The 72,089-nt window shown below is 36.7% G+C and overlaps 1 protein-coding gene and 1 pseudogene across 1 annotated transcript; both read right to left on the bottom strand.

The window, feature by feature from the left end:
- Positions 1-12,683: 12,683 nt before the first annotated feature.
- On the bottom strand, positions 12,684-13,070 carry LOC101593431 (peptidyl-prolyl cis-trans isomerase A-like). Its single transcript, XM_045140875.1, has one exon. The coding sequence runs from the start codon at positions 13,068-13,070 to the stop codon at positions 12,684-12,686; it is 387 nt and encodes a 128-aa protein (XP_044996810.1).
- Positions 13,071-39,801: 26,731 nt separating this feature from the next.
- LOC101593726 lies at positions 39,802-43,824 on the bottom strand (annotated as a pseudogene).
- Between the last annotated feature and the right edge of the window lie 28,265 nt (positions 43,825-72,089).

The following is a 72,089-nucleotide window of genomic DNA, read 5'->3' as shown; positions in this document are numbered from 1 at the left end:
ACACATTTACTTCCAAAGCTGAATGGCCCAGGCTTTATTCCTCCGTGCCCAAATAAAGCCAGATACACATACACAGTGGCACATGTGTTGGGATATCATTTGCTGTGGCAGGAGGCCATGGAGAGCCTTTTCTCAATCTCTCTTTCTCTGTCTCTCAAATAAATAAATAAAATAAATAATACTTTTTATTTAGAGAAAATGCTTATTTTATCTCACAGCTTTTTCAAAATTAGATATGGACATATTTTATATGTAAACATCACATGTTGGTAAGTAACATCCTTACCCTCCTCCCTGCCACTTTTCTGAAGAGGCCTTCCTCATTGGGGATGTAGGTCAACCTCATTGGGGAAATAGGTCAACCCCATGGGGACTGTGTGTCATGCATTATTGCATTATGAAGGCAACAGTTAGTTATGTGGGAGAGGCAATGTCTCTTTGTAAAATGTACCAACTTGTGGCTCTAACAATCTTTCTTCCCCCTCTTCTGCAAAATTCCCTGAGCCATGTTGGGAGCATTTTCAGTCTTCAGTGAGGGGAACTTAGGAAAATCTGTATCTCTGGTTTGGTAGGTGTTGAGTGTCCTCAGTATTTTTCTCATTGCCCTTGTGCTAAAATCAGCTTAACTAAGAGAGTAACACTCTTGCTCATTTCCCCAATTCCTCCGTGGTTTTTAGCTAGCGCCAGAGTGGAGTGTGCTGGGTCATTTATCTCCTTAAGTCCAGTTACCGTCTCAAAAAGAGAAGCAGATTCTTCAACAGAGAGTGAAGTCAGTGCTAGCTAAATTGGATAACCATTATTAATTTATAGAGAATTAAAGGGGTTTAGACAATTTTATAGTCTAACATTAGTGGGACCTTAACAATGGAAAACAGAATCATTAACTGGATATGATTATGACTTGTTTCCCAGTTCCAGATATGGTTTCCTTTCCACTGAACAGATCTGTTAGCCAATCCAAGAGCAGTTGGCTACCCATCATGGCTGTGTGCCACTATGACACTTGTGTAAGCATCACTTCAAGTTGTTTGCTTCTGAGTCACTTAGACTTTGAGATGCTTGGACAGATGTTGGCCACTTTCCCCTGGTAGCTCATTTAGCTCCTTCCAGCACTTGATGGGCAAATTATCAGGGGACTGGATCTCCTCCAGATTCCAACTAGGTCTTTCCATGGTTCATGCCAGCAGTGTTTGGTGACTTCAGCAGTAGGGTCTTGACATTAATTTCTGGTGGGTAATCAAGTCTCTGACAGAAGTCTGTCTTGTTTATTTTGGGAGATCTTGTAGGTCTCTCTGATCAACAGCTCATTGGGAATGTAGACCACATTCTGGTACAGGGAATTATCGACCAGCACCAAGGGAAAATCAAAAAGAAAAATCCAGAGAAGAAAGAGAAATGGGAGAAATTTGAGGTTAGATTTTGTCTCACTCTCTCCAGGGTCTTTCGATCCAGGTGCACCCTCTAAGGTCCTCTTGAGGGTTCCACTTTTAGTCTTATTTCCAGGATATAGGATTCTATGGTACCAGTTCAATTTGGGTTCAGATTTTGTGTCCCCCGCCCACCCTTTCCCTTCCCCCAAGCCTTACCCTACCTATTGTTCAAGCCTTAAGATGCTATTCAGTTATATCAAAAACTTGGGCTGATGCAGGTTAGGAACTTCAGATGATTGAGATCATGTGATGGTTGTCTTTCTGTGATTGTTTGAGATCACATAGAATGATCTGTTCCAAGTTTGACCATTTTTGTACAAATTTCAATGTGTCATTTTATTTTCTTACTGCTGTGTAGAAGTCCATCATGTAGATATAACACATATTGGTTATCCATTAATCCAATGATGGGCACCTGGGTTGATTCCAGTTTTTAGCTATTGTGAATTGAGCAGCTATAAACATGCTTGAGCAAATACTTCTGTACTGAGATGGGGAGCTTTTAGCGTGAATGCCTATTAAGGGAATAACAGGGTCTGCTGATAACCCTAAATTAATCCATTTCAGGAGGCTACAAATTAATTTCCACAGTGGTTGTCACAACTTACATTCCCACCAACAGTGAATGAGGGTTCCTATTTCTCTGCAGCCTCACCAACATTTGTTTTCATTTGATTTTTTAATGTTTGCTGTCCTTACTCATAGTTGTTTTAATTTGCATTTCCTTCATGATTATGGATGTTGGACATTTTCTTAAGTGTGTGTTACCCATTTGTAACTCTTCCTCTGAGGAATCCCTATTCAGTTTTCTGCCTGCTTTTGGAGGTTTTTCTTTTGTTTAATTGTTTAGGTTTTATTAATTCTTTGTAGATTTTAGACATTAAGCTTCTGTCAGTGGTATAGCTAGTGAAGATTTTCTCCCATTCAGTGGGTAATCTATTGTCTCTGCTTATGGTATGTTTGTATGTGAAAAAGCTTTTTAGCTTCATGAGATCCCATTGTTTGGGGGCTTGTTTAATTTCTTGGGCTACTGGAGTTTTGTTCAGGAAGACTTTTCTCAGTCCTTTATCAAGGAGAGTACCTCCTATTTTTTCATGCATTAGTAGAAGTGTTCAAGGCCTTATATTAATGTATTTGACCAATTTGGACTTGATTTTTGTGTGTGGTGAAATTAGTGGAAATAATTTCATTTTTCTACAAATGGTAATCAACTTTTTCCAACATCATATGTTGAAGATGCTGTCCTTTCTCCAGTCTACATTACTGGTAACTTTGTCAAAGTTACTTGACATAAGGTGTAGGTCTTCAATTTTGTTTCATTGGTCTATGTATCTGTTTTTATTCCAGTACAATGCTATTTTTGTCACTCTGGCTTTGTAATATAGCTTTAGATCAGGTATGGTGATGCCTCCAGTGCTATTTGTTTTGCTGAGAATTGCCAGGTCCTCTGGCATGTAGGGCTGTAGAAGAGCTGGTCCCACCGGTCTCCCCTTGGGGCCGAGAGTTTTTTTTTTTTTTTGTTTTTTTTTGTTTTTTTTTTTTTTTTTCCTGAGGATATGTTTGGATATCCAAGGTCTGCTGTCATTCCATATGAATTTTGAGACCATGTATTCAATCTCCGTGAAGAATGATGCTGGTATTTTTATTGGTATTGCATTAAATCTGTATATTGCTTTTGATAGATTTGCCATTTTTGCAATACTAATTCTACCTCTCCAGGAGAATGAGAATGCTTTCCATCTTCTCTTATCCTCCTTGAATTATTTCTTTAGTCTTTGTTTTTCCCTTTGGTTTTCACTATATAGGTCTTTCACATCCTATGTTAGTGTTATTCCAAGATAATTAATTTTTTTCTTGCTATTGAAAATGGGACAGCCTCACAAATATCTTTCTCTGTATATTTGTCCTTTGCATATAGAAAAGCTACAGATTGTTGTGCATTGATTTTGTATCCTGCCATTTTTGCTAACCTGGAATTCACTGTTGTCTTAGGGTGGCCTTCAACTCACAGTGATCCTCCTACCTCTGCCACACTATTACTGTGATTAAAGGCATGAACCATGATGCCTAGCACCTTTAGAAGTTTTGAGATGGAAATTTTTGGGTCATTAATATATAGGATCATGTCATCTGCAAGCCAGGGCACTAGTTAAGTTATTTGATACACCACATACTAAACAAAAAAATATAAAATGGTATTTAGGGACTTAAAATAATTTCTCTGCTGTTAGTGGAATATCAGGAAAATAAGAGAAGGCTAGAATGGGAATTAGGACTACCGACAGTTTATATAAAGGATGTCACTATATTTTGTATCAGTGACTAAAACTACTGGCTCATAGTACCTCCCTAACTCAGTAAAGAAGGTTGGGAGTCAAAAGCTAATTACAATTTCTTGTAAAATTACAATTCATTTGTATCTTGGTGATTAAGGGGCAAGAGTATAGAGATACAGCATCATGATCAGGGTTGAGTCATGTCCCTCAAGAGCCAATCAATCACTTATGTTAAAACCCCAATGTGAGTGAACTTCATAGTCTTCAGATCTGACTCTATAGTGGTTTTCCAAGGGCAAAGTGAATACAGGAGTAAAATTGCTAGGGTGGTAAGTGGAGTGTGAAAGAAAAAGTACAATACAAACAAATCAAAGTGAGATATCAAAGGTGATCTGACAAACCAATTATCCAAAATACATAAAGAAATCTAATAGTACAAAATATATAAGTAAGTGGGAGAAAAAAAAAAATACCATGGGAGGCCTTCCAGTCAAGATGGTGTCTGCCTAACCTCACTGGAAAGAAAATGCCAGACCCTTAAGGTTCAGGGGGGTATTTTTGTTTATGGGTTTGCTGATTCTAGCAGGCTTCCAGTGGGATGGTGTGGAGGAACAAAATAGGGGATCCACTCAAGCAGCCGTCCTAGCCACAGTACCAGTAGGAGGTCCTTCATGCACTAACTGCAGGACAAGTAGACCAAAGATAACAGGTTAAGTCCTTTGCCCTATGCATTCCTGCCACCAGACAGAGCTCCACAGGTGCATCGATGTCCCAGTCATGGTAATTCTTCCTCTGAGAACTCCCTATTTAGTTCTTTGCTGAACTTTTGCAGTGGGTTGTTTGATTTTTTTTATTGTTTAGTTTTTTTTTTTTTTTAAGTCTTTGTAGATTCTAGATATTGGGCTTCTGTCAGTGGTTTAGATTGCAGAGATTTTATTCCATTCACGCTATCAAAAGAAAGGCCTGTCAAGTTACAAGAAGCTAATAGAACTCCAAACATGTTGGACCAAAGGAGAAACTCTCCAAGACATATTGCAATTGAGATTCTAAACATTGACACCAAAGGGAAAATCCTGAAAGCAGCTAGTGAAAAACAGCACATCACGTTTAAAGGTAACCCCATCAGAATTTCTTTAGACTTCTCAACGGAAATTCTGAAAGCCATAAAGACCTGGATTGAAACACTGCAAAGTCTAAGAACCTATGGATTCCAACCCATACTACTCTATCAAGCAAAAGTCAAACCTTCATGAAATAACTCAAACCAATGTTTCTCAAACTGCCACACAATTTGGGAACAGGGAAAGCTCCCAAACTCCTATGAAGCTAGTATCACCCTAATTCCAAAAGCAGGCAGGGATGCCACAAGAAAAGAAAACTACCGACCTATTTCCCTGATGAACTTAGATGCAAAGATCCTGAACAAAATACTCACAAACCAAATCCAACAACACGTCAAAAGCATTATCCATCTTGATCAAGTGGGATTCATCCCAGGAATGTCAATGTAATACACCACACAAACAAAGTTAACCACAAAAACTACATGATCATTTCAATAGATGCAGAAAAAGGCCTTTAACAAAATACAACATCACTTCATGATCAAAACATTTGAGAGAATTGGTATGGTTGGTTCATATCTTAACATAATAAGGGTAATATACAAAGCTCCTAAGGCCCAAATAATACTTAATGGAGAGAGACTGGAGGAATTCCCATTGAGATCAGTATCAAGCTCTCAATGGGTAATCTATTGGATCTGCTTATGGTATGTTTGTCTAGGCAAAAGCTTTTTAGCTCATGAGATTCCATTGGTTGAGTGCTTGTTTCATTCCCTTGGCTACTGGTGTTTTTTTCAGGAAGTGTTTTCCCAGTCTTATAACATGGAAAGTGCTTCCTATTTTTCTTCTAGTAGTTGAAGAGTTGTGGGTCTTAATTTTGAGGGCTTTAATCTAGTTGGACTTGATTTTTGTGATTGGTGAAAGGAGTGGGTCTAATTTCATTTTCCTACATATGGTCATCCAATTTGTCCAACACCATTTTGTGAAGATGCTGTCTTGTCTCCAGTCTATGTTATTGGCACCTTTGTCAAAGATCAAGCAGCAGTAGTTGCTTGCCCTAAAGTCTAGGTCTTCAATTCTATTCCACTGGTCTATGTTTCTGTTTTTATTTCAGTATCATGCTGTTTTTGTTCCTATAGCTTTGTAATATAGCTTTAGATCAAGTATGGTGACACCACCAGATTTTTTTTTTTTTGTAAATATATTTGGATAGCCAAGGCCTGCTGCCATTACCTATTAATTTTGAGATCATTTTGTATTTCTCATTCCCTGTTTTCAGTATTCAATGCATATGTCCCCATTTCCTCTAGTTTCAGCCACTTATATCACCAACTGGTTAAGAAAAGATTATTATGTCAAGATTATCCAGGAGAAAATGACTGACCTTAATCTTATACTGCTTCTTTCTCTCTCTTCTCTCTAACTCTTTTATATAACTTATCTTTTTCTTCCTTTTCTTCATGGGCACTGACCTGTAACTCCCAGCAAGTGGCTATCATCCACAATGAGCTCTTGATCAAAGAGACCTACAAGGTTTCCTAAAAGAATGACAGATTTCTGTCAGAGTATTTGATGACCAACCAAAGGTTAGTGCTCCATCCTACTGCTGATTACACTATATGAGGTTGACACATAACATGGAGTGACATGGAAGCTGGAAGAGAGTCAGTCCCCAGACAGTGTGGCTAGTTCCAGAAGGTGCTACATGGGTGACTGGGGGAAAATGACCAATATCTGTAACTAATGTCTTGAATATTTAATTCTTATGTTTAAATTATTGAAAAGATGAAAATAGGGACAGGAAGGAGAGGGAGACTGATATGAAGAAGGAGAGGGTAGGAAAGAGGAAGAGAGGGATAAAGAGAGACAGAGACACAAATATTAGCTGATGTAATCCTAGCAGTGGGTAGATGTAGACAGGAAGATCCCTGGGTTTCACTGGCAACCAGTCCAATCTAATTGGTGAAGTTCAGGCAACTGACAGACATAGTATCGAAAGGAGATGCTCAGTATATTTTGGGGTGACACCCAAGGTTATTCACTGATCTTCACACATATGTACCCATTTACACACATAAATGCATGCACATATATATATATATGTAACACACAAGAAAGATTGATGTGTAATAATAATGTGAATTGTTTCTTTGTGTCTTGACTGACTGTATCTTTTAATGTTAGGAAACTGCATGCAATGAAAATTAACATATATGCAAATATTTCAACTCTCTTCCTTGCCTTTATTTTTCTGTTATTTTTATATAATCACAGAGCATGCAATCTGTCTTCTTTTCAAAATTTAAAATTGTTTCACATAGGGGATAGAGCAATGGCTTAACAGTTGAAGTGCTTCCCTGCAAAGTCTAAGGACACAGGTTTGATTCCCCAGGACTCACATAAGCCAGATGGGCAAGGTGATACATACCTCTGGAGTTCATTTGCAGTGGTTGGGGTCCCTTGCATGCTGACTCTCTCTCTCTCTCTCTCTATCTCTCTCTCTCTCTCTCTCTTTCTATCTCTTTCTCTATGTCACACAAGTAAATAAATAAAAATATTGAAAAAATTGTTTCACTTGAATAAAATCTAATATACTGATTATATGATTCATGTAGAGCTCTATACTCTATAAACAAATAAAGGGTTGGAGATGCAAACCAGAAAGGAATCCATAATATGTAATATTTATTTTGTTTTTTTAAGAATATTTCTATTTATTTATTTGAGAAGGAGAGAGAGAGAGAGAGAATTCATGTCTGAGAATGGGCATATCCAGGCCTCTTGCCCCTGCAAACAAACTATGGATGCATGTGCCACTTTGTGCAGCTGACTTTACATGGGTAACAAACCTTGGCCACAGGCTTTACAAGTAAGCCCATTTAACTACTGAGTCATTTCTCCAACCTTTGCTTTTTATTCTTTTCAATTCCAAAGCCATACATTATTTTATACTATCATGTGAGAATAAAATGATAATATAACAATAAAATTATAACATATCTCCCATTCCCTCTGTTGAAAAAAGTCATTACTTTTCTGTATACTGAGAGTTATCTATAATAAACTTATAAAATGATATTTCTTTTATAAATCACAGAACTAAAACTCATAAAGGTTATAGAGTCTCATTGGAAGAAAAATAATGAAGTGACAAATTTAATTCTCTGTGTCCACCAAGACCCAGTAATTTCCTACTGCCTCATGGACTTTGATGCTACTTTGAAAAGCTAAAAACGATTTCAAAGAGATTGTCTAGCACAATTAGATCAAGTGGTTTAATGTATATCTCTTAGTTTCTTTGGCTCGAATGTCTATATCTATGTTATTTATATTAATAGTTCATTTTGGGTAATAGTCACTACAGACTGTTGACCTTCTACTCTCTTCTTAAAAATACAGAAATAGACTTCCAGCCTAGATGGCAACCGCCTAACTATGCCACACATCCCAGAGAAAGAAAGGCAAGGCATTAAGTGTTCTCTGGGTCTTTTAGGGGAGAGAAATGTCTAATAGTTATAAAGTGGGAGGGCACAGAGTGGAAAAAATGGAATCCCTAATTTCCTCACTCACAGGTAGCCCACCAGTCCCTCACTTCCCCCAAGCAGCTGCCATACCCACAGTCCCAGCTTCAGGATACCCCTGTACTTACAGTAGGAAAGGGGACCCAGGCCAACATAATTCCACTTGCCTCACTCCTCATGGGCAATTGCCCTGCTACCCCCACCCATGTGTGACCTTGGGAAGGCTCTGCCCACTGGCCTGCTGGAGCTCAGGCTCAGTCCATTTGCATGCCACACATGAGCCCCTGACCCCTGCTTTTGCAAGCTTAGCCTGCTCTGCTCATTTGCTCACTTGCTGCTCTGACTGCTGCCTGTCCACAGGTGAGCTCAGGCCCATTCCACCTGCCCACCCGAACTCAGGTTCACTCTGCCTGTCTGCCTGTGCCAGCTCCTGCCTATGTACTGCACCAGCCACCCACCAGTGTCCTGTTGTGTGTGAGCTCAGACTGCTTCTATGGTCCAGTGTCCTGCCATGCAAGTTTAGGCTACTTCAGTACTTGGTGCTTCAGCGTCTCTCCAGGCCTGAGCACAGGCAGCATTGGCACATCACCATGTGAGAGCTCAGGCAACTTGGACGCCCCTGCCACATAGTTGCTCAGGCTGATTTGGCATTCTGCCAAGTGAGAGCTCAGACTGCTTGGCATCCGGCTTCAGGCTGCTTACCCTTCCCACTGTGCTTGAGTTCAGGATGATCCACCCAACTATGTGTTAGCTCAGGACCCCTCAGCCCCTCTACTTGACTGCTGGCTAGCTCAGGCCAGCTCCCCCAAGAGGCACCACTTCCCCATCCATTGAGAACACAGGCCTCCTCTCCCTGTCCATATTCTGTGATGGGCAAACCACAGTGCAAAAGAAATAACATGAAGAGTCAAATGCAAGTAAATCCAGTTAGATCACCAAGTCCTACATTGAACATCTCTAATCAAAACATAGAAGAAACATTAGGATCAGAACACCAAAATGAAGCTATGAGCAATGGAACCTGACCTAGCTACTCATAGATCTTGCAGAAAAGCAACAAAGGACCGAAAATTGTGTGGATGCTGCCATGACTAGACTAGACCTAATAGACAAGAGAATGGAAGGAGTTCAAAGATGAGGGAGGGTAAAAAAAGAGGATCTCAAAAATCAGCTGGTGATGCTAAGTGAAGACATAAAGCAACACAAGGATGAATTTCAAGAAACACCAAGAAAATCAAAATAATGATGTGAAAAAGGAGCTTGACAGAGGGATGGAAACTATACATAGAAAAGTAGTAGAAAATGCAAACTTAATTGAACAAGTTCAAAACTATCTAGAAGCTATCAAGAATAGAGTCAGCCATAGGGAGGATAGAAACTCTGATCTGTAAGACCAGATAGAAGAAAAAGTTTGAGTGTTCAAAAGTTTCGATAACTTCAAAAATTTGTGTGCACAAAACATGAGGAATCATGGGATACCCTTAAATGTCATAATATCTGGATCACTGGAATACCAGAAGGGGAAGAAATTCAGACTAAAGGCATGGAGAACTTATTCAACAAAATAATCAAAGAAAACTTTCCCACTCTCTCAAAAGAAAGGCCCATCAAGATATAAGAAGCTCAATGGAAACTCTGAAAGCCAGAAAGGCCTCAAATGAAACACTGCAAAGTCTAAGAACCTATGGCTTCCAACCCAGCAAAAGTATCCCTCATAGTATGTGGTAAAAGAAAAATTTTCCATGACAAATTCTGCTTTACAATTGTATGAACACAAAACCAAAACTACAGAGTGTATTTCAGGAAATTCTCCACACAGAAAAATAAAATAATCAACCTAAAATGCCAGAAGAAGCAGATCACAATAACCAAACTCAGAGAAGGCACAAAAAACTTCAAAGTCCATGAAAACACCAAACTACATATACCAGCACAATTTGGCAGGGATCAAATCAAACCTCACAGTCATTACCCTAAATATTAACGGCCTTAATTCACCCATGAAGAGACACAAGCTAACAATATGGATCAGAAAATTAGACTCCTCAATCTCTTGTCTTTAAGAAACCTATCTCACCACTAAAGACAGACACATCCTCTGGGTGAAAGGTTAGAATACAATATTCAAAGCAAATAGTAATAAGAAATAAGCCGGCTTAGCTATATTAATATTGGATAAAATATACTTCAAATAAAAAATAATACAAAGAAGTTCACTTCCTACTTATCAAGGGAATAATCCATCAAGAGGATATTACAATCATAAATCTGTATGTACCAAACACAGGGGCACCACAGTTCATGAAATTTGAAGAAAAATGTTTGAATGTGGAACAAATCATTCACAGTGAACTTACCCAATCACAGAAAGATAATCACCACATAGTCTTACTCATCTACAATACCTAACCTGAATCTATTCAAGATACCCACATACCCAGCAAGCACTTCGAGGACTAGACAATAGGGTGGGTGGGGAGGGAGGGGAGGGCAAGGGATGGGGTGGGAGACACAAATCTAGACCAAAAATGGCAATGGTACCATAAAATTCTACATCCTAAAAGACAGGCCAAATGGTTGACCCTTCACCAGGCCCTTAGAGGAAACACCTGAGCCACAAGGCACTGGAGAGTGTACAGTGAAGACAGACCTTAATCTTCCACAGCTCTCTCTCTCCCTCTCTCTTCTCTCTAACTCTTTTATATCAGTTATCTTTTTCTTCCTTCTCTTAGTGGGCACTGACCTATAACTCCCAGTACCAGCAGGTGGCTATCATCCACCATGAGCTTTTAATCAGAGAGACCTGCAAGGTTTCCTAAAAGAAATACATATTTCTGTCAGAGTACTTGATGACCCACCAAAGGTTAGTGGTAAGATCCTACTGCTGAAGACGCCATAAGTGGTTGATAGGTAAAATGGAATGACATGGCTGGAAGCTGGAAGAGAGACATTCCCTAGGCAGTCAGCATGGCAGAAGGTGCTACATTTGTGACTGGGAGAAAATGACCAATATCTGTCCAAGAAACTCATGGTCTAATCTACTTAGCAGCAAATAACTTGCAAGATGCTCACACAAGTGCAAGAGTGGCACACAGCCATGGTGAGAAACTAATTGCTCTTGATTTGGCTAACTGATCCTCTCAATGCAACAGGACCCATAGCTGGAGCTGGGAAACAAGTCACAACCAGATCCAAACAAGAGCCTGCTCTCCTTTATAAAGCTACCACCAATTGTGGGCTACAAGAGGGTCTACAATTTTTAAATTCTCTGTAAAAAAATATATATATTGGTTATCCCATTTGTTTGGTGCTAACGTTACTCTCCATTGGAAAATCTGCTTCTCTTTTTCAAATAGACACAGATCCTAAGGAGAGAACCACCCCATCACACCTCAAAAGGGCTCCAGCTGAAACTAAGAATAATTAGCGAAACAAGCAATGGTGTCGTTTTCTTGGTGAACTGGGTACTAGCACAAGGGGGAAGGAGATCAACACAGAGAATAATGAACTCCTACCAAATGAGAGATCCAGAGACACAGAGGCTCCCAAGACCTCATCACTGAAGGAGACCAAAAATGAACCCAACATGGCTCAGGGAAATTTTGCAGAAGAGGGGGCAGAAAGAATGTCAGGGCTACATGTTGGGTCATGATACGCAGAGACATTTCTCCAACCCATAACTTTGGGCTAACTCCACAATGCATGACCCATATACCTCAACAAGGAAGGGATAGGGGGAGAGGATAGGACATGGACCAGCCTAACAATGGTAACTACTTGACTCTATTCACTGAGTATAAAATTAATTAACAAAAAATCAAATAAATTATATAAAAATAAAAGCATAAATATGAAAGTGAAAAAATAGAAATAAATATAGTCATAGTATCAAATTAAATAGAAAAAAGGTAAATACAGGGAACGATAATTGTCCATTGTGAAGCTCACTTATCTCAAGTTCCTAAAGAGCCATAGTATCAGAGAGACAAATATCACATAGTTTAGAAATATCACAGAATGATAAAAGCACAGGCTTATTGGTTAGGTTCATAAGGGAGAGGGTCTTAAAATCTATTTACCTATGAAGTACCTGTTGAAGGATCTCTTTTTATTTTTGGTATTTAGTTTTTATTCATAACCATAAATTTAACTATGCAATCCAGCTAGACTTGGAGGAGAATAAGGAAAATATAGAATCCCAAAGAACTTCACTGAGGCCAAAAATATTACAGGATATGGTGAGCTGCTGGGGAGTACAAGGTGCTCTCCTGAGCTATAGAAGGAATTGTCTGATGGTTGAGATGGAACAAGTCAACTATATTAGTGTCCACATTCAGTGATAGTGACCTTTTTGCTAGTCTTGCCATTCCTGGACCCAAGGAGTTCTATTTCTTAGTCAATGTTCATGCCTTCTTTCACCTTCCCAAAGACTACATGCTTGTCATACAACCACTGAGCCTTGACAATGTAGATGAAAAATTGGAAGCCGTTTGTATTTGGACCAGCATTTGCCACAGACAAGATCCCAGGACCTGTATGGTTCAGGATAAAGTTCTTATCCTCAACTTTTTCCCCATAGATGGACTTTCCACCCTTGCCATTATGACATGGGAAGTCATCACCCTGGCACATGAATCCTGGAATAATTCTGAGAAACCATGACCCCTTATAACCAAATCGTTTCTCTCCAGTGCTCAGAGAATGAACCTTTTCTACTGTCTTTGGAATTTTCTCTGCAAACAGCTCAAAGGAGACACAGTCCAAGGGCTCACTCACCATAGAGAGCTATTTCAAAGAACATAGTGGGGTTGAACACGGCTGACAAGAGCCAGCAATGATAGTGGCCTCTGCAAAGCAGCAAGAGCCTGGCTGCTCTGGCTTTTATATCAGAATGATCTCTTATATTCAAGAAACATAGGTTCATTTACAACTCTTGTTTGGAAAATAATAGTTTTCATCTTCTGAGGTATTGCTGAACTGTTTTATTATCCATAATATGACTTGATTGTCATTCTTACATTCTCTCATTCTAACCTCTCATGTTCAAAAAAGATCTCAGCACAATTTACTTGTATTTATTCAAGTTGCTGATATGTGTATTGGCAACATCTCCATCTGTGAAGAACACATATAAGAAAGAGTGGTAGTATGAGCTGATAAAAATGTTATGGAATTTTCAACTAATGTCATCTGGTATGTACAGTAATCCTGAGAAGTTACCAAATTAAGGTAATTACAATGAAAGTTTATTTCTAAAATTTTAACAATATTAAGTAGCATGAAGAACTACTTGGGTAATCTATAATGAACACCTAAAATGAATGGAATTATTTTAAGAGGTGATAAATCACCTCCATAAATTATTGAGATATATCAAACACAACTTGGATCAATTCACAGGGTGATAGAAAGCACAAATTTGCCAGGAACAAATTACCATTTGCTTTTACTACATACTGGCAAAATGCATCTCAGGGTTCTCTAGTCAGCCCACAAGCTATAGGCCCCTTGTCTGCCTGCCCACAAGCATGTTCCAGCCAAGTTTTTCCTGTGAAATTTTATATTCTTTGAAGGAATCATGAATAAAATTTTAAATGTCACCAAGCAGATTATCATTATGCATCAACATCCTCGAGCTACTTTTTGACAATAAATGTCAGAAGATATTTTTATGGGATTTAAAACTTATTTGCAATGCCTAATGAGCTCCTTGAAAGATCTATTATTTTATGAGTGAGAACAACTGTCAAATAAATGTATTTGTAATGTCAAGAGTTTCATTATCACATGCCTCAGGGTAAAGTTTAGGTGCTCAACTGCTTCTTGGTCTATGTCCCTCTGTTAGCTTTAAAGAATGAGAGATAGCCACTGCAACATTCATTATCTTTTTTCTACCTTTTTAAATTTTAACTTAATAATTTAACTTACATTTCTTATTATCTCATTGTTACTCATTTATTCCATTAAGGAGTCATTACACCATTGAATTTTCTAGCTTTATAGGCAAGGAAAATATAACTATGAACCAATAGTTTTGAGTTACTCAGCAATAGCTATGACTTTCAAACTGAGCCAGAAGCAATGTAGATTTTACGTGATTAGAAATCTTTTCACCTTTTTTTTTAAGTTTAACACAGAAGCAGAGATTTCAATTCTTTCTCATAATAATTCATATCCTGGGGATTTTTCCTATTAGGTAATAAATCTATAATATTACAATTGAATGTATAAGTAATTCTCATAATCCAAAGGAAAGAAATATAACTACCTTGGAACAATTCATTATGAATTGGGTTTTACCATGGTGTTATAAACTATATTAATGCTAATGAAATACTTAGAAACTTATTCTCTACTCAATTCTTTATTTTGTATAAATCAGATCAGTTCAATATTTTGACCTGAAGTATATAATTTCATTGAAAAATTAGCGAGTATAAAATATATGGCTTCTTCTTTGACAAATTATTGCTAATATTCAAAACTTTATCAACCTACTTAAGTTTTAGAGCTCTTCTATGACATAAATTATAGGATTTTAGGATATTTATTTTTTATGAACACAATTATGGAAAATAAATGAGATTCTATTGCAAAAATTCAAAATCAGAAAGACATTCAAGAACACAAATTATTAAGCCTTGATGCACTTCCTTATATAAGTAACTTGATAAGTTGTACATAAGCTTATGTATTTTAGATATCATAATACTTCAACATTAGATGGTGCAATGTTATGCATTCAAGGTATTCCTAGTTTATCTATGTTATCTTCTGACATAAAATTTTAAAAATGTAAACACAATTGAACTTTTTTGTTACAATGCTTCATAATATATTGTATAAACCTAATGGTTGTTTTGTATTTTATAGAACCATCAGTGCAAAAAGATAGTGTAAGTAGTATACTGAGGCATTTAAAGCATTCCTGAATACAAATTTATGGACCCAGCTTCTATTACTATCAATGTAAACCACGTTCTGTCTTAGACAAGGAATAGTAAATGTAAAGGTGAAAATATAAAATCTATCTTTTTATGGTTGACAGTTGAAAGTGATTTATAGCAAATGAAGCCAAAGGACACACACACCCACACACATGCACACACAATTATGCATATGAAAAGTAGTGCTTTACACCAGAGTACAACAAAGAGTCAATAATTTACAGATTTACTTCTATTATTCATACATAGATACACTTAACAGTATATTAATAGCCAATCAACATAATTCTAACTCATGAAAACAAATGTTTTATAAGGTATGGGTCACATTTAGGAGGTTCTCTGGAATATTTTTAAATTTTTAGTTAATTTTTCAATTATCCACCTAATTTTATCCCTCAATCTTGTTTGAGAATTAAGATGCATCTCAAACCATTCTGAGCATGTATATAAAGGCACTATATAAATATAAATTATGTAAAAATACAGTTGAGGTAGAAAGTAAGAAGAAAATATGACAGAAATATGGAGACTTTCTAAGTTTTTACTTTGATGTAGTATTGTTTTTAGTAGATTATTTGAGTCTTTTATGGTTTTATTTTCACTAAATTATCCATTTCAGCCTTTTAATTATTTTTATTTTTTGTCATTTTTGTTTTTCAATTTTGCAAAGTAGAGTCTTCCTTTAGTCTAGGTAGACCTTGAATACACTCTGTAGTCTCAGGTTGGTCTTGAACTTACTGGGATACCCCTACCTCAGCCTCTTGAGTGCTGGGATTAAACTCTCCTGAGTCCTGGGATTGATTAATCATGTGCACCACTTCACTTGACTTATTCTTTCTTATTGCTGAATAGAAAATGACAACAAAATATCATAAAGCCTAGCATTTAAAAATTTTATTTTAAAAAATTTGTGTTCAAACAACCTGGCCTGTAGTGAATGACTTGGTTACTAAAATCGTTTAAATAATCACTTTACTCCTAGGTGCCAATTGGAGTATTTAAAACGTCTTTGAAAGTGATAGTGCTTTAACTGTATTCCTTATCATCAACTAAACAAAGTATGCAGGTTAAAATGAAGTCATACTACTTCCTATTTCCACCATCATCAGTTTTCTCAACTTTGAGTTTGCTATTTGTGATGGGAAGAGGCTTGGTCAGTAAGTGCTTGCTGGGCAAACATGACGACCTAGGGTCTGTATCCCAGTAAACAGAAACAAAGTACAAAAAAACCCACAAAAAATTGTACCTGTAGTCCAGCACTAAGGAATTAGAGACAGTGGACCCTTGGGATAGTTTGAATGTAATGTTTCTCATATTTTCAAGTAATATTGATGAAATTTGAACTCTATCTCCAGCAGGAGGATCCCTGCTGGAAGTGGTGTGTCACTGACAGTTGATCTCAAGTCTATTCTACTGTGTATTCAGAGCCAACTTGTATTCCAGCTGTTTTGTTCTCTGTCTGCTATGGATATGTGATGTAGTATGCCAGTTTCTTACACTATCATGAAGACCCTTTCTCTTGAAATTGTAAACCTGAAATAAACTCTGAAACTGTAAGTCTGAAAGAAATTATATTCTCCTATAAGTTGCTTCTGTTTGGGTGCTTGTCCCAAGAATGAGAAAGAAACTAAAATACCAGTCTAACTGAGATCTGTGAGACCTAGGATCAGTGAGCAGTCCTTTTCTTAAGCAATAAGATGGAGTGTGATAAAGAAAGATACCAGATGTCAACCTCTAGTCTCTACAAGCACATATGCATACATACCCACACACACACATGCATAGCACACATATATTCAAACAAGGAAAATCATATGTCATATCATTTCTAAGGAAGAATGTGTAAAATATGGCCAGAAGACTATCTTTATTATCCTGTGTGTCTGAATCAGAACTTTCTTACAGTAGGTTTAATACATTCCTTCATCACAGTTTGTGGTTCTGTATGTTGAGAAGCTTGGACAGCTGATTCAGCAATCAGAAAGTGTTTCCTGTCAATTAATAGCTGGGAATACCTTGAGGACTCTGTATACTTTAGAAAGAAACAGAGAAGCTGCTCAACATACATATGCAAATTATAAGAATCACCAAGATGCCTGTGAAGCCTAAGGACCCCGGTTCGAGGCTCGGTTCCCCAGGTCCCATGTTAGCCAGATGCACAAGGGGGCACACACATCTGGAGTTCATTTGCAGAGGCTGGAAGCCCTGGCGTGCCCATTCTCTCTCTCTCCCTCTATCTGTCTTTCTCTCTGTGTCTGTCTTTCTCAAACCAATAAAAAAAAAATTTTTTTTTTTTACTAATGTTTAAAAAAAAAAAAGAATCACTAAGAAATGTGTTTCTGATTATATTGCTTCCATGGAAAAATAGGAAATTTAGAAAATAGGGAATTGTTGAATGTTTTATTGGTTAGCATCTATAGAAAAATGTCTTTTCCACGTACACCTTTAATTTCTAGCATGAAACTATAACACAAGTGATCATAAATGATCTTTTCCCCCAATATAGATTAAAGAAAATGACAAGAGATAACGACATGTTTTAGGTAAATTTATCTGAAATATTCTAAGTCATCAATGCCATGTCCCAGGGTTGTAGTTATAAAATCTTAGAAAGCCTTTTAACTTTTCCATGTTTTGAAGATCTATAATAAAGCATTTGACCATTTAGATCTGTGTGTTTATTGTCTTTCAGATACCATGGTAAAGAAGAAACAAGTTGATTGTCTCTTCTGTTAAAAAAGTAAAGAAGGGATGGAGAGATGGCTTAGTGGTTAAGTGCTTGCCTGTGAAGCCAAAGGACCCCAGTTCGAGGCTTGACTCCCCAGGTGCCACGTTAGCCAGATGCACAAGGGGGCACATGCATCTGGAGTTCATTTGCAGAGGCTGGAGGCCCTGGCGCCTATTCTCTCTCTGTCTATCTCTCTCTTCTCTATCTCTTTCTCTCTGTGTGCTTACAAATAAAATAAAATTTTAAAAAAAGCAAAGAAATTTGGGTAGAGGCAGTGAAAGTGTAAAGGACAATGGTCTGTTCTGCTGGGTATGGTAGTGGGGAAGGTAGACACTGATAGAACTAGATGCCAGTTTTCCTGTCTCTGAAACAAAATGTCAATATCCTGTCAAACAAAACAAATAAGTCTACTTTAGGTGTGAGCTCTCTGCAACCCCTGTATTTCTGCTTTGATGAGTTATGAGAGTTGTGTCTCTTGCCATATCCCTGGAGCTGGTTATCAAGATAGCAGTGAGAGCAGCACTAATGTTGAAAGTTGTAACTTCTTCTTATGTCTCCTAGGCCCTGGCAAATGTGCTACTGGTGGGATATAAGACAATAACACAAGGAGAAAGGGACAAAAGTACATTTTGTTCAAACAGTAAAATTCATAATTAGTAAAAAATAATAAAGTCATAATATTTAGTTTAAAAAAAAAGTACTTGGGGGTTTGAGAGATGTCTCAGCATGTAATGCATTTTCTTGCAAAGAGTAACAACCCTGGGTTCAATTCCCCAGTGCCCATGTAAAGCTGGATGCACGTGCTTCTGGAATTCTCTTGTAGTGGCTATAGGCCCTGGCACACCCATTAGCTCTCTCTTTCATTCTCTCTCTTCTTGCAAATAAATAAATAAAAATACTTATAAAACAAATACAAACAAAAAGCTAGCTCCACCTGAAAATATCTTATAATGTAAATGATGATAGCTGAATTAGTTGATAACAGATATACCTTGTAAGCAGATGCATACTTTTCTTTTTTTCTAATGATTTTAAAGAGTAATTCAATGTTGGTGAGGATGTAGAGAAATAGGAACATTCATTCACAGTTGGTGGGAATGTAAGCTAGTACAACCACTATAGAAAGCAATATTGAGACTCCTCCTAAAAAGGTTCAGTAGAGTTAATAAGAGACCCAGATTTTCCCTTACTGGGCATTTACCCTAAAAGCTCCATGCCTCAGTTGAGAGATATTTGCTCAACAATGTTTATAGCTACTCAATTCATAATAGCTCAGAACTGGAATCTACCTAGGTTTTCATTATAGGATGAATGGACAATCAAGATATAGTATATCTACACATGTATATCTACATTATGGAATTCTATTCAGTTAGAAAAAAAAGATACATAATGAAATTTGTAGAAAAATGGTTGAACTTGGAACAGATTATATGCAGTGAACTCACACAATCACATAAAGACAATTGTCACATGGTTCCACTTATTTACGGCTCGTAACCTTGGTCATCCTGAGTGCTGACATATCTAATAGGCATTTTTGAGGCATGGAAAACAGGCAGTGTAGGGCTTGAGGGGAAGGTAATGGTTGGGAGAAACAGAAAACTGAACCCAAATGGAACTGGTACCATAGAATCCTGTATTCTGGAAGCAAGACTAAAAGTTTGAATACTCAAAAGAACCTTATGGGGAACACCTGAATCAAAGGGCCCTGGAGAGAGTGAGATGAAGACTAACCTTAAATTTTTCCTGCTTCTCTTTTTTTTCTTTTTTCTATTTTCTTTCATTTTCTTCTCTCTTTTCCCTTGCCCATGGCCTATAACTCCTAGTACCAGGATGTGGCTAATTCCCAGAACAAGCTCTTGATCAGAGAGAACTATAAGGTTTCCAAAATGAGACAGACTTCTCACAGAGCACTTGTCTACCCACCAAAGGTTAATGGTTAGACCCTACTGCTGAAGACATCATATACAGTCTGTATAGAGCATGGAGAGACCTGATTGGAATCTGAAATAAAGCCACTCTCCATACAGTTAGCCTATCTAGAGCTCGAACGTGTTACATGAGCTATGGGGGGAAAGTGACCAACAACTGTCTGAGCAACTTGAGGTCTAAAGTACTCAGAAGCAAACAACCTGGTGTGGTGTTCACACAAGTGCAGTAGTGGCACACAGCCATGGTGGGTAACCAAATGCCCTTGGATTAGCTAACAGATCCACTCAGTGGAAAAGAACCCATATCTGGAACTTGGAAAATTTCAGTCATATCCAGATAATGAGTTTGCTTTCCAATGTCAACCTCCCACTAATTTGGGGCTACAAGAGGTTCTACACCCATTAAATTCTCTATAAACTAATAATGGCTATCCCATTCAACTCATGCTGACTTCATTCTTCATTGGAGAATCTGCTTCTCTTTCAGACAGAAGCTGGACCTGAACATAGAAATGACACATTGCATTTCACCAGGACCCCAGTTGAAACCATAAAGAAATTGGGGAAATGAGCAAGAGTACTGCTTTCCGTGTGAACCTGATATCAGCACAAGGGTGAAGTAGATAGACACTAATGATACAAAACACCTACCAAACCACAGATCCAAAGACTCCTAAGAACATATTACTGAAGTGGACTTAAAATGCACCCAACATGGCTCAGGAAATTTTGTGGAAGACGGCGTGGATTGTTAAAGCCACAAGTTGGGGCATTATGCACAGAGACATTGCCTCTCCCCCATAACTAATGGCTGCCCACACAAATGCATGACCCACAATCCCCATGGGAATGACCTCCATCCCCAACCTTTGGGGGGCCAGGGATGAGGGAAAGGATGATACCGACATGTGCTGTTTACATACTGAGTATGTACATAACTAAAATATGTCTCTCTCTCTCTCTCTCTCTCTCTCTCTCTCTCTCTATATATATATATATATATATATATATATATATATATGTGTGTGTGTGTGTGTGTGTGTGTATTATGTGTATATACATATATGTGTGTATGTGTGTGTATCACACACACTGGACTTGATTTTGTATATGTTATATATATTATATGTCATATTATAATCTACATTTTATATAGAGAATATATGTATTTGCATAATATACAAATATATTTATGTGTATATAATTTAAATATACAGGCTTATTTTTCAACTCTTTTCTACAATTTCTTCCATGTTAATTTGACATTTTAATTTTTTATTAGTTACATACACAGTGTGTATACAGTCATGTTGGTACCATCATTAGCTTCTTTCCTCACCTACTCCTTCCAAAGGGACCCTCCTCATTGGGGAATATGGGTCATGCATTGTGGTGCTATCCATCAGTTACAGGTAAAAGGCAATGTCTCTATGAATAATGTCCCAACTTGTTGCTCTAAAAATAATTCCTTCCCCTCTTCAGCAAATTATCCTGAGCCATTCTTGGATCGGTTTAAGTCTACATCAGTGATGAGGTCATGGGAGCCTCTGTGTCTCTGGATATCTGGTTTGGAAGGAGTTGAGTGTTATTTATGTCTATCCCCTTCCCACTTGTGCAGGTACCAGGTTCACCAAGAAAGCAGCACTCTTGCTCATTTCCCTAATTACTCTTGGTTTTGGCTGATTCTGTCATCAGGATGTGCATCCATCTAAAAATGGGAAGCAAATTCTGCAATGGAGAGTGAAGTGACAACTGGATACATGGGATAGTTATTATTTTAGAGATAATTTAATAGGTATACACCCTTTCCTAGCCCACAATAGGTGGGAGCTTGATAGTGGAGAGTGGGCTCGTTTTTTCGATATGGTTCTGACTTGTTTCCCAGCTCTAGCTATGGATTCTATACAACTAAGCACATCAATTAGCAAAATTAAGAGCTGTTGTTTACCCACATGGCTGTATGCCACTATTGCCCTTGTGTGAGCATCATATCAGGCTGCTTGTTGCTGGGTAGCTTAGACCATGAGTTGCTTGGACAGATAGTGGTCATTTTCCCCCAGTTGCTCATGTAGCACCTTCTGGCACTAGAAGAGCTAACTGTCTGAGGGGGGTGGGTGGGGACTGAGTCTTTGCCAAGCTTCCAGCGAGGTCACTCCATGTTCTGTACCAATAGCATATGGTGTGTTCAGTAGTAAGGTGTTGCCCCTCACCCTTGGTGGTTCGTCAAATACTCTGACAGAAATCTTGCTATTTTTGGGAAATCTTGTAGGTATCACTGATCAACAATTCCTGGTGGATGTTAACAACATGCTGGTACTGGTAGTTACAGGCCAGTGCCAAAGAAAACAAGGAAGAAATAGATAGGTAATAGAAGGAGATAGAGAGAAGAGGGAGGGAGATGGAGATAGAGATAGATAGATAGAGAGAGAGAGGGAGAGGAGAAGATTAAGCTTAGTGTTCATCTTACCTTCCAGGGCCCTGTGGTTGATTCTGTGTATGGATGGGTCAATTTTAAAAGCATTTTCTACATATAATTTCTTTTTCATTTCATCTAGATTTTAAATTTATTTGCAGATAGTTGTAAATTGATATTTTTTATTGACAGGTTCCATGCTTACAGAAAAAAAATTATGATACTTCCTCCCCTCCCTCACTTTCCCCTTCACAGACCTACACTCCATCATATTCCCTCCCTCTCTCCATTAGTCTCCCTTTTATTTTGATGTCATCATCTTTTCCTCCTATTATGAGGGTCTTGTGAAGTTAGTGCTAGGTACTGCAAGGTCATGGATATCAAGGACAATTTCCATCTGGTCAATTGCTTTGTAAGCAGCCCCACCCTTCCTTTGGATCTTATGCTCTTTTCACCACATCTTCTGCAATGGACCATGAACCTTGAAGATTGTGATAGAGATGTTTTAGTATAGAACATTCCTCCATCATGTCTTCTCAGCAGTATGGTGCTTTTTTGTCACCCCAGTGGTCACTTCCACCTGAAAAGTGAAGCTTCTCTAACCAAAATGAGAGTATCATTGATATATGTGTATTAATATTAAGTAAAGTGCTTACCGGGCAGTTTGGTGAGTAAAATTTATGCATTTAGCTAGACAAGAGCAGGCATTACACTCCTCATGCTTATGCCCCCCTCCACCACAGGCTTTTGATTAGGTTTTCAGTACTAGGCATGTAATCCCTCCCAAAGAGAGGGTCTCCAGTCCAAGTAGAGAGTGGTTGGTTTTCAAGTACTGTATCGGGCTGGGTGGAATAATTTACTGGCAAATTCTAAACTCCAACTGGATAATATATACATTGAATAAAATCCAGCACAGAGTATGCAAGTGTGAGATTAAACAAACAGATAACCTTATAAATCCAAAATCCCTAAGGGTGTTTGCTGCTGCAAACCCTTCATCCTGTCAGCTGGTAGGTTTTGAATTCCATTCTGAAATGGATTCCAGGTTAGCCTGGATCTGAATCAGACCCTGCCCCGAATAATTACAGAAACAAAAGACATAAGGCCCTATAAATCTAAGCAAAAGGAAAAAGGCCCTATAAATCTGAAACAACAAGACAACAATATTCAACCCCCAAATATAGATTATTTGAGAATGGTAAAGCCAACCAAAAATATGTAACACATAACCTTCCCTGACAGGGAAAGAGAGATTAGCACTTCCAGTGCAGGCCAAGTACCTTCTTTTTGTCATTCAGCCTCATTACCTCTTGGGCTGGCCTACAATCTCACCCATACCAAGTGCCCACCTCAATCCCTCTGTGTTGTGCTGTGGACCTGGTGTTCTAATCAGCTGTGCTGGATGCCCTGCTACTGGGGTGCTGAGTGCATTCTCTAGAGGTTTGTGGTTCTGATGGTTGGGGGATAGGAGAGTATAGGAAGACCCAAGTTGTACTGGAACTGATCAGCTAGTCCCATCTGTATCTCTTTCAGCAGCTCCTTAGTTGATCTTTGCTGTCTCCCCTTCACATTTCTTGATGTTGCAAGGAGGCCAATGAGGTTGGAATATCACCTTGTTTGGTCTCTGCTCCTGTAGCTCAGCACTTGGTGGTTGGGTGCGTGGATCCATGCTGATTGGGACTGCAATGCCTTGGCAGGTTTCTGGCCATATTCCCTCTTTTTGTAGATTTTGGACTCTCTTGCTTCTTCACTGTGGCTAATAGAAACATATATACCTTCACTTTTGGGAAAAAGAGTGTATTGTGCTATGGTTAAATCTCTCCCTAGGTTGGTTTGGCATGATTCCTATGCTGCCATCTTATCCAGAAGTCCCTAGCTGATATTTTCTAATGCATGAATTTCTTTTGTTTTATCTTTCAAAGTTTTCTTTATTAATGCTTTTTCCTTTTAAAAAGTATCTAAATAAATAATTAAAAATAACTTTCTAAAATATATGTAAACTTTAATTAAGTGCCTATAGCATATAGAAATATATTAGATAATAAAAGTACAAAGGGTGTGAGAGGGAATAAAATTTTATTGGAGCCCTAAAATGTCTCTAGATGGTAACCTAAATGTTTAAAGAAATGTAAAATGGCAAAGTATAAAATAGCAGAAAGTAGAAATAATGCAACAAAACAATGTATACATATTTGCTTTCTTTTCATCTGTAAACTTGCTTTAAATATGAAAATACATAATTTAGATGGCTATAGTCCCTGTTTTCATCCAAAATTAGTGGAAGCTTGACATTGGAGAGCATAATCTTTGTCTCCATAGGATTTGGACCTGGTTCCCAGTTCAAGATATGGGTACCTTACCACTAAGTGGATCTCTTAGCCAATCAGAAAGTTACTGGTTACCCACCAAGGCTGTGTGCCACCATTGCATTTGTGTGTACATCTTGTCTGGGTGCTTGCTTCTGAGTAGCTTAGATCCCTGGTTGCTTGTACAGCTGTTGGTCACCCCAATTAGCTCAAATAGCCCTTTCCAACATTAGACTCAGCACCAGGTGAAGAAAACAGACCTTGAGGATACCCAACACCTACCAAAACAGAGATCCAGAGGTTCCAAAAAGCCTATCACTGAAGTAGATTTAAAGCACACCCATTATGGGTCAGAGAATTTTGCACACAGGAGGGTGGAAATTGTTACAGCCACAAGTTGGGACATCATACCTAGAGACACTGCCTTTGCCAAAGTCCCACAGTGAATAACCCACAACCCTATGGGGAAATCCTGCTACCAAATGAGGAGGAGGGACCTCAGCAGAATGAGGGCAGGGATGAGAGAAAGAAGGGTACCAACACATGATGTATCCATATTTAGTACATCTGTATTCAATAAAATGTAATAATTTGAAGAAAGAAAAATCCTTCATAAATTTGTAAGTTTAGCAACATATTTTTGTTCTATATCATATATAGATGTGATACAGATATTGTATACAAAGCATATCATATAAAGGAACAACTGGAATACAGTTAATATTTGGGAAATTTTCTATATTTCTCTATAACTCAGAATGTATTGGGAATAGAAAATGATAAATATTTAGATATTAAATTATAAAACAAGCATTCTGAAAATCCATCAAAAAGTAAAACATTATTAAAATAATTAAAATGTTAGAACAAGTTCACCTAGATCATAAAGGAAGGGAATAATGAATGAGGATCAGAGGGTAAAAGCATAAGACACAAAGAAATCACATTGTAAAATATTAGACATAAGTTCATATAGCTATAGCACTAAAGAAAATGATCATCAATCAAAAATAACGTGATTTTCACAATTGATAAAATAGGACCTACATACATTTTATAATGGTATAAAACAATTATAATGGTATCACATCAAGGAATTATGGCCAGGTGTGGTGGTGCATGCCTTTAATCCCAGCATTTATGAGGCATAGGTGAGAGGATCACTCTGAGTTACAGGCCATCCTGAGAGAACATAGTGAATCCAAGTGACCCTGGTCTAGAATGAGACCTGACTTTGAAGAAGAAGAAGGAGGAGGGGGAGGGGAAGGGGAGGGGGAGGGGAGGGGGAGGGGAAGGGGAGGGGAAGGAGGAGGAGGAGGAGGAGAAGGAGAAGGAGAAGGAGGAGAAGAAGGAGAAGAAGGAGAAGAAGGAGAGGAAGAGGAAGAAGAAGAAGGAGGAGGAGGAGGAGGAGGAGGGGGAGGGGGAGGGGAAGGAGGGAGAAGGGGAGGAGGGGGAGGGGGGAGGGGGGAGGGGGAGAAGGAGGAGGAGGAGGAGGGGGAGGGGGAGGAGGAGGAGGAGGGGGAGGAGGAGGAGGAGAAGGAGATGGAGAAGGAGAAGGGGAAGGGGAAGGAGAAAGGGAAGGGGAAGGGGAAGGGGAAGAGGAAGAGGAAGAGGAAGAGGAAGAAGAAGAAGAAGAAGAAGAAGAAGAAGAAGAAGAAGAAGAAGAAGAAGAAGAAGAAGAAGAAATTTTAGGGAAAATATTATCATCTCTATAGTTGTGGAAAAAAAAATGGCTATTTTATACCTGGTGTTACTATAACATTCACCAGTGTATCAATAATGGTAAAGAATACTTATGAAAAAAATCATAGTATCATAACATGATGAAAGGTTGAATGTTTACTCGCTAATATATGTAAAACGATCTGGGATACTATTCTATCCAATTCTTTTGAAAAACTAGGTGTCCTGTGCAGGTAAAAGTAATGCAGTAGCAAAATCATGTGATTCTATTCACAAGTAACATGTTATTGTGCATAGAGACTGCTTACTATTTCATTCAAATTTACTAGAATTAAATATGTGGTATATTGTTGGATTGGGAAATTTAATATTCTTTTAGGAAAGTGATATTTTCCAAAAAAAAAAATTGAGTGCTCAATACAATGTACTGCTTTATGTGTAGTTAATTTATCTTTGAAAGAAATGTCAAATACTTCAATAGGAAAAATGTCTACAGATATTCCAATGAAAAAGAATGAGCTATATTCCTGCCTTACGTAAGACACATTTAAAATATATCAAAGAAATAAATGCAAATTCCATAAACATGAAACATTTAAAAAGAAAACATATGTACATATGTACTTTTTTTACTTTTTAATTTATTGATTTTTTTAATATAATGTTGCACACATAGACAGCCTCTCCTGAGCCCCAATTCGCTGAGGGTCTTTGGTGGGATTATTGGTATTCATTGTGTGGACCAAGTGGGTTAAGTCAGTCTCTGCAGGGATGGGGAAAACATGGTGTCTCAGGCTATCCCCATCTATCCTGAAGCTTTTACAATCTACAAGCCGCTCTTCCGTGATGTTCTCTGAGCCTTGGTGGGCAAGATTGAGATCTAATTTAGGATTTCTTTCTCTGTAGACTCTGGATTTATGTTTTTATGAAGTTTCAGTGACTACATTGTCTGTTGATATTTCCATGAAACTGTATTTCAGGCTTACAATGAGTGCATTATTCATGTCACTGCTTCCCTTGTAATGATTTCTGGGCGGAGGTAGAAGTGACCCATCACCTGGTAGACAGGTGGCTCAACCTGTTTTTATTTTTTATTTTTGTTTTTTTGAGGTAAGGACTCACTTTAGCTCAGGCTGACCTGGAATTTTCTATGTAGTCCCAGAGTAGCCTCTATCCTCCTACCTCTGCCTCCTGAGTGCTGTGATTAAAGGCATGAGCCACCATGCCCAGCTCAGCTCAACCTTTTATTTTCTCAATTTTTATTAACATTTTCCATGATTATAAAAAGTATCCCATGGCAATACCCCCCCCCCACTTTCCCCTTTGAAATTCCATTCTCCATAATATCCCCTCCCCATCTCAATCAGTCTCATTTTATTTTGAGGTCATGTTCTTTTCCTCCTCTTATGATAGTCTTGTGTAGGTAGTGTCAGGCACTATGAGGTCATGGATATCCAGGCCATTTTATGTCTGGAGGGAGCACGTTGTAAGGAGTCCAACCCTTCCTTTGGCTCTTACATTCTTTCAGCCACCTCTTCCACATTAGACCCTGAGCCTTGGAAGGTGTGATTGAGATGTTACTCAGTACTCTAGTCACTTCTTTCCAGCCTTATGATAACTTCTGAGTTATCCCAAGGACACTGCCATCTGAAAACAGAAGATTCTCTACCCAAAGTGAGAGTAGCGTTAATTTAATGGTATAAATATTAAGAGAAGTGGTTACTGGGCAGTTTGATAAGCACAGTATATACATTTTTCCAGAAATCAGCATATGTTATACCTCTAGGTCTCATGACTACCCCTATGTTATGTTTTCAGGTTCAGGGATTTGTTTCCCCCCATGGAGTGGGTTTCCAGTCCAATTGGAGGGCAGTAGGTTTCCACCATGACAGACATGCCACTATTGCACCCATTGGCTTATTTGGCTTGGCTGGCCAATTATAAGGCTTGCAGTGTCCACTGTTGAGTATCTTCACTGGTGGTATCTCTTTCTCCCTTTGAACTACATGGAGAATGGCTTCTTCCAGCTTTCTGTCAGCTGGTGTACATGGGGTAGGTTATCAGCTCAGTTCCAGCAGGATTTCTCAGTGGCCTTGCAGCCCAAGTATGTGGAGTCTTCAGCAATAGGGTCTTGCCATGTATTCCTGGTGGGAAACCAAGAACCTTGGCAATGGCCTATAATGTTTTGGGGGAATCAGGGATTTCCCTGGCCAACAACTCACTGGAGGTATCCCATCCCTGGCATTAAAAATTTTTCTAACAACGATCTATGGCTCCCGAGTGTTCCATTGTCCAAAACCAGAGGATTTCATATGATTTTTTTGCATCCTCTTAGATTTTGATTAGCCCTCCCTCCATATTTCCTTTACTCAATCTCTTCCTTTCACCTCACTTTGGGCCTTTCACCCCTATTAATCTATTCTTCTAGTTACATATATACAATACCAACCTATTAATTACCCTCCTCCCTTCCTTTGTCTTGCCTTTATGTCTCCTTTTTACTTACTGGCCTCTGCTACTGAGTTTTTTCCTTCTCACCCAGAAGCCCAATCATCTGTAGCTAGGATCCACATATGAGGGAGAACATGCAACTCTAGGCTTTCTGGGCCTGGGTTACTTCACTTAGTATAATCCTTTCCAGGTCCATCCATTTTCCTGCTAATTTCATAACTTCATTTTTCTTTACTGCTGAGTATACCTCCATTGTATAAATGTGCCTCATCTTCATTATTCACTCATCAGTTGAGGGACATCTAGGCTGGTTCCATTTCCCAGCTATTATGAATTGAGCAGCAATAAACATGGTTGAGCATGTACTTCTAAGTAAATGGGATGAATCCTTAAGATATATGCCTAGGAGTGCTATAGCTGGGTCATATGGTAGATCAATTTTTAGCTGTCTTAGGAACCTCCACACTGATTTCCACAATGGCTGGACAAGATTGCACCCCCATCAACATTGTAGAAGGGTTCTCTTTTTCAACATCCCCACCAGGATTTATAATCATTTGTTTTCATGATGGTAGCCAATCTGACAGGAGTGATATGGAACCTCAATATAGTTTTAATCTGCATTTCTCTGATGACTAGGGATGTAGAACATTTTTTAGATGCTTATACGCTATCCATATTTCTTCATTTGAAAGCCCTCTATTTAGCTTCATAACCTATTTTTTAATTAACTTGTTTGATTTCTTATTTTTTTGAATTCTTTGTATATCCTATATATTAATCCTCTATCAGATATACAGCTGGCAAAGATTATTTTTTCCCATTCTGTAGGTTGCCTCTTTGCTTTATTCACAGTGTCCTTTGCAGTACAAAATCTTTGTAATTTCATGATGTCCCAGTGGTTAATCTGTAGTTTTATTGCCTGAGCAATTGGGGTTATATTCAGAAAGTGTTTGCCAAGACAAACATGTTGAAGGGTTTCCCATACTTTTTCCTGTACCAATTTCAGAGTTTCAGGTCTGATGGTAAGGCCTTTAGTCCATTTGGATTTAATTCTTGTGCATGGAGAGAGAGAAGAATCTATTTTCATCCTTCTACAGATACGTATCCAGTTTTCACAGTACCATTTGATGAAGAGGCTGTCTTTTCTCCAATGAGTACTTTTGGCATTTTTATCGAATATCAGGTGGTTATAACTACCTGGCCTTATATCTCGGTGTTCTATTCTATTCCATTGATCTACAAATCTGCTTTTGTGCCAGTACCATGCTGTTTTTGTTACTATGACTCTGTATATAGGTAAAAATCAGGTATGGTGATACCTCCTGACTTATTTTTGTTGATCAGTATTATTTTAGTTATTCGAGGTTTTTTGTGATTCCAAATGAATTTTTGGATTTTATTTTTTCTATTTCTGTTAAGAATGCCTTTGGAATTTTGATGGGATTTGCATTAAATGTGTAGATTGCTTTGGTAAGATTGCCATTGTCACAAAATTGATTCTTCCAATCCAGGAACAAGGGATGTTTTTCCAGATCCTAGTATCTTCTGCAATTTCTCGTTTAAGTGTTTTATAGTTTTCATTGTAGAGATCCTTTACTTCCTTGGTTGTTTTTTTTTTTCCAAGGTACTTTATTTTCTTTCATGCAATTGTGAATGGGAGTGATTCTCTGATTTCATCCTCTGTTTGTTTGTTGTTAGCATATATGAAGGCTACTTATTTCTGTGTATTGATTTTGTATCCTGCTACATGGCTGTAGGTGTTTATCAGCTCTAACAGTTTGCTGGTAGAGTCTTTAGGATCCTTTATATATAGAATCATGTCATCTGCAAATAATAACTTGATTTCCTCCTTTCCAATTTGTATCCCTTTTATGTGTGTCTCTTGCCTCATTGCTATGGCTAAGGCTTCCAGTACTATATTAAATAAAAGTGGGGATAGTGGACACCCTTGTCTTGTTCCTGATTTTAGTGGAAAAGCTTCCAGTTTTTCCCCATTTAGTAATATATTGGCTGTAGGCTTGTCATAAATAGCTTTTATTATATTGAGATATGTTCCTTCTATTCCCAGTCACTGTAGGACTTTTATCATGAAGGGATATTAGATTTTGTCAAATGCTTTCTCTGTGTCTAATGAGATTATCATGTGATTTTTGTCCTTCAATCTATTTATATAATGTATTGCATTTATAGATTTGTGTATATTGAACCATCCCTGCATCTCTGGAATAAAGCCTACTTGGTCAGGGTGAATGATCTTTCTGATATATCCTTTTTGTTTTTTGTGGCAGCTACCACAATTCTGTGTGCAGGCTCATGCTCCACAAGACCTTTCCTGATTTTCCAAGAATGCACATCACTGCCACCACTGTGTGTTACTTTATTGCTCCACAATTACCCTCCTGCTCAGTGTGTCCTTCCCCTTCACATGCCCCTCCCCAGTCTATGCTATGTACCATGCATCACCACCACGTTAGTTCACAACCCCCAGCTCTACACATATTCCTCTCATCAGTACCAAAATCACTGCTTTATTGAGTCTAGCAGCACCTTTCAGCTATGTTTGCATCTACTGTGTGTGAGTCTTGAACTATTCAACCCACATAATATATCCAAAAAGGAAAACACCAATGCAAAATGAATACCACAAAAATAATCAGAATAGTATGCCCTCACCAAGAATGCCTATTCCCATAGTTCAAGCCTCCTAAGAGATCTCCTTAGAGGAATTCTAGACAATGAATTCAAAAGCATGATAACGATAAATATGTATAAAGAACTTAAAGAGGACATGAATGAAATCCAAATGAGCACAAACAACTGAAAGCACTCAAACACCTGGATGAATTAAAATAGGACACAAACAAATGCTTTAATAAACTTCAAGAACATGCAGCTAGAAGAGATGACAAATTCAAGCCAGGACATGAAAATAGAATGAATTGAATACATAGAAAATAATTAAAATAAAGTAAACTAAAATAATTAAAATGAAAAATGCAATGTCAAATCAAAAGCTCTGTGTAAAGTCTCACCAATAGAATTAATCATGTGGAGGACAGAATATCAGGGCTTTCAGATGAGTTAGAGAAAATGGAACACATAGCCAAAATCAGTAATAAGTTCAAAATAACAAATGACCAGAACATGAGAGAAATTTGGGACATTATGGAAAGATCAAATCTATAAATATTTGGCATAGAAAAAGGAGAAGAGCTTTGGGTTAAAGGATCAGAAAATATTATCAATAAAATTTTAGAAGAAATGCATAAGAAATCATGTGTGCATCCAGGTACACATGACACATAGAGGACAAGAAATTGAGCTTCAGACATCACGTTATGGCCAAAACATTAACCACACAAAACAAAATCAGGAGAGAAAACAAGAGAGAAATAGCAAGTGATATACTGAAAGCCAGCCCATGAGAATAATAGCCAATTTTTAAATAGAAATTGGAAAACACACAAGGAATTAAAATATTGTATTTTAAGTATTCAGAAACCATAGATGCCCAAACTACTGTAACCTAGAAAATTATCTCTCATACTAGACAGAGAAAAGAAAACAAAGTTTGTGACAAAAGCACACTAAAGAAATTTGATATCATTAGGCTAGCTCTACAGAGGATATTAGAAGGAATATGTTGGACTAAAGAAAAGAATAAACACATTCAAGAGTTTAACGGGGAAAATCTTAACTAATGCTACATCAGTTGCTAAGTAAATGAAGAAGTCCACAAAGCCTTCAACATGATAGGAATTAGTTCACATCTTTTAATAAGAACCCTAAATGTTAGTGATCTCAATTACCCAAATAAAATGCAAAGATAAACAAATGGCATAAGAAAACAGAATCCATCTTTATGAGATCTTCAAGAAACTCATCTCATTGTGGGGGATAGACACTATGTTAGGGTGAAAGGATGGAAAAAAAAATCTAAGCAAATGGAACCATGCAAAAATAAGATATTAGCCGGGTGTGGTGGCGCACGCCTTTAATCCCAGCACTTGGGAAGCAGAGGTAGGAGGATCATTGTGAGTTCGAGGCCACCCTGAGACACCATAGTGAATTCCAGGTCAGCCTGGGCTAGAGTGAGACCCTACCTCGAAAAACCAAAAAAAAAAAAAAAAAAAAAAAACCAAAAAAAAAAATAAGATATTGCTATTCTGACATATGCCAACAGAGATTTCAAACCAAAATTAGTCAGAAAAGATAAGGAAAGGCACCCAATATTGATCAGGGGCACAATACACCAGAAAAAAAATTACAATTTTAAATCTATAGCTTTGAATACAGAAGTACCATCGTCATACAACAAATAATACTAGATACAAAGTCACAGATGAACTCCAGCATAATTATAGTGGGCTAATTCAACACACAATTTCTCCAATGGACAAATAATGCAGGGAAAAATAAAGATTGAGGCTAAATGACCATGGAACAAAAGGAACACACACACACACACACACATACAGACACGAAACATTCCACCATAAAGCTACAGAATACACATTCTTTATAGAAGTGCATGGGATATACTCTAAATTAGATCATATATTAGGCCATAAAGTAAATTTCAAAAATTTAGAAAATTAGAAATAACCCATTGTATGTTATCCAACCACAATGAATGAAGTTAGAAATCAACAGTAAAACCTACAGAAAATACACAAACTCTTATAGATTAATAACAAACTATTGGCAAATGAATGGTCACTAAAGAAACCAAGAATGAAATCAAAAATATTCTTAGAACTAAATAAAAATCAGAACACAACATGCCAAAACCTATGGGGAATAAAGAAGCAGTCCTAAGAGGAAAGTTTATAGCTTATAAGTTTATAGCTTATAAGTTTATAGTTTATAAGTGCTGACATTGAAAATTCAGAGATAACAAGTAAATAACTTAATGATAAACCTGAAGGCCATAGAAAAACAGTAACAAACCAATGCCCCAACAAAAAGTATATAGGAAGAAAGAATTAAGATATATGTACAAATTAATGAGCCACGTTGGGTTCATTTTTGGTCTGCTTCAGTGCTGAAATAGAAATGAACAAAGAACATACAAAAGGCGGTGACTAGTTTGTTGGTTCTTTGAAAAGATAAACAAGACTGACAAACCCTTAGTCAAATGTTTCAAAGATAGGCCCAAATTTATAAAATTAGAAATGAAAAATGAGATGAAACATCATGACAAATAGACTTTACTCCATTGATGAAGAGATGTTTCAACATAAATAAAACAATAAAAGTAATTCATCATATAAATACACTCAAGGACAGAAATCACATGACTATCTCAATGAATATAGGTATAGCCTTTGTCAAAACCCCTTATCACTTCATAGAAATGTGATGGATAAGCTAGGTAAGGAAGGAAAATATCTCAGCATAATAAAATTTACATATGACAAGGCAATATATAATGTCACTCTAAATGGAGAAAAGCTTATAGCATATTCACTAGGGTCAGGAACATAACCAAGCTTTCCCCTCCCTCCCTTCCTATTTAATGTGGCATTTGAAGTCATAGTCAAAGCAATAAGGCATGGGAAAGAAATAAAAAGAATACAAATAGGAAAAGATGAAATTAAAGTATCCTTATTTAAAGATGGTATGATTTGATATGTATGGACTCTAGAAACTCGCTAGAAAGCCCTGAGAGTTGATAAACATTTTTTAGCAAAATAGTACTATACAAATTAACATACAAGGCTGGAGAGGTTGCTCAGTGGTTAAAGGTGATTGCTTGAAAAGCCAGATGGTCTGAGTTTGATTCCCCAGTGCCAAATGTAAAGCCAGATGAGCAAAGTGTCACATGCATCTAGAGTTTGTTTTCAGTGGCAAGAAGCCCTGGCATGTCATGCCTATATTCTCTTCCTCTCTCTTTCTCTCCTTTAAAATAAAAATGCAAAACTAACAGGTAATACTCAGTACCTCTCATATAAACCAAGAAATCAGGGAAATAATGCTATTAACAATAGTCTCAAAAATGCCTTGGAATAACCATAACCAAAGAAGTTAAAGACCTCTACAATGAAATTTTTAAAACAGAGAAGAAAGGATTTGGAGAAGACACTAGAAGCTGGAAAGCTCTCTCTCATGCTCATGGGATGTTAGAATTAATATTTTGAAAATGTACATCCTGCTAAAAAGAACCCACCAAATTCTTCATAGCTATAGAAAAAATTCCTAAAATTGATACAGCAACAAAAATAAAAGAAAAAAAAAGAAATCCCTGAATAGCCAAAACAATCTTGATCAAAAAGATTGATTCTGGAAGTATCATCATACCTGGTTTCAAATTATTGTAAATATCCATTACAATAAAAAATCATGGTACTAGCTCTAAAACAGACACTGAGATCAATTGAACATAATAGGGAACCAATATACCAATCTATGCAACTACAGCCACATCATTTTTTACAAAGACACTAAAAACGCATGTTGAGGACCAAATGGTATTTTCAAAAACTAGTGCTTGGAAAACTAGATATCTCCATGTGGAAGAATGAACGTCCATGTGGAAGAATGAACGTAGACCCTTACCAATCACCTAGTACAAAAATCAACCCCAAATAGATCAAAACCTGAAATTCTGAAAGTTTTAAAGAAAAAGTGGGGTGAATATACTGTAAGATATAGGTATAGGATTTTCTGAATAGAACTCCCATAACTCAGGAAATAAGGTTAACAAATGACAAATGGCACTGCATGAAATTAGAAAGCTTTTGTACAGCATAAGAATTAGTTAACTGCATGAAAAGACAGAAGAAGATTTTTCTATGCCAGCTTTATATACAACAAATCATTGATATCTAGAATATACAACAAACTCAAGAAAACTATACATCATAAAATCCTAATGAAGCAGTGGGCTGTGAAACATAACAGAGTGTTCTCACAAAAGAATAAATATAAATGGCTAATCAATATTTTTAAGAGTACAACATTATAAGCCATCATGGGATGCTAATTATAAAAACTTGTAGATCTCATCTCACCCTAGTCAGAATGGCAATCATAAAAAAAAAAAAAATCAAATGAAAACAAATGCTTTTGAAAGTGTGGGTAAAGAAGAACTTGTATTCACTCTTGATGGGTGTGTAAACTGGTGCATCCCTATGGAAATCAGTATGGAAGTTTCCCAAAAGCCTAAAAATAGATTTACCACATGACCTAGCTATAGCATTCCTGGGCATAAACCCTAAGAAATCTCCACTTTACTACAGAGATCCTTGCTCTTTCAGGTTTAATGCAGCTCTATTCACAATAGCTAGAACCTGGAGATGTGTCCTTGGGGGTTATCTATTTTCTTAGGTTTGGTACTGTCTCACTTCTTACGTTCTGTCCTCTGTGAACTGAGATGTTTTTCTCTGCCATATTCTCCTTATCATGTTGTGATACCTTACCATGTCCTAGGAGCTATGGATCCAAGTGGCTGTAGACTAAAATCTCTAAACCATAAGCCTCTCTAAGTTCATTTATCTCAGTTGCTTCTAATAGCAACAGAAAATCTGACTAGCACAATTGATATTATAATATTTACTAAACAGGAAGACAGAAAAATGAAAATATAGGCAGAGTTTCTATGTTGTAATAATAATAACTTCTTGCATGAAAAAACTTAGTTACTGGTTTTAAAGTTTATCATAAAGTATTTCTTAAAGTCATTAGATAAGTCACATCCATTTACTCAAAGTCTATTAATATAAGGGTTAATAATATCTAATGAATACCTTCAAAGTAACCTTTTACTGCTTAACTAAACAATGTGCATCACAACCTAGACACATTGGTACAGGCTTGCAGAAGTTTTCTGTGTCCATTCCTGATTATGTCTATCCTATTGCCAAATGCTGACTGTTGTCTTTGCCTCTCATGTTTCCTTACTTGTATATAGACAGTTTTATGTTTCATATTTCATGTTTTAAAATTTTTGTTGATTTATTTTGTATATGTGTTTGTGTATGGATATGCCAGGATCTGTCCCATTGCAAATGAATGCCAGACACATGAACAACATTTTGTACCTGCCTTTATGTGGTTTCTGGGAAACTGGACCCAGGCTGGAAGACTTTGCAAGCATGAGTCTTTAACTTCTGATCCATCTCCCCAGCCTATGTTTTATATGGTATTTAAATCCATATATTACATGTTTCCATTAATCAGTCCCCCACCAATTATTCTATTTCATTGTATTGCTAATGCTATTCAAACATATTAGGTACTTTGTTGTTGTTTATATCAGAGTTCTTTCATTGTCAAGGTATACAAAATTTGGTTCAAATCAACTTTAAAGACAAACACATCTGTTCTTTCATAAGACAGAAAGCATGGAATTCAATTGTAGATCATGGTCACAAAACAGATTGGTTTAATTGTTCAATGATACATTTAAGAAGCCATGCTCATTCTCACAACTCTGAAACTAACCTGTTTATTTATTTCTTGAGATATGTAATGGGCAATCTTCATCCTTTTCACTTTAAAAACCAGTAGAAAGAAAATGTTGAGATACCAGAATATGACCTTGATCTAGGATATAAAAGCTTGAATAATTTGACATATTGTGGAACTCTAGAATAAAATATAAACAGTTTCTTTTTTCTAAAACATTAGAAAAAATATGATTAGTATAGTGGAGCAACACAGCAAGTGTAAAATCCTTCTGAGGGTCATGACATGAGAAATTGCCCAGGTTACACAGCACTGAAGCCAGACCTGTGTTCATGAAAATGAAATATTAGCTATTGGCTCTGTTTATTAAAATGGATGGGCTTTCCTCAAAAGCACAGCTGAAGAGTATCATATTTTCTTGAATAGAATTGTATCACACATTTGGTTAACCCCCAAACTAAAAACAAAATGGATCACCTTTACCAAACAAGCAAAGCCAGCTGTTGTAGTGCATGCCTGTAATCCAGGTCATGGGAAGTGGAGTCATGAAAATCACCAAGATCATGAAGATCAAGGTCACCCTAAGCAACATAAAGAGTTTGAACTACTAGTTTGAACAGTCTGGGTATGTAAGAGCCCTTTTCAAAATGCCAAAAAATCAACAACAACAAGCAAAAACCCTCAAAAATATGCTTAGACCAATTGGTCTAATTACTCTTCATGGTATTGTTAGCTTCTATTGAAAAACCTAAATAAAATATACAAATAAACTTCATACTAATTAATTAAAATGGCTAATAGATTTTAGAATTATAACTAGCAGTATCCAATTTTCTAACAGTACTCTGTCTGAATTGCATAAGTGCATGCCTGTATTTGTATATGATGTAGTGGAAAGAATTTGGCAGATATTCAATAGATGACTTGAGATGACAGGTAATGGGAACTACAATTCCCTTAATAACTCTACTATTGTAAATTTTCAATAGCATTGAAAAGTTTAATATAATTGAAATGATGCTAAATCTTTAACTTGTTTTCTATTTACTTCATAGTATATAGTATCAGACTTAATAAATAAAAAAAAATGATTACTCTCATGATAGGAAAGGCCAAAATCACAGAGCGGCAGTGCCAAGTTTGGAGCTGAGAACTGGAATATAATAAAGCTATTTTAGTGTTTCCATCTTGACTAGGTTACATATTATGTCTTTATTTATCCTATATGTCTGCTGTATTTAACACTCATTTATCATTTAAATTTTTATCATTGGTCCTGTATTTTTTTCCTCAACTATCTACTTGTATATGTTCTGGCTATTCCAGAAAGCCACTAATTATTCTAAATCTATATATTTCATTCAAATATTCCAGCCAAGTATTAGAATGGTTAATTTTAGGTGTCATTTGATTTGACTAAGAGATGCTGGTGAATCATTATTTGTGTATATTTTTCTGTGTGCTTTTACAGAAGAGATCAACATGTGAGTTGGACTGGGGGAAACATTGCCATGAAATGTGGATGGGGGCCTGGAAAGAATAACAAGACAGAGGAAGGCGAATCCTTCCCCTTCCTCTCTCTCTCTCCTCTCTTTCTCTTTTTCTGTCTGTCTTTCATTCTACAAGATGCCCTTAATTCCAGTAGATTCTCTGACCTTGGGAATCTAGACTGTAGGACTTCATTACATCAGCAAATCACCAATTTATTGCACATTTCATTATCATTTTCTTTGGTTCTGAAGTCTGTGGATTTAGACTGAGCCATGCTATTGGCCTTCTTCATCATCAAGCATGTATATAACCGATAATTGTATTTCCCTTTATCCATATTTGTCCTAATCAATTCCCTCTTATCATCATACCTCTTATCTATGTATGTTCTATTTGTTCTGTCATTTTGGATATTCTTATCAAATAAACTCATCTATGTCAATTTGACTAGATTCTCTTTTGAAGTTTATTTTCATTTGGTTTCAACACATTTCACTTAAAATATTCTTGAAACTACTCTTTATCGACAAAATTATCAGAAAAATTCAACACAAGTTTTTCCATAATAATGATCACCAGTGCCTGGGATCTGGGTCTTGATTTGCCTCTTACAGTCCTTAATGAAGTATACAGTAGGAAAGAAATCATTTAACATAGATCAAGTCAGGCAATTGCAAATTCTTCCTGGCCATTGAACAAATGGCTTAATTCTTTCCCAGAGCAGGAACAACTCTATTACTTAAGAAAAACATAGAAAGGACTTTGACACAACATAAATTGTCTGTCTAAAGATTTTGTGTCTTTATGTAATTTTAATAAATACTATCGCTCCCTGTGTAGAAAAGAATCAGCCTAGCACAAGGAAAAAATTCTATATTTTTCTTTGGAAAGAGGAAAGATTCTTTGTTCCTTATATACCCATGAGAGGAACAAACTGTTTCTTCATGTCCAAAATGCTGCTAATGGGCTTGGAATGTATATGAAAGCTGCTTTTGATGAGTGGATACAAGTCCCTGCAAATGGGCAACTGGAAGCACTATGCAGGCTGCCTTCTTTGAACATTTCTTTAAATCAACTCTTGAACATCTTCCATGATTGTAAACAAAAGTTCTATGATCCTACTAAAGAAATGCTATTTTCTTTCAGGCTCTAGGTTCAGAGAAAATGCTGAAATAGTCAACAAGATATGGAGGAGCACTGGCCCTATGAGGTAAGAATTTAGTAACCAAAGGCTTGTCAATGATTCTGGCAGTCCTGTTTCTTTTCTCCACAATGGCAACAATCCATTCCTCGCCACTCTCCCTATATTTGAAGAATTGATGGCAGAATAAAAGTGGGTCACCTGTGCTCTCAATAGACAAATCAGCATTCCTCCTGAGATTTTAGCTGAGACCTTGCTCACAGTAGTCATTTAGGGAGTGATTATGAATGAAAAAGGAAGGCTGGCTCATTTTTATTGTTGTTTTATAAGGTTCTGAGAATGTCCTAGAATACCAAGCCTGAGATATCTATGACTACATGGGCATTAACTGTGTGCATCTATCCAGTAGCTTTTCTGTTTAAGGTAGCCATGTTGAACATCGTTTCTTGACAGGCCAGCTCTGTATCTTCTCTGGAAATGACCATTGTGATCTTATTCAGTCTCTCAGAATTATACAGCCACTGGTGGGCATTGCCAGCAACTTGTGTGTCTAAGGGGTTTGTTAACATGAGCACACACTACCAGTTGGACTGTTAGGCATTATTTAATTCATTTTACTGACATACAGTAATGGCAACTCCACCAATGATTATGCAAGGTTTAATCACTGTCTGTCTGCCTGCCACTTAAGTTTCTCCCTCTTCAGTAGCATTCTAAAAGCTTTTGGTCATGAGTGAGGTTATCATTTCCAATTTCTCCTCACTCATACTCTGGTTGACACTGAGGAACATTATCACATTGACACACTCAGTGATGTCCATGGCTTAGTGGTCATTAAGTATATTGGTACAAACTATGCATCACATCATGTAGGGATCTTTCATTAAAGGTTGAAAGAGGTCAGAGTTTGAACTACTGACAAGCCCTTGTGCTTCAGTGGGAGAATGCTGGAGACAGCTGTAGAAAGCAGGCTCATTTTCTCAGACACCTCTTTTTGGCTTTGGCATGGTTCCTGCAGAGCCCATTTTTCTGGCTGCATTAAGCATGCCCCCTGAAGAAGCCAGTCAGTCTCTTTCCAAGGCTAGGCCCAAACCCTATGGCAGAAAGGGCTGGTAGCTACATAAGCTGAAAATCCCTCTGGCCTGAGGTGTCTGGTGTTATCATCACTATTGTTGCCCCTCTGCTAGCATCTGCTGTACCTGCCACCATTGCATGCTCGCTGGTGCATAGAACTCAACAACTCAATAGCCAGATGAAGAAATCTGTGAGGTAATGTCCTGTCAGATGTTGACCTCAGCAGCTTCTGTCCCTGTGGAGCTGGATTATGAACACAAGTACTTGCTCACTTTCCTGGAAGACTCCATATGTTAAGCTGTACTGTCTCTGAATCCTGTTTGTGGTTTTATGTTAGGCGTTGCCAGGAACCAGACACTGGCTAGAGCCTTCAGGAGAGGGGACTGAGCTTCTAGGCACAGTTAAGGACCCCCAGGCCATAGGAGGCCACTGCCTCTCTAAGCCTGGCACACCTGAACTTATTAGGCTCTGGCCATAGCCCTATGACTTTTGGCCAGTTGCCTAGGAAACTCCTTCTCAGCCTTCACACAGCCCATCCTCCGGGAACCCTAGAACACCTGACCCTCAACACCCACCATTGCCTACTTGCTAGAATGAATGTCCCTGTATGCCAATTAGGCACCAGAAATGAACTTGGTATGCCCAATTGCCTTAGGACCCTTTCTTCCACCCTCAGATGCTTATAAACCCATTTCACCGACAATAAACTGAGAGAGATGTTCAATTTTCTCCCTGGAGTGTTTGTATCATCATGCGCTCACCCACCCCTGGTTGCCTGGATGTCTTTGTGGGGAACAACAGAATCTATGAACCCACAGTTTTATGATAATTTCATTGCATAGGCAAGAAATAAGATTGGATAATAGTTTGAAGGGATATAGTCCATCATGATGAGGAAGGCATGGCAGCAGAAGGTATTCACATTGTATCCCTAGTCAGGAAGCAGAAAGCATGAATGCTTAAAAGAGAATCTACTTAATGCCTTATTGAGCATTTGGCCTTGGGTCATATATTCTTTCCTGGTCTAAAAAATCTGGATTAAATTTCAAGGGTTTCCTTTGGTACTGAGTACTTATGTTCTGAAGATCTGTAACTTGAACAAACATAAATAAAAAAATAAAATAAATATTATGATAAATAATAAAATAAAATCTCCCTGAGATGTGGAGGAATGTGTGCGTCATTCCAGTAACACCCTTTTCAATGAATGACTTTATTATTCATTCCAGTTAATCTTCAAATGACATTGGCTTAGGCTTCATTACCCTTCTTTAACTAACCACTCCTTAATGCTTAATGATCACTAGGCATTGATTTCAAAAGACTAGCTTGCCTCTCTTTCAAATAGCCCTCTGTAAATAGTCATAAATTTTCTACAGTAACAGACTCCTATTTAATTTGTTGATTATTTTGGAAAATGGCACACTCGTGAGGGCCAACATGAATAACCATCTAGGTCTGGGCAAGGAGATTTATAAAAGTCATGCAGTTCAAAAGAGAAAGTGGGGGGGCAGGGAGTAACCCTAACCCTATTGTTTACAATCATTGAAGTCAATAAAAAAATAAAAATTAAAGAATCTAATAGATGTGCATTGGCTATTCTGGTCTTGTTCTTAGCTTTAGTCAGTTGACAGGCATGTTTGACATTGAGTCATGAATATGAAAGTATTGACTACAGGCAAGTCATAACTCATGTGATAGAATGTTATGTACATATGTTTAAGTATACAGAGACTACAAGGAATTAATATTGACAAGTATGACAAATCCTATCAGGTGTGATAACCCCAACATGCAAGTTGAAAGTAAAGATGTCCTGACTGAGTGTTGCTGGAGATATAGAGTTTCTCAAGTCATCTCTCTCCCTCTCTTTTTCTCTCATTTCTCCTTATATTTCATCAGTTTGTCAATGTGTGTTGGGAAAATATAGCCATTGTGGAGCACTTACCAGAGATTAATGGGTGAGTTTCCAGAATTCTTTGTTTTCTTTCTTTCTTTCTTTCTTTCTTTCTTTCTTTCTTTCTTTCTTTCTTTCTTTCTTTCTTTCTTTCTTTCTCTCTCTCCTTCTTTCTCTCTTTCTTTGTTTTTCTTTTCTTTTCTTTCTTTTTCTCTTTTTTTGAGGTAGGGTCTCACTCTAGAGCTGAGACTGACCTGGAATTCATTATGGAGGCTCAGGGTAGCCTCAAACTTATGGTGGTCCTCCTACCTCTGCCTCCTGAGTGCTGGGATTAAAGGCATGTGCCACCATGTCTGGCTGTTTTCTTTCTTAAGTAGCATTAAATATCTGACTTGTTCAGATTAGGGAAGGAGCTGGAGAATTCATAAAGTTAGGAAAAAGCATTTAACTTGACTAAATATCACTCAAAAAATGCAAGTAAAATCATTTAATTGTCACTATAGCAATAGGATTGTTTTATCACTCAGGACAGATTTTAGCATAAAAATCATAAGGAACCTGGGTATATAAGTGTGCAAAATAGAAATACAAATCAAATATTTACTGATAAATATTATAAATAAATGTATCTTAAAACAATTCTTTTTTTAAATTTTAATTTATTAGTTTTCTTTTCAGCAAATACAGGCAGTTTGGTACCATTGTTTAGGCTCATCTATGATCTACCCCCTCCCATTGGACCCTCCTTGTTGATGTAAATGGGGCGTGCATTGTGGAGCTGGCCCACAGTTATTGGTACAATAAATGTCTCTGCACATCATGACCCAACATGTGACTCTGACATTCTTTCTGCCCCCTCTTCTGGAAAATTTCCCTAAGCCATGTTGGGTTCATTTTTGGTCTGCTTCAGTGCTGAGGTGTTGGGGCCCTCTGAGGTTCTGGCTCTCTGATTTGGTAGGAGTTGATTTTTCACTGTGTTGGTGTCCTTCTCCTTTGTGCTGGTATCCAGTTCACAGGAAAACATCACACTTGCTTGTTTTGCCAATTATCCATAGTTTCAGTCGGGCCCCTTTTGAGGTATGTTGGGGCAGCTCTCTTCTTAGGTTCTGTATCTATCTGAAAAAAAGAAGCAGATTCTCCAACGGAGAGTAAGTTAGCACCCGTAAAATTGAGATAACACTTTTTTGATAGAGACTTTGATAGGTATAGGCCCTCTTATACCCCATAATTGACGGTAGCTTGATATTGGAGAGTGGGCTTATGCTTGGGTATGGTTCTGACTTGTTTCCCACCTCCACCTATGGGTCTCATACCACTGAGGGGATCAGTTAGCCAAATCTAGAGCAGTTGGTTCCCCACCATGGCAGTGTGCCACTATTGCACTTGTGTGGGCATCACATCAGGTTATTTTTTGCTAATTAGGTTAGACAATGAGTCATTTCCCCCAGTCACCCATGTAGCACCTTCTGGCACTAGACACGCTGACTGTCTGGGGACTGACTCTCTCGTGGCTTCCAGCCATGCCATTCCATTTTACGTGTCAGCTGCGTATGGAGTCTTCAGCAATAGGGTCTTACTACTGGCCTTTGGTGGGTCATCAAGTACTCTGAGAGAAGTCTGTCATTGTTTTGGGAAAACTTGTAGGTTTCTCTGATCAAAAGCTCATTGTGGATGGTAGCCCCAAGCTGGAAGTGGGGGATTACAGGTCATTGCCCACTAAGAAATTGAGGAAAAGCATATCTAATATACAAGAGTTAGAGAGCAGAAAGATAGAGGGGAGAGGGGGAGAGGGAGGGAGGGAAGATGTAGAAGATTTAGGTTAGTCTTCATCCTACCCTCTCCAGTGTCTTGCAGTCAGGTGTTTCCTGTAAGGGTTTAGTGAAGGTTCAGCCACTTGGTCTGTCTTTTAGGAAGTAGAATTTTATGGTACCATTGCCGTTTGGGTCCAGATTACTGTTTTCCTCCCTTCGATGCCCTCCCCACCCTCCCCATCCATACTATTGTCTAGTCCATGAGGTGCTTGCTGGGTATGTAAGGTATATTGGGTAGATTCAGCTTAGGTGTTGTAGATGAGTGAGACTATGTGTCGATTTTTTTTCTCTGATTGGGTAAGTTCACTGAGAATGACCTGTTCCAGGTTCAACCATTTTTCCTCAAATTTCTTTGTGTCGTTTTTTCTTATTGCTGTATAGAATTCCATTGTGTAGATATACCACATCTTTGTTATCCATTCTTCTAATGATGGACATCTGGGTTGATTCCAGCTTTTAGCTATTATGAATTGAGCAGCTACAAACATGGCTGAGCAAATCTCTCTGGCCTGTGGTTTGAAGGTTTTAGGGTAGATGCCCAGTAAGGGTATAACTGGGTCTGTTGGTATTTCTATAGTCAGCTTTTTCAGGAGTCTCCATATTGCTTTCCAAAGTGGTTGTACCATCCTGCATTCCCACCAACAGTGAATGAGTGTCCCTGCTTCTCCACATCCTCGCCAGTATTTATTTTCATTTGATTTTTTGATGTAGACTGTCCTTATTGGGGTAAGGTGGAATCTCAGAGTTGTTTTAATTTACATTTCTCTGATGATTAGGGAAGATGAACATTTTCTTAAGTGTGTGTTTACCATTTGTATATCTTTCTCTGTGAATTGCCTGTTCAACTCTGCATCCCATTTTGTGAGTGGGGTATTTGTCTTCTTATTGTTTAGGCTTTTGAGTACTTTGTAGATTCTAGAGATTAGGCCTCTATCAGTTGGAAAACCTGCAAATATTTTCTCCCATTCTGTGGGTATTCTATTGGCTTTACTTATTATATGCTTGTCTGTAAAGAAACACTTCAGCTTCATATCATCCCATTGTTTGAGTGACTGTTTAAGAACTTGAGCCACTGGGGTTTTGTTCAGAATGTCTTCTTCCATTACTATATCATGAAAAGTACTACCTAAACTTTCTTCCAGTAGTATTCGAGTTTCTGGTCTTATGTTGAGGTCTTTGATCCATTTGTATTTGAGTGTAGTGCATGGTAAAATGTGTGGATCAAGATTTAGTTTCCTGTATGTGGTTATCCAGTTTGTCCAGCACCATTAGTGGAAGATGCAATCTTTTTTCCAGCCTATATTGTTCAGGCCTTTGTTGAATATCAAGTAGCTATAGTTGCTTGACCCAAAATCCAGGTCCTCAAGTCTATTCCATTGGTCTATACTCCTGTTTCTATGCCAGTACCATGCTGTTTTTATTACTATGGCTTTGTAGTATAGTTTTAGATCAGATATGGTGATGCCACCAGAGGTATTTCTTTTGCTGAGGATATGTTTGGATATGTGAGGCCTTCTGCCTTTCCATATGAAATTTGAGATCATTTTTTCTATCTCTGTGAAGAACACTGTAGGGATTTTAATTGGAATTGCGTTAAATCTATATATTGCCTTTGGTAGTATTGTCATCTTCACAATGTTAATTCTGCCTATCCAGGAGCATGACAGGTCTTTCCATCTTCTCAAGTCCTCCTCAATTTCTTTTTTGGGAGTTTTTATATTTTCGTTGTATAGATCTTTTACTTCCCTAGTTAACATTATTCCAAGATATTTTTTTTTTGTTGTTGCTATTGAAAATGGGACTATGTCCTTTATTTCTTTTTCTGTATCTTTGTCATTTGCATACAGAAATGCTACCAATTTTTGTACATTGATTTTGTATCCTGCTACTTTGCCATAGGAGTTAATCACCTTCAGGAGTTTTGGGATGGAGTCTCTCGGGTCTCTTACATATACAATCATGTCATCAGTGAATAGAGCTAACTTAAGTTCTTCCTTTCCATATTGTATCACTTTTATTTCCTTCTCCTGTCTTATTGCTTGAGCTAGGACTTCCAGAACTATATTGAAAAGCAGAGGTGAGAGAGGACATCCCTGTCTTGTTCCTGATCTCAATGGGAATTCCTCCAGTCTCTCTCCGTTAAGTTTTATTTTGGCCTTTGGAGCTTTGTATATTGCCTTTATTATGTTAAGATGTGATCCGGCCATGCTGATTCTCTCCAATGTTTTGATCATGAAGTGATGTTATATCTTGTCAAAGGCCTTTTTTGCATCTATTGAAATGATCATGTGATTTTTATGTTTAAGCTTGTTTATGTGGAGTATTGCATTGACAGATTTTTTGTATGTTGAACCACCCTTGTGTTCCTGGGATAAATCCCACTTGGTCAAGGTGGATAATGTTTTTGATGTGTTGTTGGATTCGGTTTGCGAGTATTTTGTTCAGGATCTTTGAATCTATGTTCATTAGGGAAATAGGCTGGAAGTTTTCTTTTCTTGTGGCATCTCTGCCTGGTTTTGGGATTAGGGTGATACTAGCTTCATAGAAGGAGTTGGGTAACTTTCCCTGTTCTTCAATTGTGTGGCACAATTTTAGAAAGATTGGTTTGAGTTCTTCCATGAAGATTTGATAAAATTCGGCTGGTAATCCATCTGGTCCTGGACTCTTCTTTTTGGGGAGGTTTTTTTTATTACTTTTTCGATTTCCATGAGTGTGTTGGCTTCATGAGGTGATTAATCTGCTCTGAGTTTAGCTTTGGTAGATGATATGCATCCAGGAATTTATCCATCTCCTCCACATTTGAAATAAGTCCTGATGATTCTCCCAATTTCACTTATGTCTGTTGTGATCTCTCCTTTTTCATTTTGAATTTTGTTAATTTGGAGTCTCTCCTTTTTTTTGTGTGGTCAAATTGGACAGAGGTTTGTCAATCTTGTTTATTTTTTCAAAGAACCAGCTCTTTGTTTTGTCAATTGCCTTAATTGTTTCCTTGGTTTCCAATTCATTAATTTCTGCTCTGATTTTAATTATTTCTTTCCTTCTGGAGCTCTTTGGGTTAGATTTTTCTTGTTTTTTCCAATGCCTTTAGGTGGATGTTTAGGCTATTGATTTGGGATCTTTCTGTCTTTTTTATGAAGGCATTGAGTGCTATGAATTTTCCCCTGAGGACTGCCTTTCTTGTGTCCCATAAGTTTTGGTATGATGTGTTCTCATTGTCATTCAATTCCAGGAATTTTTCAATTTCATTTTTTATTTCATCCACTATCCATTTATTGTTTAAGAGTGTGCTATTCAGTTTCCAGTTGCCATTGGGGTTCTTGTTGGTTTTTTTGTTGTTGATTTCTAGGAATATAGCATTATGATCTGATATCATGCAGGGAATTATGTCTATTAAAACAATTCTTAAGTATGTATACAATAAAGCAACTTTATATACTGAGACAGAGGTTCTGTTTTTCTTTACACAAAGAACTAAACCTTTGTTGAATATTTGATGATGTGGAATGTAGAACACCTCCAAAGTTTTTCCAAGTTGTTCAATGATTTGATTTTATAATCATCAATACTAAGAGTATCATTTTACATGACTAAGCAGTATAAAATTACAGGAATATATTTATAGCTATTTCAGCACTTGTTGGAAATTCTGTCCAAATTCTAATCCAAAATTCATTGAATAATATTTTTATGAAACTCAAATCAGCAACTCAAATAGCAATTGATAAAATTAAATATTCTAACATAATACATTGTAAAAATATAATAATTTGTTGCTTACATGTTGAGGAATGATGTTAACTCTGAAGCAAGTTGTTTTAGGCTGTGTTCATTGGTAAATGACAATGACACACATGTTGCAAAATGTGCATGTTGTGTGCTCATAATCAAGGCGGTGAAGTCATGTGATGTAACCCAGGCATACAGTACTGGAAGCTCATTGCATTTATTACACACTTGGTTTTGAATTAATTTCCTTGTTGTTTCTCCAGAAACCTTTTACTATTGCCAGATTTTGCACAATGTTCACATTCATTTTTATGCTACCTTGTGGAGTTTGATCCCATAGTTTAAGAAACTAAGAAAGTAACTGGAAAGATGGATCAGTGGTTAAAGGTGTTTGCTTGAAAACCCTGGCATTCCAAGCATGGTGGTGCATGACTTTAATCCCAGCACTCAGGAGGCAGAATTAGGAGGATCAGATTGCTGGGAGTTTGAGGCCAGTCTGAGACTACAGAGTGACTGGCAGGCCAGCCTGGGCTAGAGTGAGATCTTATCTTGAAAAACAAAAAAATAAGTTAGAAAATCGTTTAAATCCCCAGTACTCATGTACAACCTTCACAAAGTGGTACATGTGTCTGGATTTCATTGAAAATGGCAAGAGGTCCTGGTGTGTCCACACTCTCCATCTCTGTTTGCCTCCTTTTCTCTATTTCTTTTCGTCTCATATATATAAATAAAATATTCACAAAAAAAGAACAAGCTGAGAAAAGGCCAGGCAGAGTGGAGCATGACTTTAGCCTTAGCACTCTGAGGGCATTGCAATGAGTATGAGGCCAGGCTAGAATCACACAGTGAGTTCCAGGTCAGTCTGATCTATACTGAGACCTTGGCTCAAAAAGAAAAGAAAACAAGTAGAAAGCCAGCTGGAGAATGGAAAGAGATTTTATCAAACTGTAACCTGCATATTAATGGTGAAATCCTGGAAAGGGGAGAGGAGAGCAAATGAGAAAAACAAGTGTCAAAAATACCCTCATTAATGGAAAGGTTGTATAATGACAAAATATACTCTTGGTGGTACAGAAATAATGCAATTCAAAGAATATGTTTATATATTTTCCCTTCCCATCATCTATTTTTCTTATTAAAGTTTCTATTTCATTGGTCTATATCTGCCTGTCTGCAACAACATACACCAAGGTACTTATGTAAGTCATTATTGCATTTACATTATGCATTGAGGAATTTCAAATTGTACTCATATATACCCTTAGGTATATATATTAGCAGTTTTCATCAAAGATACGCTATAGTTTAATATTTAGAAAAAACTGTTTTAAAGAGCAAATCAACTATGTGAATGGTGTCACACTGAGATATTTTCTGAAACAAAATAAGTACAATTAAGTCTGAGTCATTGGTTATCTAAATTAGATAAAACATGTCAGAGAGGTCCAGGAAGGGGGGGTGTAATCTTCAGTGGAAGCTATTGATGTCTAGCTTTGATTCACAAAATATGCAAAGTAACCCAAAATGGAATGTATGATAGTGATGTCAAAATATGTGTCTCCTGACCCAAGTGATAATAAGACTTGCAGTTAAATGATGACTAACAGGTGGGTTTGTGTACCAAGACAGTGATATCTGTTTCATGCTACATTTTTTGTTTGTTTGTTTGTTTGTTTCATGACTCAACTTTTCCATACAAAAGAGCTACTTTGGAAGCAGAGATAACTTCTCATTTCAGCTGTGCTGTGTCTGAGCTCCAAAGGTTCAGGGAGGCATCAGCTGCCACAGAGTAAGAGTCAAAAACTAAAAGTGAGGTACACCCTGCTCCCTTTGCACTCATATCTGGCAGAAATGTGTAAGCCAGAAACAGTATTTCCTAGTCAAGAGATTTGGTATGGGTTTTGAGCACAAGATAGTGAGAAGCCAGATGAAAAGCACAGATTATGGTGCTCAAAAGATTACTAAGAAATTTAATGATGCCAATAACCCCCTTGCACAGTGTTCTGCCTAAATAATGGATATGTTTCATTGCAAGCCACAATTACTGTACTTTCTGACAGATTATATTAAGGTGAAGTGTTCTTTCTAAAAAATGTCACTTATTTCACCTGTGTGTGTGAGCATGGGCTCACATGTGTGAGGTAGGCCTTTTGCCTCTGCAAATTAATGGAGACATTTACCCTACTTTTAGCATACCATTTACATGAGTGGTTTCGGAATTGAACCCATCCTGGCAGGCTTTGTAAGATAGCGCCTTAAACCTCTGAACCATTTTACCAGGCCAATTTTTATAATTCATTTTCCTATATACCACTGCTTCAGTCCACCTATGGCTACAATTAAAGAAATTGTTATTCAAATACTAAAAGTAATGGCAACATTTTTCTCCATTTGTAAGAGTACAGTAATTCTTCCCCCATACCCTCACCAACATTTGTTGTCAGTTTTCTTAATGATAGTCATTCTAACTTGGGTGAGGAGTAATCTCAAAATGGTTTTAATTTGCATTTTCCTGATGGTTTGGGTTGTGGAAGTCTTTTAAAAGTCCTTACTGGCGGTTTGTAGCTCTCTTTTTGTAAACTGTTCATTTTGTTAGCCCATTTGGTGATGGGCAGTTTAATTTTTGACATTCAATTTTTGCTAAAATCTTATCAATTCTGGTTATTATACTCCTGTCTGATATAAACCTTTCAAAGATTGTCTCCCAATCTTTAGGCTGTGTGTTCTCTTTGTTGATGGCTTCATTTGTCTGAAAAAAATCTTGTAATTCCATGTATTCCATATGTTAAATCTTGGAGGTATTTCCTGTACTCTTGGAGTCCTTTTTCACTGCTGGTAAGAGTGCAAACTAGCTCATCCATTAAGGAAATCAGTGTGGAAGTTTCTTAGAAAGAATAGAAATAGAACTGCCATAACACCCAGCTATACCACTTCTGGGTATATACCATAAGGACTCAACACTCTACTGCAGAACTTGCACATCCATGTTAATTGCTATGCTATTTACAATAGCTAAGAAATGGAACCAGCCAAGATATCCATCAAATGATGAATGGATAATAAAATGTAGCCCATATATGCAATTTTACTCAATGGCATGAAATTGTGAATTTTTCAGGAAAATAGATTGATCTGGCAAGGTACATATTGGGTGAAGTAACCAAACTCAAAAACAACAAAATCCTGGGTTGTCTCTGTTATGTGGATCCTAGCTCATAATATCTATATGTATCTATATACAAGGAAGCAAGTGTGTGTAAAATCTATAAAGATAGGATGGTAAGTAAGAGCAAATATAAAGACATGACAAGAAAGTGTATGAAAGAGTATAGGACACATGTGGCATGGACACAGAAGAATTGTTTGGAAAAGATGGGAGAGGAGGGCAGGAGAGAATAAACTTAAACATATATGCTAACTGAAAATTAATTTAATGAAAGAACAACAAAAATAATAGTCTCACACTTTAGCATTTCAAGTGGTCTATTATCAATTTATTCACATTAAGTGATACAAGCAACACATTAGAACTCAAATTAACCTAAAAAAATAGACACATGAATAAACCTTGGAATATGTTATGAATGGACTCAGAATTATACCAGGTGACATTAAAGTCAGACTACCAGAACTATAGCTATATCAAGCCTTGACTTATGAACCCTTTAAAAATTTCTTGTACACTTGTTCCTCTATCCAAGTGTACATTTTTAATCTTTTATATATTTCCATTTATTCATTCATATGGTCATATAAGAAGTCAAATTCTTCCAACTGTGGACAATAACAACATATAGAAATTTAAAAATTATGTGAGAGTTGTCCAATATTCCTATGTATTTTCTTTAATTTAAGTAATTTATTTATTAAAAAGATACAAAGAAAGAGGAAGTGAGAGAGAGGGGGAGAGAAACAGAGAATGGGCACACCATGGATTCTAGCCACTCAAACGAACTCCAGACACATGTGCCACCTTGTGTATTTGGCTTAATGTTGGGTCTTGGAGAATTGAACCTAGGTCCTCAGACTTCATAGGCAAGCCCCTTAACCACTAAGCCATCACCCCAGCCCCTGTGTGTTTTTTTAAGTGGAGCACGAGCATCATGTGGTCAATGTCTCTACTCTAGGGAATATGAGAATAAGATATTCCTATCTTCGTAAACATGATGACCAAATCATCTGAGTCAGAAGGAGGTAGATGCTTAGATTTTTCTTATCAAATGATGAAGCATTAATCTAGCAGCATCCATTCTTCCATCTTCTACTGTTATGAGCTTGTAGTTTTGTAATACACTTGATACTCATAACTGATGAGGTTAAAGAATTGATTCTGGGGCTGTAGAGATAGTTTAGTGGTTAAGTGCTTGCCTGTGAAGCCTAAGAACCCCAGTTGAAGCTTGACTCCCCAGGACCCACGTTAGCCAGATGCACAAGGGGGAGCATGTGTCTGGAGTTCATTTGCAGTGGCTGGAGGCCCTGGGCCACCCATTCTCTATCTATCTATATCTGCCTCTCTCTGTGTGTCTGTCACTCTCAAATAAATAAATATATATTTTTTTAAAAAAAGAATTGATATTGATTTCATAGCATCAGAGAATAGAATATGGAACACATTTCATGAATATCAGTAAAATAAAGACCTTTTTATACTACAGAGTAGAATGTGTGTGTGTATATATATATATATATATATATATATATATATATATATATTGCATTCATAATGGTCCTGGTGAATAGATGCTATCTGCTGGTGTTTTCCAGAAAGAATTCTTATCACAGACAGAATTCCAAATCAGCCTCCATTCAGACATCAAATGTGAATGCTTAGTCAACCCACAATATGCTTTATTTCCAGGAATAAGAAATACAAATTTTACTTAATAGTAGAAAACTATGTTGTCAAGGGATGACCTCATAGACTTAAGACAAGATTGCTTTTTCTTACATTTTTCTTGATGTCTGAAATGTGATACATTGTGAGAAGAAACTGCTGTACATTTAGAAAAAAAAAGAAAAAAAAGAAAACTATGATCTGAAGCCAATGAACAGACTCATTTTTCTCATCTTCAGAACACTTTATGGCTTGTTTTATTTTGGTAAAATTAGCTAATTTGAACCTCACTTTCCATATGAAATATAGTTCATTAATCATAGATTTATCAATGTCTTCTGTCTCTGTGACAAGGTTTAACAAAAAAGTTATTTTTGTCAGATTGTGAATTTAATCCTGACTTTTAAAAAAGTCAATATAGACCAGCTTTTATGTTAATTTACCTTCTTTGTTATCTTTATTTTATTGTTCTTTATTATTTTAAGGTTATTTTCTTGAATGATATGATGATCAATGCCACACAAATGGTACTTCCATACTACACTTAGGTCAACAATGAAGATTGAAAGCTTTTAGCAAGTGGACATATTCTCAAGGTAATATGTCCTAGGAACTTCAGTCAAAGGCTTTTTCGTTTGAGCTAATTAAAAGCAAGAAATTGAAGGAGTCTCCATATTGCTTTCCAAAGTGGTTGTACCATCCTGCATTCCCACCAACAGTGAATGAGTGTCCCTGCTTCTCCACATCCTCGCCAGCATTTATTTTCATTTGACCTTTTGATGTTGGCTATCCTTATTGGGGTAAGGTGGAATCTCATAGTTGTTTTAATTTGCATTTCTCTGATGATTAGGGATGATGAACTTTTTCTTAGGTGTGTGTTTGCCATTTGTATCTCTTCCTCTGTGAATTGCCTGTTTAACTCTGTGCCCCATTTTGTGAGTGGGGTATTTGTCTTCTTATTGTTTAGACTTTTGAGTTCTTTGTAAATTCTAGAGATAAGGCCTCTATCAGTTGGATAACCTGCAAATATTTTCTCCCATTCTGTGGGTATTCTGTTGGCTTTGCTTATTATATGCTTGTACAGCTTATTGCAGCACTGATATAATGGCAATTATGGAGAAATCATTGACAGAAATAACACTTACCCATGCACTTTCCTGATGTTACTATCTCTGGATCTTATCTTTTCCATGTTTTAAGATTTATTTCTATCAAAAATATTCCATGTGTAATCTCCAAACACTTGAAATTCTAGTGAGGAGATATCTAACTATTCCCATTCCCATTGAAGTCACGTTAGAGTTAATAGCATCAACCAAGATTGTGATTTGTCTACTTTGGTCTTTAAAGTATAGAATGAAATCTAAAACTGCCAACTCTTGTAGGTTACAAAAATCAGTTACAATTCCACTGAGTAATGTAAATCTAGAACTCTCTCATGTTGTGCCATAACAGGTCCAAAAGAATAGGGACCAATGACCATAGACTGAAATATATGAAACTGCAAGTCAAAACAACACTTTTCCTTGAAAAGCTGAAAGAGTCAGGTACTTGTTATATAAATTGTTTAATTGCACAGAATATTTGTATCAAGAAATATAACATTTTATATTACTATATACCTGAAGTTGTGGAAGAACAGTTGAAATTGTTTTACAGGATAATTTGTGGAGAACTTGCAGGCACATGCTGAAGAACCCCTATAATATTGTAATCAAACCTTAATGGGTGATTCTGGTGAGCCCTTAGAAGCTAAGAATGCTAATGAGAATATATACAACCCACATAGAACAATAGATTGAAACTAAGTAAATTATACACAGATGACTCTATGTGGCCCAATTGGCACCAAGATCATTATAGCATAGCAACTGAATACTAAGATACATCCTTAGAAGAAAGTTGTTTTTCTTCTTTCTTTCTTTCCTTCTTTCTTTCTTTCTTTCTTTCTTTCTTTCTTTCTTTCTTTCTTTCTTTCTTTCTTTCCTTCTTCTTCTTCTTGTTCTTTTTTTTGTGGTTGTTTTTGCCGGAGATGGCAAGCATGCCAACTCAGGATCAGGAGGAATCAAGCATTGAAGAGCTGCATGACGCAATTCCAGCACAGCTCTCTCTTCCTTGGAGTCGAATGTGGCCCCTCTATAGAAACATGTTTGGCTCTCTGTGCTACAGATATCTATGGTTTTCTGTATAATGTTTGTCTTTTTCTGCTTTTACTTGGTGCAACAATTTCTGAGTTAAGTTTTCCAGCAAAAATTGATGTTAGTGAAGCGTTGGTCAATGTATCTGAAAGAAGCTCTGGCATAGATTTGGAAAACCAAGAAAATGGGTCAGAACTAATTGTTTACCTTAAGGCCTTAAAGAAAGTCAGGCATGGAGTACAGTACACTGAGGAGGAAACAGTGAACCTCCTGGAACAATGAAAAATTGTTTTATGATTAATTTTTCTGAATGGTGGCAATTGTAGCAAACTATGACTCTTTCCCAAGAATCCTTACAGGAAAAACAACTTAGGTTAAAAAGAGTTCAATTGGGGGAACCAAAGTATAAGTATCAGAGGGACATGAAATGGAAAATTCAAAAGAACTGGTTGGGGGATAAATGGGTTTATTGAATCAATGGTGGGAACCCCCATTTTGTGGTTGTTTTGCCTCACATTTAATACAGTAATTGCAAGTAGGAGTTCATGAAATCTCAAGTGCTTGAGTACACATACATGGGGAAAATGTGAAAATAGTTAATCATTATAGGGGCCTGACAACTGTACTTGAGGTAAATAATTATGGGATTATTTGATGTAAAGAAATAGCAAAAAGTTTCTATGAATTCTGTGGAACTGCAACTTTCTTGAAGTTTGATCTTGCATGACATGATCAGAAAATAAAAGAGTGAGGTTAAGAGCTGTGGCAGCAGAGAAGCAGAGAAAAAGAGATGGAGAAACTCATCTGCCTTCAGCATTAGCATATCAGATTGCACCAGAACTTGACTTTGAGTCATTATTGTGCCGCTCCCTTTCACACCTCTCTTCGGGGACCCTCCTTCAAGTCAGGGCTGGACTCTGGCATTTTTTGTTTTGTTTTGTTTTTGTTTTGTGCTTTTCTAAGGTAGGGTTTCACTCTAGTTCAGGCTGACCTGGAATTCACTATAGTCTCAAGGTGGCTTCAGACTCATGGTGATGCTCTTACCTCTCCCTCCTGAGTGGTGGGATTACAGGTGTGTGCCACCATGTCCAGCAAGAAAATCTTTTATTATGAATGCCACTATATTAAATCTGTGAAGACAACTGATTGACCAGATAGGCATATAGCATGGTAAGGACATAAGTATGAAAATAAGACAAATTAATCCCTCCAAAGGAATATGGTAACTTTCTAGACCAAAAATACAAGTAAAGGGCTAGAGAGATGGCTTAAAGTTTAAGTGCATGCCTGTGAAGCCTGAGGACCCAGTTCAAGGCTCGTTTTCCCAGGACCCATGTTAGCCAGATGCACAAGGGGGCACATGCATCTGTAGTTTGTTTGCAGTGGCCGGAGGCCTGAGAGTGCCCATTCTCTCTATTTCTCTCTATCTGCCTCTTTCTCTGTCTATCACTGTCAAATAAATAAATAAATAAAAATAAAAACAAAAAATATTAAAATTACAAGTAAATTATGAAATGGTCATAGAAAGTATTTAAAAGTTATATGAAGAATCTTAATTATATGCAAGAAAATATACAATTCAGCAAGCTTAGGAATATTCATGATATGAATAAAAAACTCAGTAAAGTGGTAGGCATTATAATATAACTAACTATAAATACTCCAACATACCAAAAATAAAAGGAAATTTCCCACACTCATTCTATGAAGTCAGCATTTCTGGATACTAAAACAATAAACAAACAGCAAAACAAGAAAACTAAAGGGCTTTACGTATAATTCAGTGTTTCAGTATTTGTGTAGCACATGCAAAGACTTGAGTTCCGTCTTCAACACTCAGAAACAAAGGAAAGAAAATGAAGGAAACAAAGAAGAAAGAAAAGAAAGAAGGAAGGAAGGAAGAAAGAAAGGAGGGAGGAAGGAAAGAAGGGAGAAAACTGTAACTTATATCGTGGCAGATCATACATGAAAAGATTCTCAAAAAATACTAGCAAATACAATCCAATAGCATATCAAAAAAATTAACACAGCCAAATGTAGGTTATTTCAGACTAATGGGTTTGGCTCATTATCATAAACATATTAATAAATATAATATATCTCAATAATAGATCGAAGAACAAAGATAAAATGATAATATTGGGCTGGAGAGAAGGCTTAGCAGTTAAGCATTTGCCTGTGAAGTCTAAGGACCCCTGTTTGAGGCTCAATTCCCCAGGATCCACATTAGCGAGATGATTCACAAGGGGGCACATGCATCTGGAGTTCGTTTGCAATGGCTGGAAGCCCTGGCATTCCCATTCTCTCTCTCTCTCTCTGCCTCTTTCTCTCTCTGTCTGTCACTCTCAAATAAATAAATAAAATTAAACAAAACATCAAAGTCTAAACTTTAAAAAATGATCATATTATTAGATAAGGGAAAATAATTTGATAAAACTCAGTATAACTTAATTTGTTGATTTTTTGCTCCTGTCACAAACTATGAGAACAACAATTTACCAAGCAACTTACCTGGAAGGATCAGCTGAATATGGTGGCTCACACCTGTAATCATAACATTCATGGGACTGCAACAAGCAGATCACTATATGCCCAAGGCCAGTCTGGTCTATATAGTGAATTAAAAATAGTGTGGGCCTAATTATATCCTGTATTAGAATGTCTTAAATATTTTATTCAGAAAAAGATGATGGATTTATTTTGGCTCATAGTTTTAAAAGTTTATGTTCAAAATCATTTGTTTATGTTATTTCTGGGCTGTAGTGGGGTAGGATATGCACTAGGGACATGGTGATCAGGAAGTATTGAGAGAGAGGTAGGATTTTAGGATAACATACTCTTGATAGGAGCAAACTCATTGTCCTATGCCCTACCTTTAAATAGTCATTGAGTTATTAACCATGAATAGAATCTGTTGATGAGCTCAGCATCTATATCATCTAGTAACCTCTCAGTGGAGCCTCTAGCTGGGGATAGACTAAACCTTCAACAAGTTAGCCTGTATAAGAACATGTTGAAACACAGAGAATTCATCTGCTTATGAACTAGAAGGATTAATGCACAGAATTTCTATAGCAACTCATATATTTTACTGGTTTATTCAATAGTAATAACACTAAAATTATATATTATAGTCATCCTATAAATTGAGAAAAATAAAAAAAGTAACTAGAACAGAAGTACTTGTCTCATGGGATATTGCAGATCTCTAGTAACCAAAAAGACCATGGTACTAGCTAGTTTAAAGCTCACAATACAGAACCCAGAAGTAAATCTACACCCATACAACCAATGGTTCTTTGAAAAGACATAAGAAACATATAGTGGAAAGAATGGTCAGCCTCCTCAATAAACTGTACTGAGAATGTAGAGGGCCTACATTCTAAAGAATGAAATTTGATTCCTTCTTTTTTTTTTTTTTTTAATTTTTATTTATTTGAGAGCGACAGACACAGAGAGAAAGGCAGATAGAGGGAGAGAGAGAGAATGGGCGCGCCAGGGCTTCCAGCCTCTGCAAACGAACTCCAGATGCGTGCGCCCCCTTGTGCATCTGGCTAACGTGGGACCTGGGGAACCGAGCCTCGAACCGAGGTCCTTAGGCTTCACAGGCAAGCGCTTAACCGCTACGCCATCTCTCCAGCCCTGATTCCTTCTTTCAACAAATATAGAAACCAACTGAAATAGATAAGAGATCTATATTTATGATGTTAAAATATGAAACTATTAGAAGAAAACATAGGTGAAAATATTCAAAAACTTGTATTGCAATAATTTTTATTAAAATAATATCATCAAAGCACAGAAAAAAAAAAGCGAAAAGGATACAAATGCTATTATATATAACCGGAAGCTTCCAAATGGACAAAAAAATGATCAATAGAGTAAAGGGACAACCTAAACACTGTGAGGTAAGACTACTACAACAAAAAATAGTGCAAAATAAAAAGCTGTGAGGTTGAAAAATTTTTCTGGCAGTGATCAGTGAATAAAGTCTCTCAGATACAAAACATGTCCTGTTTCATCCAAAAGGAGGGCTGACTCACAGGTTAAAATTAAGAGCCCAAACAGAATAACAAATACATCCATATATTTAAGACCACAAAGAGGAAAATCAAGGGACAAAGAGAGTAGTGTCCAAGCCCTAAAAACTAATCCAGAATAAATTCAACATTTGCCTGATTTGATTTCCAAAATGAGGAGAACTATGATTTCTTACTTTTTGTTTTCCTCTCTTTGAACTATATGTCTATTACAATTGTTTGCTCATACTTTTCTTATCATTTCATGTTGAAAGTAGTGGGGAAATATATTTTTTTTCTATAGTTTTGTATGTCCTTATATGGAGACCTTACTAAAGAACCTCATTTCCAACTGAACACCTAGATTTGATGATGAGATTTTGAACTTTGAACTACGATAATGTGAGTGAAATTTAACTTGGTTTCTTTGGAGGATAACCCTTAAACTTAGATGAAGAGATTTTGGACAAGACTAACTACTGTAACCGGATAAAAATTTCAGGAATTTATACACAATAAATTTATTTTTACATGAGAAATGGATATAAATCATGGAACCTGAATTAGACTGTAATATGTCAAATGATCTTGGTGACCTGATGTCAGTCTTGCTATTAATGGCATAAATGATATTGCTCATGTATTCAATTACTAATTGATCATAAAAAGTGATCTGATCTGTCCAAGCAACACATTGTTTAACCTAATTAGCAACAAATAACCGGATGTGATGCCCACACAAGTGCAATAGTGGTACACAGCCATGATGAGGAATCAATTGTTCTTGATTTGGCTAACTGATCCACTCAGTGGTACTAGACACTTAGCTGGAGCTGGGAAACAAGTCAGAATCATACCCAAACACAAGCCCACTCTACAATATCAAGCTACCATCAATCACGGGGTATAAGAGGGCCTACACCTATCAAACTGTCTATCAAAAAAGTAAGTGTTATCTCAATTTTCCGGGTGCTAACTTACTCTCCCTTGGAGAATCTGCTTCTCTTTTCCAGATAGATGCAGATCTTAAGAAGAGAGCTGCCCCAACATACCTCAAAAGGGGCCCAACTGAAACTAAGGACAACTGGCGAAATAAGCAAGGGTGATGTTTTCCTGTGAACCGGATACCAGCACAAAGGGGAAGGAGATCAACGCCGAGAAAAATCAACTCCTACCAAATCAGAGAGCCAGAGCCTCAGAGGCCCCCAACACCTCAGCACTGAAGCAGACCAAAAATGAACCCAACATGGCTCGGGGAAATCTTGCGGAAGAGGGGGTGGAAAGAATGTCAGAGTTACATGTTGGGTCATGATTTGCAGAGACATTTATCATACTAATAACTGGGGGCTAACTCCACAATGCACAACCCATTTTCATTAACAAGGAGGGTCTAATGGGAGGGGGTAGATCACAGATGAGCCTAAATAATGGTACCAAACTGCCTGTATTTACTGAAAAGAAAACTAATAAATTAAATTTAAAAAAAAAAGTGATCTGAGTGGGCCTAATATCATTTGCATACACTCATAAAATGCAAAGTGTATTCCAGAAATTTACATAAATTTAAATGAAGTATATGAGAATCTGGAAGCAGCCTGAGATCCACTTGGAAACATAATCTGCTTCTGGTCCCAAAGATGGAGAAAACCTGTGAGCAGCCTCTTAAGTGTTGAATGTGGGCCTGGCTGACAGCCATCAATGGAATAAGGACCCTATTCCTACAATTAAAATTTGCTGAGTTCTTTCAACTTGGGTAAGTATGAAGTAAATTATAATCCATAACTTGACAAGAAGTTAGTTGAACTGACCCCTTCATTTTGGCTTTGGAAATTTCCCAACAGTGCTCAAATCTAAAACTACCCTGTATTTCAATATCCAGAACATTGAGATAGTGTATCTGGTATATTAGTATATTATTGGTGATTTTTTTTTTATGCAGCACTAAGCACTCACAGCTTTGTGGTTGGGAGAGTAATCGATACTACTATCGGGGCATCAAAATATCTAGGTTTAAATGACAGCAGTTTAAGAAAGCTGACTGGCAAAGTAAACAGCACAGACTCTGATAGAACTATGCAATGGTGTAGCCTCTTTTGCTTGAGTTAGAAAGTAGTAAGAAAGCCACAATAAGCCATGAGCTGAGTTGGAAAGCAGCTCATCCTGATGGGAGGTAAAGTTGATTACTAGCACCAGCTTTATCATTGTACAGACAGTACATACCTCACACTTAAGTGCAATTACCAGACACCCTCACTTATTTACCACACCTACCTGCTTATATTCATATATAATCTGTTTGTTTACAATAATATGTTAACTTGCCTTACTGTTTTCTAAGACTTCCTACTCTGCCTGAGCAGTCTAATCCAACCATTTTGTATCCAAACATACCATACAAATAATTTCTCCACTTAGTAATTATATTTTCTCTTTTTAATGGACCCTGCCCATTAATAACCAAGTTCCATGATCATGCAATACTATAAAGAACATGAAATTTTAAAAATCCGTTTTTTTTTTTATCTTTCTCTAGCTACTCACTTCTCAAATCGTTCTGCTTATAGGAACATAATAACAACACTGTTATCTGTCTTTCTTTAAATCCTTTCTTAGCACATATTTTAAAATGTATGTATTTATTTATTTATTTGTCAGCACAGAGAAAGGAGGGAGAGAGAGGGAATGAGTTCTCCATGGTTTTTAGCCACTGCAAACAAACTCCACATGCATACCCCACTTTGTGCATCTGGCTTTATGTGGGCACTGGGGAATTGAACCTGGGACCTTAGGCTTTGCAGGCAAGCACTCTAAATGCTGAGCCATTTCCCCAGCTCTTTTATTGCATTTTAAAACTCACTTCAATTAAGATTTTTCTTCATCATTTGTAAGATCATTAATGGTTTTGATTTTAAATGTAATAGCCACATTTGGTATACATCTTACCTGACCTGTCAATGTAGTTGAAACCAGATGTTAATGTACTCTCCTTCAATCACTCACCACATATTTATAGTCACCTTGATGACTCTTCCTTACAGATTTAACACCTAGCTATTGTGGTACTTCTTTTTTGTCTTCAACCTTTTGTTAAAGTTATGTTTTTAATGCAGTACTCTTGTCCCTCCCTCCAACAGTATCAGGTCCTGAGTAAACCCCAACAGAGAAGTGAAGAAATAAAGAAAGCAAAGGTAGGTCTGATAAGTAATAAAGCAAGTTTCTATTCTAGAGCTAGTTTATCTCACTGGGACACTATGAGAGGCAGTGAAAAACATACAACCTATTTTTGTCACACAAAAGAAGTGAAATAAATGTAGGTACTTGTCTATCAATAATTATTACAGTTTGGCAGCTGGCTCTCAGAGAATGACAACATATTCATAGAACTTTCAACTTTATGTTCTTGAGGACAGACTGCAAATTAGTGTCCAGATATGATCCTAAAAATAAAATCAATATTCATTGATATTTACCTATAGAAGTTGCGCTAATATGGATAAAATGATAAATTACAAGGGTATATATATAATATATCAATAGCGTCAGATACTTTTGAAATACAGTCCTATGATATTTTTCATTTTTTCCACTACTAAGTACTTTCCTTATCTCCATCAGTATCATGAGTGCAAATTTTTTCTAACTGCTGACTGAATAGTTATATCCTTAGGCTGCATTACCCACTTCACCTCATGACTTGTATATCCAATTGCCTACTTGATGTCTCTCCTTAAAAATGTAGTACACAATTCAAGTTAATTTGTTTCAACCATATACTGTACATCTACACAATAACTCCATCCATGTTCTTCTCCATATCCTGTTTCCAATAGTTATGCTTTATTCATTCCTACATTTTGCTAGAGTCCAAATATATATTTGAATACTGTTATACATCTGTACTTATATTAATTTTGATGTAAGCCATTGATTAATTATATATTAATTGTTATATATTTGTTAATTATAATTGTCTATACTTGGAAATATTGAGAAGTAGTTGAAACACCTAAATTTTTCTCTGTAGCTCAGGCTGACCTCAACCTCACACTGATCTTCCTACCTCAGCCTCCAGAGTTCTGGAATTAATGGCATTCACCACCATGCCAAGCAACACCTACATTTTTCAAATGAAGGTGTTATCATTCAGAAATCAAAGCAAAGTAACTTCCATTAGTGGGTGGTAGGGCATCATTTAGAAACCTGGCATCTTTGTGTCTTCTTTGTGCCTCTTTTCACTCTTCCACATCAATCCAATGTAGCTATATTTGTAAAAAGAAAAAAAGAAAGAAAAAGAAAATAGGATGAGGCTGGAGAAATGGCTCAGCACACCCAGCTAAAATATTTTTAAGAATAGGAAAATAAGCCAGGCGAGGTGGTGCATGCCTTTAATCCCAGCCCCCAGGAGACAGAGGTAGGAAGATCTTTCTGAGTTTAAGGCCACCCTGAGACTACATAGTAAATTTCAGGTCATCCTGTGCTACAGCAAAATCCTAACTCAAAAAAACTAGGAAAATAAAGTAAAAACGAAATCCTTAAAAATACCCTTCTTTTAGCTCTGTGACCAAGATGTTACTGATATATCTAAAACTAAAATAGCCAATAAATCACAATCCAAAGTAAATTAACCAATTATTTAAAATGAAAATCTAAATATAAATGATAAATTATTATCATGTTTAAATTTGTTGGAGATCAGAACATGAAACAGGGGGGATTATTTATCACATTAATGTCAGAGAAACCAGGTGTATTCTATCACCTTCTGACTATATCTAATAAGTTGTTATAGGCCATTATATTACCTGCAGTATTCTTGCACCCAAAGTACAACAAGTCATACTGAATAGAATGCTTAGTACACTATATATTTTCCTTACATATGTGATTACCACAAAATCAATCTCATGCTGCCTTTCTGACCAGTGATCACTTAAGCTATAGAAAGTAATCACCCATTATTGCTAGGGCTTTTATTTCTATCAAAAGATTTTAGATAGAAACCAAAGTGGTGACTAATTTGCCAGTTGGATCAACTAAGGGGAATTTTATGCAAAAATATTATTTTGCTCTACTCTTTGATGTGAAGGAGAATAGGGATAAGATGAGAATTTAGTCAGTGTACCTTTGTCAGTAAATCTATCGATAGTCAACAGCATAATTTTTTTAAAACCCTCTAAACTTTGCAGCCAGGAAAAAAAAATGAAAGAGAAAAGCACAAAGGGGCAAGAAATTAGAGTAACCATCCCAAGGAAAGTGCCCTAGAGAGAAATGAATTTTTGTTTTCACAAATATGCCCAACACAAAAGATGAAAACAAGGTGGCATGGGTTTATAGAATTCTTTCCTGCTAGATTTGGTTTATGTTCTGCATGCTTCATAGTTATTGGTCTTAAGAAAGAAACAAAATAGGGTGTATTTTGGAGTTAATATTCAATGATAATTTGAGTATATCAAGGGGTAGGGACAGTGAGGTGAGGAAAGAAATTGCAATAGCAGTGTGTGCTTGATGGACGTTAGGTAGTTAGCGTCCTAATTTAGAAATTAAGTGGAAGATTAAGCCAGAAATGTTCATTGCCAGTTTTGTCATTTATTTGCTCACATTTTCTCAATATAACTCTGAAAGAAGCCCAACTCTCAAATTTAAAATTATGGGGCCAAATGGAGATCTTGTAGTATTATTAAGCAAAGTAAAATTTGAACTGATTGTCCTCTTCAGAATTTAATTAACACCTGTTCATTTAAAAGCCAAAATAAAATGAACATAAAGACCATCTCAGATCCTTTTATTATTATATGACAATTCTTTGGGCAAAAATTCTGTGGAATTAACTATTCAATGCTGTTACCTGCTCCATTTTCAACTGATTGCTGCCAACATTCTCCACAACATAAGCTAAAAGGGAAAAATCAAATATTTCCTTCAAATTTTGAGAAAAATAATTTACCTTTTACAATTAACTACTCAAAAAATTATTGCCCAGCAAGCTAATTAACATATTTTCATATAAACAAAGAGTAAAAGTATACCACCAGTACAACTTTCACTGAAGTAAGTTTTAAAAATACAATTCAGGTCCTAGAGAAAAAGCTTAGCAGTTTATGTGCTAGCCTGCAAAGCCTAAGAACCCAGGTTCAATTCCCCAATACCAACATAAGCCAGGTGCATAAGGTAGCACAAGGTTCTGGAGTTTGTTTGCAGTATCGGGAGGCCCTGGTAGACTTTCTCTTTCTCTCTCTCTCTCTCTCTCTCTCTCCCTCTTTCTCTCTCTCTTAAATAAATAAAATATTTTCACAAAACCTTTAAAAATACAATTCAAGGAAGGAAAATTATTAACTATAAAAATGAAAATTAAATTTAAAAAGTAGCTCATGGATTATTGCTTGGTAAACCTAAACATTTTTGTGTGTTTTTTTTTTCTTTTTCTTTTCTTTTTTTTTTTTTTTTTTTTTTTTTTGAGGTAGGGTCTCAAGCTAGACCAGGCTGGCCTCAAACTCAAGGCATTCCTCCTACCTCCCTCTGTCACCCAGTTGCTGGGATTAAAGGCTTGCACCATTACATGTGCCCCTAAACATTTTAAAACCTGTTTTATTTTGTAATTTATCTTAGTGTTACTTTTGCTAAGAATTTTTCATGATTTGAGTCAGGCAGTTAAGTTTTCTAAGAATTCATCATAAAATACAAAGTGTCTTGATTCAGTTAATATGCATATATGAATAATATACACAGGTAAAGTGTTAAACAAAGTATCTCATTCAAGCAAAAAACTATTGAGAAAGAACTCAGGCAGAAAATTTGTTGTTATATAAGCATATTGAAATACAGGATAGTTGCAGTTTCTAGTCATACATCATAACAGTCAATGAAAAAATAAAATATATCTAATGAAGAGTAACAATGTTAAAAGTAAAAAAAGATGGAATATATCAGAATCAGTATAAAACCTTAAATGCTTATAGGATAGAACAAGAATTAACACATATTTCGATAAAGGGACAGATAATAAACATTTTCACCTCTGATACCAAAACATCTTCACATCTATACTTACCCCTGTCTCAACTCAAGAAGCCATAGAAATTATCTATATATGACTGTGCCTGTGTCTTTCACTCAAATTTGAATTTCACATAGTTATAATCTATTCTAAATTTTTCCTCTTCCTTTTCCTTTTATATTTGTCATCATTTCAAAATCAAATATTATTTATAATTTGTTTTATGTGTATGGTGTATATGGATGTGCATGTATATGTATATGGTGACCAGATGTGTAGTGGTTTTAGTGCTCTACTTTATAGTCTCTTGCTGAAGTTCAAGCTCCTTGATTTGGCTCCAGTAGTGAGTAAGCCCCAGGGATCCAATCTCTGGCCTTCCCAAAAGATGAGATTGCAAGCCACACCATCATTCTTAACATTTATGGATCCTTGGAACATTAGTTACTTTCTCATCACTGAAACAAAATACTTCACAAAAAGTCTGTTTAGGGATGGAGAGATAGCTCAGCACTGAAAGTACATGCCTGCAAGCCTAAAGACCCAGGTGTAATTCCTCAATACCCATGAAAACCAGATGCACAAGGTGGCACATGCATCTAGAGTTCATTTACAGTGTCTGGAGGCCCTGGAGTGCCCATTCCTTCTCTCTATATAAATACTTCTTTCCTGTTCTTTCAAAAAATAAATAAAATATTTTAAAAAATCAGTTTAAGGGAGGAATGATTTATTTCAGTTTACTGCATATAGTCCATTGTAGTGGGAAAGACATGACAAGAATTTGAAGCAGTTGATCATATTTAGTTCACAGTGAGGATGCAGAGGGATGAATGCTATTGCTCTGCCAGTGTGTGTGTGTGTGTGTGTGTGTGTGTGTGTGTGTGTGTGTGTATGTGTGTGTGTGTATGGCTCAGGACTTTGTCCATAGATAAGGTGGGTCTTCCTACCCCAGTTAACCTAAGGAAGATAATCTATCACATCTGATTATAGGTACTGTCAAGTTGATAGCTAATATAAACCATCACACTGATGATCTGAACTCAGGCCTTCACATGTGTGACAAATACTTTACACACTGGGCCATCTACTTTGCTTACTGACCCATCTCTCTAGCTCTGGTTTTTGTTTTGTTTTGTTTTAATTGAAATAAACTTTCTTAACACTTATGTTGCCCAGCTGGCCTAAAAATCATACCAAAATCCCACCTCCTTGAGTTTCCCAATTGTTGGATTATAGGAATGCACTACACTATCTATATTTAGATTTCTTTAGTTTCTTGTTATATCCAAGTTAATTTCTATGTACAATATTATGATTTAGTAAATATTATCCTTTATTTTGAACAGTGGAGAAAATAATCAACTGAAAATTTAATTTTCATCACAATAGCTTTAATTATATACACTTTATGCATCTCTATAATTTCTGGAACCAAACCGTTCTTCCTTTGTTATATACATAGTATGTGTATTTGTTTGTGGAGTTTTAGCTCTTTGTGATAAAATTTGTGAAGGAACAGAAGTGCTATTACAACTGACATTGGCAAGCTTTTTGTAGTTATCTGCATTCAGATTAAACCCGATTAAACTGGTTGGCTTTCAGGGACCTAGCTTCTTACAAGATTTATTTTGTAAGACACTAATCTGAATTATTAAACACCACCAAGATATTCATTGTTTCTCCCTCATCAAAACAGGATCTCTATCTTATTTATATTTCTCTCCATATCAACGATCATAGTTTCTAACAAATAGTAATAAAGATGCAAATGTTCAAAAATAAATGAACAAATGACTTCATATTTTGTCCCTCATTCATAGTTGGACTAATGTTTCTAATTTAATTCTTAATGGAAGTAAAATTGTGAGCTTCTCTTATCATAAGTATTATAATATTCCCTACAAGGAAAAATACTTCATGGTCAAATAATTGAAATAATGGTGTTTAAAAAATATAATGGAAGTTTTCTCCTTGCTGAAAGAAGCTACTGTGCAGAGAATAGGGGTAAAAGTCATCCATAATCTCACTCACTGGTAGACCCCACATGTTATGATACTGACATACCAGACAAGATGTGCCCACTTGTTCAGTAGTAATACATCTATTATGGGAGTAACTAACCATTTTCTGATTGAAGCCTGCTCCACAGGAGGGAATTCATCTCTGCAAACCTAGTTAAAAGCCTGTAGCTGAGCAATCAGAAGCCCTACATGGTAAGCTACTACTGTTTTGCAAAATGGACTTACATCTGTTAAGTTACCTCCTAATATTTATGTTTATGCCCATAGGTTAGTGCTGCTATCAGCCTTGATCAGAGAAGCTTGTTTTTTTAGAATTAAGTAGTTACTTCAGAGAATCATAACTGGCCAAATTGCTGAGAAGAACTTATTGTTGCGTGTTCGGTCCTAAATTGGCATCAATATCACTTTCTGCAAGGCTAAGAGAACATCAGGCTGTAAAGAATGCATGAGCCAAAGGACAGGCCAAAATGCCATGAGATGCTATCTTTCACACATGACCTTGCTATTATATTCAGGAACTTATGGCATCAGTAGTTACCAGCAGAAGATCTCAACAAGATTGACCATATATAAATATTCCATTGGCCTGGAGAGATGGCTTAGCGGTTAAGCACTTGCCTGTGAAGCCTAAGGACACCGGCTCGAGGCTCGATACCCCAGGACCCACGTTAGCCAGATGCACAAGGGGGCGCATGCATCTGGAATTCGTTTGCAGTGGTTGGAGGCCCTGGCACTCCCATTCTCTCTCCCTCTCTCTATTTGCCTCTTTCTCTCTCTGTCTGTCACTCTCAAATAAATAAATAAAAATAACAAAAACAATTTTTTAAACATTCCATCATGGATAAAGGAAAGGCCCAGGAGGTACTACTTCTCCATAAAGCGCTATTAACAAGTAATGCTTGATAGGGAGATACATTTTCTTCGGTAGAATACCCACTGATAAGTTGTCTATGTTTAGTAAATAACCCTTCACCCAAGTTTATGCAAGCAACTCTCATTGAAGTCAATAAGTCACAAAAACAGACCTCAAAGTAGAAAGGGGTCTTTGGAAAAAGTTGGGGTACAACAGGAGTGACAGCAAGACAAGAGAAGTTAATTGGGGTAAATGTGATCAAAATATATATGTGTTTTAAATCATAGAAAAATGTAGAAAAATAAGTTAAAACTGTGAAGCATGGCCCTAAAATGTAGGAATTCACCAAATATTTAATGTTACTATACTAAAATGGATAAATAAATCCACTTTTGCATGTAATCTTTATAAAGAGTTTTGATGGCATAATGTTAGACAAACAGTTCAAAATGAAACACTAATTTAGACCCAAACAGCAATGGTACCATAAAATTCTACTTCCTGAAAGGCAGACCAAATGGTTGAACCCACACCAGGCCCTTATAGGAAACACCTGAACCACAAGACACTGAAGAGGGTAGGATCAATCTAACCTAAACCTTGTACATTTTCCCTCTCTTCTTCTCCCTCTCTCTCTCTCTCTCTCTTTCCTCCCTAACTCTTGTATATTAGTTATATTCTTCCTCATTTTCTTAGTGGGCGCTGACCTGTGACTCCCAGTACCAGCATGGGGCTATCATCCACAATGAGCTTTTGATCAGAGAAATCTACAAGGTTTCCTAAAAGGATGGCAGATTTCTGTCAGAGTACTTGATGACCCACCAAAGATTAGTGGTAAGACCCTATTGCTGAAGACTCCATATGCACTTGACACGTAAAATCGAACGGCATGGCTGGAAGCCAGGAGTCAGTCAGTCCCCAGACAGTCAGCGTATCTAGTCCCAGAAGGTGCTACGTGGGAGACTGGGGGAAATAACCAATGTCTCTCCAAGCAACTCATGGTCTAACCTACTTAGCAACAAATAACTGGTTGTGATGCCCACACAAGTGCAATAGTGGCACACAGCCATGTTGGCGAACCAACTGCTCTTGATTTGGCTAACTGATCTTTCATTTATTAGATTGCAATAATTTTTACAAGCTTGAGCAGTCATTTAAATTCTATTTGTCTCAGTTTTCTCATCTAATATAAGAAATTATTATAGCTATATAAGAAAGCCCATTGGATAAATTAAATTAAGTATTGTACCAATTGTACCCACCAATTATTCAAAGTTAAATCTATACATACTTAGATTATTATAATATTTTTTTCATTCACTTTCAAATTTGTACTTTCACACAAATGAATTTTAATCTTTCTGGACAAAACTGTGTTATTTATGTTTTGGATTTATCAGATAGCAAAAAGTTAATCTCAAGATTAAATATTATGCTTCAATCAAGCTCTTCCTTTTGTATTAATGGAATATACCAGGCATAAGAATTTGTACTTTTGGGCTGGAGAGATGGCTTAGTGGTTAAGCACTTGCCTATGAAGCCTAAGGACCCCAGTTCGAGGCTCGGTTCCCCAGGTCCCACGTTAGCCAGATGCACAAGGGGGCGTGCGCGTCTGGAGTTCGTTTGCAGAGGCTGGAAGCCCTGGCGCGCCCATTCTCTCTTTCTCCCTCTACCTGTCTTTCTCTGTGTGTCTGTCGCTCTCAAATAAATAAATAAATAAATAAATTTAAAAAATATATTTAAAAAAATTTAAAAAAAAATTTGTACTTTTATTGTCGTTGTGCTTTTCTGCTTGGTTTAAAACTCTATTGAGAGAGTTGTGGTAAAGAGAGATAATTGGTAAGGCCAAATTTGGCTGTTGTTTTTTGTTGTTGTTTTGGTTTTATTTTTACTCCAGACAAAATAAAAACTATTTTCCAGACCTCACCTTGAGTTCTAATACTTGATATGTAGTTTTGGAATAAAAAGTAATCATTATTCCCAAAGTTTTTGATTAGGTATATTTTTATTTCTAAAAATAAATTCACATTCCATATATATATATATATATATATATATATATATATATGTATATATATGTATGTATGTATATATATATGTATATGTATATATGTATGTATATATATATATGTATGTATATATATATGTATATGTATATATGTATGTATATATATATATATGTATGTATATATATATATGTATATATATATATGCTTCTCAGAAGACTAGGAGCAAAAGACTGTAAGTTTAATCATCACAGTTGCCAACAATTCTAAAATGTCAGTATCCAGACATAGAACTACATAGAAATCAAATGTCTAAGAATATTTTTAATGATATAGGCTATGAAGCTCACCAAATTTCTATACATCACACATGGAAGTGTAAAAATGACTTTATAATACTTCCAGATAGTACACATGTTTTCAAAATCTAGAAATATCAACAATTAACTGAAATATTTTTTCCTACCCATAGCCTATAGAAATAAATGCTGATTGTTTTATGTAAGGAGGTGCCAGCAAAACAAAAAATGCAGAGCTGATATTTTATCTTAAATTTGGAGTGTGCATACTTCTTAGTACCTGCAAGGATTTTAGCTGTATTTACAAGATAATTCAGAGAGGACGCATCAATAGCATAGGTAAGAAAGCAATAGAGTGAAGATCGATCATATATAGATAAATAGATGATAGGTGATAGAGTGATGATAGCAATATGAGATGATTTATTATGGAATTGTCTCATATGATTATAGAGCGTTAAAATGTCCATGGTAGGCCATCTGCAAACTGGAGATATGGGGACTTTAGTGAAATGAGTCAGTCTAATCCTGAAAGCCATGGAACCAAAACACCTGAGAGTGTTGCTCTCTGTCTGAGGCTTAAAGCCCCAAAACCTCAGAATAGGTTATGTATATAAACT

The sequence above is a fragment of the Jaculus jaculus genome, chromosome X, assembly GCF_020740685.1.
Source record: "Jaculus jaculus isolate mJacJac1 chromosome X, mJacJac1.mat.Y.cur, whole genome shotgun sequence".
NCBI classification, from domain to species: domain Eukaryota; kingdom Metazoa; phylum Chordata; class Mammalia; order Rodentia; family Dipodidae; genus Jaculus; species Jaculus jaculus.
This window is presented reverse-complemented; position numbering and strand designations above follow the sequence as displayed.

What these genes read in the sequence shown, in the direction of transcription:
- LOC101593431 (XM_045140875.1), bottom strand. Translation starts at nt 13,070, where the DNA reads ATGGTGAGTGAGCCCTTGGACTGTGTCTCCTTTGAGCTGTTTGCAGAG.